The sequence below is a fragment of the Helianthus annuus genome, chromosome 17 (assembly GCF_002127325.2).
Source record: "Helianthus annuus cultivar XRQ/B chromosome 17, HanXRQr2.0-SUNRISE, whole genome shotgun sequence".
NCBI classification, from domain to species: domain Eukaryota; kingdom Viridiplantae; phylum Streptophyta; class Magnoliopsida; order Asterales; family Asteraceae; genus Helianthus; species Helianthus annuus.
In genome coordinates, this window is record NC_035449.2 from 165,481,571 (window position 1) to 165,553,659 (window position 72,089).

General features: G+C 38.9%; 3 protein-coding genes across 4 annotated transcripts; all 3 read left to right on the top strand.

The window, feature by feature from the left end:
* Positions 1–17,196: 17,196 nt before the first annotated feature.
* Positions 17,197–17,586, top strand: LOC110925190 (CENP-B homolog protein 1-like). Its single transcript, XM_022169158.1, has one exon. It carries the CDS (start codon positions 17,197–17,199, stop codon positions 17,584–17,586), a length of 390 nt encoding a protein of 129 aa, XP_022024850.1.
* A 2,180-nt stretch (positions 17,587–19,766) lies between these two features.
* Positions 19,767–25,876, top strand: LOC110922658 (putative pentatricopeptide repeat-containing protein At5g08490). Of its 2 annotated transcripts, none has more exons than XM_022166907.2 (4): positions 19,767–22,640; positions 23,111–23,347; positions 23,763–23,826; positions 24,891–25,876. In XM_022166907.2, the coding sequence occupies exon 1, from the start codon at positions 19,939–19,941 to the stop codon at positions 22,453–22,455; it is 2,517 nt and encodes an 838-aa protein (XP_022022599.1). In that variant the 5' UTR covers positions 19,767–19,938; the 3' UTR covers positions 22,456–22,640; positions 23,111–23,347; positions 23,763–23,826; positions 24,891–25,876. The 2 variants fall into 2 exon arrangements, with proteins under 2 accessions (XP_022022599.1, XP_022022600.1); XM_022166908.2 differs by having other exon boundaries at positions 23,120–23,347.
* LOC110925189 lies at positions 23,228–25,710 on the top strand. The gene is made up of 3 exons (XM_022169157.1): positions 23,228–23,285; positions 24,891–24,973; positions 25,084–25,710. Exons 1-3 carry the CDS (start codon positions 23,228–23,230, stop codon positions 25,708–25,710), a joined length of 768 nt encoding a protein of 255 aa, XP_022024849.1.
* Positions 25,877–72,089: the final 46,213 nt, after the last annotated feature.

Below are 72,089 nucleotides of genomic sequence, written 5' to 3' on the forward strand. Positions count from 1 at the left end.
TCATGATCGGCTCGCGTCTTAGAATATATCAAAATGTCATCAATGAAAACGATGATGAACTTATCTAAATAAGGCTTGCAGACCCTATTCATCAAGTCCATGAAAACAGCAGGAGCATTAGTCAAACTCATGACTGTGAACTCATAATGCCCATAACGAGTGCGGAATGCTGTCTTTGGAATATCTTCTTCATGCACACGGAGTTGATGATCCAGATCGCAGATCAATCTTTGAAAAATAAGAAGCGCCTTGCAATTGATCAAAGAGATCATCAATGCGAGGTAGGGGATATCGATTCTTGATGGTGAGCTTGTTAAGCTCACGATAATCGATACACATCCTAAAAGATCCATCCTTCTTCTTGACAAAAAGAACGGGAGCACCCCAAGGTGAAAAGCTAGGACGGATAAAACCTTTATCAGAGAGCTCCTGAAGTTGCTTAGATAACTCTTGCAACTCAGACGGTGCAAGACGGTATGGAGCTCTGGCAATGGGATTTGCACCAGGCACGAGATCAATATGGAACTCGACTTGGCGTGCTGGAGGTAGACCAGGTAACTCTTCAGGGAAAACTTCAGAATAATCCTGAACGACAGGAATATCTGAAATAGACTTACCTTTGCCTTTATCTGCTGTAACATGTGCTAAGAAAGCCACATAGTTCTTCCGTAGATACTTCCGTGCTTTAAAACAAGACATAAGTTTGAGACCACCGGCAGGCTTCTCACCACGAACCTGTAGGATCTCGCCTGTCGATAGCGGCACACGAACAATCTTCTCAGAACAAGCTATCTCTGCGCGATGCTTAGATAACCAATCCATACCCACAATAACGTCGAAGCTTCCAAGTTGCATAGGCGTGAGGTCAATAGGAAAAAGATGGTTGTTAAGGTTCAACTGGCAGTTGCGGAGAACAGAATCAAGAACAATGGGTTCACCGCTCGCCACTTCTACTGTCAATGGTTTACCTAGTTTCGTTCAAGACACTCGAAGCAATGGTTCAAAAGATAACGACACAAAACTTTTAGCGGCACCCGAATAAAAAAGAACAGATGCTGGATGATTATTAATAAAGAACGTACCGTTCAACACATTATCATCTGCTTGTGCCTCTTGTGCGTTCATGTTGAAGACTCAACCTCGAGCCTGAGCCTGATTCTGATTGGCATTCTGATTCTGGTTGGCTAGCCTTGGGCACCGATTTCTGCTGTAATGGGTCAGATCCCCACAGTTATAACAAGCACCTGGTGGGTATTGTGGTCGTGCAGCTTGACCCTGTTGCTGAGAAGGAGGCTGAGCAACTTGTTGAGCCGGGTTCTGAACTGCGTGATTTTAAGCAAACCGACAAACATCGGCAAGATGACCTGACTTCCCACAGTTAGTACAGAAACGGCACTGATGTTGCGGCTGATGGTGACTGTTGCATCTATTGCACAAAGGTGCACTTCCTGAATAGGGCTTCTTTGCTGGAGGCTGTGCGGGTTGGTTGGGAGCTGCCTGGTTAGCTTGGGCAGTGACAGCATAGTTTTGGGAAGCCTTATGCTTCTATGCCCTTTTTGATGAACCAGAATCCTTTCCATCCTTGTTTTGACCTTTCTTGCTATCTTCCTTGTCAGACGACTGTTTCTTGCCCTTGTCACCCTTCCTGTGTAATTTATTCTTTCGAATCTGCGACTCAGTCAGTGTCGCTGATAACTCGATTGCCTGACGGAGTGTGGTAGGGTTGCTACCAGTAATAATGTCTTGTACCGAGTCAGGTAGGCCGTCGATGTACCTTTCGATAGCCTTGTCGAGTGGGGCAACCATAGTCGGGCAAAGCAGACTCAACTCCTCAAACCTATCAGTATATGCCCTGTGCTCGCCACTATCTTGTTTCAAATCATCAAACTCCTTCTCCAACGCTCGTTGTTCACGACGAGGACAAAACTCCCTCATCATAAGAGCTCTTAGTTCAGCCCATGTCTGTGCTAGAGCAACGTCTGCACCACGGTCTCTCATTACCCCATTCCACCATGTAAGAGCTCCCTTTTGAAACACGCTCGAAGAAAACTCGACCTTGCGATTATCCGGACACTGCACGTGGCGAAAAGTATTCTCGATGCTCTCGAACCATTGAAGAAGCCCAGTCGCTCCTTCAGAACCACTAAACTTGAGTGGTTTAGCCGAGTTAAAGTTCTTGAAGTTGCATGGAGCATTGTTGTTGTTGTTGGCTTGGTTCCATTGAGCAAAGAGATTTGGGAATTGAGCAGCCATCTGCTGTGCAATAATTTCTGCCAGCTCGGCAGTAGCTATCTGGTTTTCGCGTCGAGGAGTCATTCTAAAATAGGAAAACATGAAAGGAAACGAGTGAGATGATTGGATGAAGAGGATGAAATGAAACACAATCAACAAAAGCAAAGATGGTGGTTACGCATCGCAAAGCAAACAAGCGACACCAAATGTCTAGTCAAAGTAAGTGGGTCAAAAATAATGTATCACGAAGACATGTTCGCCTATAAGTGAACACTCACCCCAAGAGTTCCCAGGTAAGAGTGACTGGTCCGATTATGTGGATTTGTACGAACACTCTAGCCTTAGACAGAAAACTCAGGGTACAGGCATTCACTCTTCCAGTTTGCACGTGTTCACACTATTACAACCCGAAAACCTTGACGAGATTTTTGAAAATCCAAAGGGGTTCAAAACCATATAACAGAGGGTTCAAAACCTAGTAATCAATCATCCTAGAACAGATGATTAATTTTCAAAGCGGATTCGGAATCGAAATTCTCGTTGTGGTTATCACCTAAGGATAGGTGAAGTGCATGTTTTAAAATCTAAACACAAGATAACTTGTGTTAGGGTCTTAGAAAGTTATAGTCTAGGTCAAAGCATTACTAATAACCTAATTCCCTATAACCATTGGCTCTGATACCAACTCTTCTGTCACACCCCGACCGCGTATAACATGCAACCGCGGCGGAAACGCCGGGGAGTGTTGGGACAGAATTAATTATTTCATAACCATGGAAATTAATGTTACATTTTATTTATCAACAAACGTGTTACATTGTCTTCGAACAGGAAATAAAGAGTTTATAACATAATTAACTAAGTCTATCTTCGCTTTTATGTCTCTAAGGCACAGGTCCGCCCTAGTATAACAATCATCATCCTAAGCGATAGCTCCTGAAAACACATGTGAAAGTAGGTACGTCAGCAAAAAAATGCCTGTGAGATACATAGGTTTTGTGAAAATGGGATTCATGACTTGAGTTTAAAGAAACGTTTAATAACAGTCAGTCATGAACCTTGTAATTTGTTTTGTTTCGTAAATCGTATGAAAAACGATAAGATCAGATGATATGTATAAATAAGAGAATAATGTAAGGTTAAATGAATAACCTAGTAAAAATGAGTTTGTATAAGATAAGTTGTTTGTAAAAATAATGTCTTGTGAAGAATATGTTATTTGTGTAAAACGTAATATGTCTAAACTGAAATGATTTAGATAACGCTACGATATGTAATATTATACAAGCATTTATATATAGGAAGTACCAGCGGCGTATCCACCATGTTTGTATCATATTACATACGCCACGCTACTCAAACCATTTACCCAAACCAACCACCATGTAAATTGTTCATGTATAAATCAGTTGTCAAGTGTTATTGTGTAAACCATATCGAAATGTCTATGTTCAATGTAAACCACCAAATGTGTATATCAATATCAAAATGTTTATGTTTAATGTAGATCATATAATGTGTACCCAAAATATATCATGTATGGTAAGTGAAATGTATCAACTAAACCATATGTAAAAATGCACAAAAACAAGGTATTGAAGTAAAAAATAGTTTAAATCAAAGTTATGTTTTGTGGAACAAATGCATGCTATACTGATACAAACATTTATGCGGTATTGTGAAAATGCATACATCCAAGTCTTGAGACTGTGGCGATAAACCCTTAAACAAATTAAAGGTTTATCGAAGTTATGTATATCGAATTCGGTCATTCCTTTCATCCAAACCAACCTAGGATGTCCGGAACGGGAGTTGTCAATTCCTATGGTACCACTACCTACTAACGAATGGCGTAGCTAACGTTAATGAATGTATTGTTCCATGTTAAACAACCCAAATGTCATACCGAAATGTAGGCATGTGATGAATAATTGTACTAAGTACGTACACAATGGGCATACATAGCATGAAATGTAATGAAATCATGTACTATAATGTACTAACGAACATAGCAGGTATATGATGTGAAAACATAGAAAGCATGAAAGTAACAAGTAGGCACATGTGTTTCACCCCAAAATAGTTTGGAAAACAGTAAAAGAGGGGTTCAATGTACTCACATTGACTCCTCGAAAACATGTAAAAGATGGGGTTCTATGTACTCACCTGAGATTGCTTTGAAGTCCTTGTATAACAACGAAATAATGCTAGAGATCACGGAATATAAAACGGCACCTAATAGGTAGCTATATTAATATACCGGACCAAAATCGGAAGGATCGGATAGTATGCGGGTTCGTAAACCAAACGAGTATGGAGACTCGTGTAATATGGTTTAACAAAGCCTACATACTAAAATGAAACCTAACCTAAGTGCTTACGGCCCATCACGACCCGTTTAGGTAGCTTATGCTACCTTAACGCGTCGTTCGCGTAGAACGCGTTTGGAACGCCTAACATCGTGACCAAAAGGTATAACCTCAGAAGGTTACAACTATGGTCACTTAATGTGTTTAGTCAGACCCTAATGATCGACCAAATGGGTCGGGTTCGAAAGTATAAGCGATGGTTTAGATCGCTTACCTTACGACCCTATACAAGCACTATACTAAAAGTGACGAGCTAAGCATGTTAGAACATGCTTAACTAAGTTTAGAAAACATGTTTGCTATCAAAACAAACGGTTTTGATACCCACGAGTAGTTTGGTTACAAAATACGCAAGAATGCGCATTTTGGCCGAAACTACGACTCGTCACTGAGCCTAGATAACGTGGTAATCAGTAGGTATAGTCACTACGGACTATAACCATCGTGATCACGCTCACGTTATGAAGTTCCTATGAACTTCGTGTTGACCATAGGCTGGTCAACACAGAAAGTCAAACAAAGTTTGACTTTAGCACTAGAAAGCGATTAAAAGAACGAAAGAACACTTACGAAGGGTCCCCGAAAGCTAAACTTGATCCAGGAGCTCAGGTATGAAGCAATGGCATCAACTTAGAGCTCTTTGATCAGTTTTGTGGGTTTTAACACAAATGGGGGGGGTATTTATAGGAAAAGCAAAACCGTTAGGATCGTTTCTTGAATATCGTGCCACGATCTTATGCGTACACTTGTCAAGATGTTGTGGTGGCTCAAAATGACCCTTAACTCTTGAGAATGTGAAAGGGCATTGCCCTTTGGAGTGTTTGAAAGGCCAATCTTTAGCCAAAAACAAGTTTCTGCATCTGCAGGGGCAACGCGGCCCGCGTTAGGATGCAGACAAAACTCAGGCGGGCCACCTGGGCATGTCTGATCTGCACAAACTTTCAGAAATGGAAGTTTTGGTCCCTGTTGCATTTTTAAGCCATTTCCGATACTTCTAAGGCCCGTAAAGCCAACTTTAAGGCCCTAAAATGATGCCTAAACATTGAGGACATGAAACATGCTCAAAAATATGCCGGATGTTGGTTCGTTTGGCCGTACGATCGCGATGTTCGGTTAATTACGACGGAATGCGCATAAGCGCGAAAAACGATCCAAATGACGCGACGAATGGATTTTTCTCATGCCAAACACTAAGGCATAATATTAGGATGCTTACATAAATTTTTGGATGTCCGGATGTATTCAGAACGTAAGCTATGCGCGAAAGTGCAAACTTGTGCACTTTTTGACACTTTTAGCCCCTGAATGATCCAAAAGTTTGTTTTAGCATACAAAACCCCTCAAAGCCTATTTCTAAGCTATGTAAAGGATATTTATGGTATGTTTAACTTATGGACATGTTCCGGAATGTTTGTTACAGTTCAAATTGGCATACTTTCGCAGTTTGTCAAGTTTAGTCCCTGTAAGCGGATTAACTTGTTTTTGCCATACCAAAGCCTTCAAAACTTATTTCTAAGTTATGTAAAGGTTATTTAAGGTATGTTGAGTATATGTTGACATTCCAGAGTATTTGTCGCATTAAACTGAGTACGTTTACGCACCAGTTTGCGTATAATTCTCAAGAAAGCGATGTAGAGTTTAAAATCGAACAAAAGTCGAAACATGAAAAATTTAAAACACAACCAAACTAACATTGGGATCAAATAACATTGTTTTATTGATAATAGAACTGTTCATAATGATTACAAGCACAAATGTTACATGGATGTTTTGACTTTTCTTTAGGTGATGGCATTTGATGAGACTGGTGAGGCTTAACTTGAAGTGTTCCTGCTGGAATGAGACCCGTAAAGAGATGAATACGATTAAGAAATCAAGAAAAACAGCTTGTAAATTCATTGTGAATACCCACATGGACATTAGTTCGTCATAAGCTGTTTTTTCTTATGATGAATATTTTTCCCCTCATTATGATATATATATATATATATATATCATGTTCTCTTTGAAGTTGTTCTAAGCTACTCTCATTTAGTGAAGAAACCTCTTGGATAATACATGCCTCATAGGTAGAACGCTCTTATGTTCTGGTGGTTGAGCTGTGTTACAATGCTTTGTTTTGAATTTCAAATGTCAAACTATATCTTTCAATATTTATTTAAACAGTATGCGATGAGCAATATACGCGTATGATTTAAGCATAGCAGAAACAAAACAGAAATTATTCAAAGTAGAGAAGATACAAAATACCGATGCTTAAGAACTAATCAGATAGCATTCAAAGTTCAAATTTAGTTGATTTAAACCCCTTACCGTCAACTTTATGCATTAACAAAAAATAATAATCGTATAAGTAACTTTCTCCAGCCCGGGAAGCATTTCCCGGGTGATAACCTAGTATATTATAACCATACATAGCTAGCAAAACATAGTAATGCACATATGCATTTAACGATGGTACTTCTAGAATGAGAATCTTTGCTTTGGTAGGAGATGCTAATAGGCATTTCTTATAACAAGTGACTTAACAACCTTTAACATATTTTAAGGTTCACCTATGTCCATACTAAAATATCCCAACATCATCTTCTATATGTACTTGAGGGATTGATAAAATATAATTACATATATACTCGAACTTCAGTTTGAGTAATAATTAGACCATGCCAAAAGTCATTCAATTATATATGTAACTATTTATAATTACAAATCTATATCCACCCATATTGTAATATATACAATCAATACGTCCATAACTATTTTTGACCAAAACCCGTTTCACTTATTTTAAATTAACTTATTGATTTATTCAATTCAAATATATTTTCAATTTATTAACAATTATCCTTATTAATATATTCAATTTATTAACAAATATCCTTATTAATATATTTTAAGCAGTTGATCACCTAAATTTTGGTTCTTTACCACCATCGTATCCCAATAAAAAAATAAATCTATCTATTATACTAAAGCAAAATTAAGGTTGACTTTTTGACCTTGATGTGGCATATCTCTTTAACCAGAGAATTGTGATTTGGGCGCCATTTTCATTCTTCCTATATACGCTCTTCTTCAATTTGGTAACCTAATCAATTCTCTCAATCAATTGAAGACAAATTGATTTCTCTTTAAATCTCAAAACCTAATCAAATTGATTTCTGCAGGCTATCATCTTTCACCCACATTCAATTTTACAAACCCTAAATCTCATCTACGGCTTCATCTTTAGCGATTGTACTTGGCCATACCCGCTTCAGAAATCCCTAAAACTCAATCATTCGAACTCTCATCTAGGTATGTTTTCTTTGATATTTATGATGTAATCCGATTAGAGCATCGGCCGATTCTCATTTTCATTCGAAATCTTCAATTGCATATTTTCTAATTACTTCAGTTCAGATGGCGTCTTTGTCCGATTCTCATCCAGGCAATTCTCAGAAACCCTAATTCAAAACCAGTCGAACATGCTCCATGTATGTTTACTCTTAAAATTCTTTGATTCTACAATATTTTTCTGTTCGTTTTTTTATTTTGTCCATGTATATATGTATGTATAGATATGTGGAACTAATCATTGATATGCATATAGATTTGTGGGAGTTGTGAAATTAATTGTGAGTGTAGGATTTATATCAGTTTCTTTTTCATTAGTGTGAAATCTTCATCTATTTCTCTTTGTTCAGCCGTCCGTGATGACTAAAAAAGTTCTTGGTGAGTCTAAGAACGGGGATGGTCTAACAACGAGTAGTGGGTAGGGTTTTGTGGTGGTGATGATTATGAAACAACCGCTTCTAGGGACGGCGATGGTCTAACAACATTAGATCAGTAGTATCAGATCCATCATAGACTGAATTGTTGATCTAATGCAAACACTAAGCTTTCTTTCTTTTTTATGCTCAAAATTTAGGTTGCAATAGTGATTATTGAACTGTTTTCATTTTATTAGGTTTCATGTGATTATTGAACTTTTGTATCTAGAAATCTTATTTGTAGTGTGTAGTGTGATTATTGTTTGTTTCCAGGACTAAAATTTTAGTGAAATTATCATCGCAGGGGTTTTGATGATGAAATGACTAATGAGAGCTCTGGTCACTAGAAATCTGGTAGGAAGAGGCATTATTTTGCGCCCACAGACAAATATGCCACTGGTATTTTTTCTATAATTATTTATTAATTATGATGTTCAAACAACATATCTTAGTGGAATTAGGTGATTTCTATCTTAGTTTATAAGTGATATGTAGTTATTGATCAGAATCAATATTTTCGGTGATGGAACATGTCCGGCGATGAATGTCGGCCACACCAGCTGGCGAGGGACAGCGACGATCATTGCCGGAGTTCGGGTGCGCTATTCTGCCTTTTTTGCGCTTCTTAGTTGTTCTGTGATTTCCGGTAGGCAAAATAAGAATGGTAGTAACTTCCATGATACAAATCGAAACTATGTTCGGTACACACCAGAAGAAGTCGAAGCTTTGGAAAGATTGTACCATGATTGCCCAAAACTGAACTCACACCGGACACAACTCATTCGCGAGTGCCTAATCCTCTCGAACATCATCAAGCTTAAGCAGATCAACTGTGCTGTCTATTAATCTCACATTTTTTTCTCAGGAGGTTTTGGGGTCAGTTATTGTTTGTTTAATCTTCAGAATTAAAAAAATAATATTATGTTACATATTTCGTTCAATTATTAAAATTACTTAGTTCATTAATTTGATGGAAAGTTGGGCGGGTTGGGTAACTTGGTTGAATTTGCAACCTCAAAGTCTTTCTTCAGTAAGCCTTTTTCAATGTTTAGAAACATTACTAATCAATAAGACTTTTTCAATTTTTAGAAACATTACTGACCAATAAGCCTTTTTCAATGTTTAGCAACTTTTTTTAGTTGTGTTACAATATTTTTTTTAAATGCTTATGATGGGTTTTTATATGTAGAGCTTCATAAGAAAGAAACATGTGAGGTTGTGACCGTCATTGAGACACATCCAATGGTAGTCGTCGGTATGCTGGCCTATGTCAAGACGCCACATGGGCTTTGAACTTTGAACACTATTTGGCCCAGCATCTGAGCGAAAATGTGAAGAGGAGCAAAGATGTGAAGAGGATACTTTACAAGAACCGATGCAAGTCCAAGAAGAAGGCATTCACTAAACAATGGAAGAAGTTTGAATCCGATGAGGGAGAAAAGGATATTCAATCCCAGCTGGAGAAAATGAAGAAAAATGCAACCGTTATCAGGGTCCAGGCTCACACTCAGGTAAAATTCTTTGTATTTATAATCTAAAACAGTTTTTGTAACATGTTTTTATTAGTTATTACATATTTTTATCAGATTTTTTTATTCAATTGAGAATAATCATATTCTAATAAAAGTTACCTCTTTTGAAACTATTTTTAGTTTTCAAATTAATAAATAATATCCATTTGTATAACCCATCGTCTTCAGCTTCTGATCTGATTAATGCACCTTCTCCTTTTGTGAGTTTGCCTGAGTTTTCGCATGTGGGTTGGAGTCATTGGTTAACTTTACGCGATCTTGAACATGCAATAAATCGGTTTTCAAAAGAGAATGCTATTGCAGAGAGTGGAGATGGAGTTGTATATCATGGGAGATTGGTAATTTGGAATCCAGTGGCAGTGAAGAAACTTCTTATTAATCTGTGAGTTTTTTTAACTTTAGTTATGTAAAATTTATTTTAAAATTAATGGCTATCCCAACTCATGTATTAAATAAAAGTCTGTTCATGTTATGCGCTATTGATAAACTGGCCAAATAGAGTAAGAAACAAATTCAATCATAAAAAGTTCAACCCACTAAACAATCTGATCACTATTGTCTTATTAGTTTATTTGTATACACATATTTATAAGAATATTTGCATAATTATGTATTTAATTAAAATTTTGTTTAACATTGCAGTCTCACACAAATAAAGATCACTCACAGTGATACAAAGCTCATGGTTCAAGGCTCGAAATCAGTTCCGGTAAGGCATTTTCTTGACTTTCCAACTTTACTAATAGGAAAACCTAAGCGTATCTGATTACCATGGTTTGCTTTTACAGGTTCACTTTGCATACATGATAGATCTTGATAGACTTAGGTTCAATGTAGTTTGATATTGATTATTATCGTTTACTTACCACCATATAATTGTAGATCAATTTGGTGTGAAGTGATAATTGTAAGATGAGAAATTAGGATTGGATAGTCATTTGGCTTTGATTTTTCATTCTCTAAATTATAAATATGAGTGGTAACATAGGTGGGTTGTGTAATGTGGTCATAACAGGTATACCGCTGTGGCTAAATGGCTGGGTCAGGTAGCGGGTCAAAATCCAATCTCTACTGGTTTTGTGGCAAAGATAATAAGAAAATAAGGGCTCTATTTTTATGGTAATCCTCTCATTTATACCAATTTCAACTTCTTTTATTTGTTTTTCTCTTTTAATTTCTCACAACTTCGTAATTAACAAGATAAAGATAATCATTAACATAACGTATACCTTTTTGGTTATCAATTAGTTGAATTGGTATTATATTTGTGGATATGATATATAGCATAAATAGGAAACTGTAAAACAATTAGAAGCATGAAAGCATATATGTATGATTGGTGATGGAGTGCACGATGCACTTGCACTAATATTTAGTTTGCATCAGTAATTTAGGGCAAGAACATGGGTTCTTTCCTAACAGATTGTTAACTTTTTTTTTTAATACAATATGCATGTTAGATGATCGCATTGCAAATATATCTTATAATTGTTGGCCATTTTATTCAGAGCCTTTTTTCATGTTGTAGTCATGTAGACATGTATGTTAGAAGTTGGAACTGCATTTGAGAAAACGGATAATAATGGAGAGACATTTTTAGACTTCATAACAGATGAAGGTTAGTATGTGATATGTATTTCTTTAGATGGATACTAATTAGTGTTTAGTTCATTTGATATTAGAGTGGTAAGAACACCTGAATGAGGAAGAACTTATAACTTTTTGGCATGGGTTAAGTTGACTTGAGACATTTTTTTTCTTAAAGTTGTAGAACTTCAAATTTTGTAGCGTGTTTAATACAATTTACAGTGTATGACATGAACAACTCATGTGCTGATATTTTGTATTTGCTGCACATGGATGGCCTATGTCAAAGCCCAGCCTGGTGGTTGAGCAAGTAATAAGTTAAATATTGTCGGAGGTGATTATGATTCTTATGATATTGAGTGTTACACCAGAGCCAAAATTATGGAAAAAATGTGACTTTAGATTCGTCTACAATTAATTCGAGCGGCTTGGCAAGGTATGTAGGTTGATGTATCCGCGCTGATAAAACATTTTGTACTGCAACACCTGACTTTGGAAAGAGGGTGATAAAGTATTGACCAGTGGGTAATGAAACCATAGTGAGCGTTTAGTGAAAAAAGTGCCTGGAAGTGGTGTGGTGATGTGGCAGTAAATGTATGGTTGCTTAACATGTGCATTTGGTCTTTATAGCTCATGTGTTTAGTTTTGTTACCAGAAAGTTGCTCTAAACTCTGTCATCCTTCATTTCGTCACCACCTACCACCTTTAACCATTGTCCTCACCCTTCAGTTCTGCCAATCACCATCTCCAACCATCGATAGTTCCATTTCGTTCTGTGGTGTCTACCTCAGAAAATAAAGTATCAATAGATGCTTATGGTGAAGCAATGAGGTTTTTATTCTCTACCAACAGACTCAAATTTCCTTAAGTGTTATATTTAGATGCTTGGTTTGGACTTTCGAGTTAATATTTGCAACCTTATGTTCTGTTTGGTTATCATTTGTTGTTTATGGTTTTAAGTTTGTGGATTGTTAATGTAGGTACGTGTTGTCACGAGCTTAAGGTTAGTTGATTGCATTTTTTTCTATTTTTCTTTCGACCTGTCAAAGATTGCTAATGTCGATGGTTTTAATATTAATGTGCATCACTCTACTGAGGTTTTACATGCTGGTATCAAAAGGTCTTTAATTCACCTGTTATAATACTATTAATATTCTTGAGCTTATGTGTCGAAGTTTGGTTTTGAATTTCCTTTTGTAACAATGTCTATAGTCTAATTTGCCAGTTGTTTGTGAGTAATTAAATTTGGACAAGACTGGTCCATCTAAAAGCTTTCCTTACACGCAGGTGACAAGGCTGGTGCATCGAACTCTATGGGTTGATTATTGTTTTCAGCTACACCTATTCTTGATTGGTAAACTATGAGATATGCACAACTTTGATAGGTTAAATGTTGTTGAGTAGGACGCGTCTATTAACAAATTATTAGTTTGATTTTTTCCCTTATTAGAGATGAGCAGTTAAATGTTGTTGAGTAGAACGCGTCTATTAACAAATTATTAGTTTGATTTTTCCCTTATTAGAGCATTCACATCCATTCCACCAAATGGTGTGAGTGGTGTTTTTATAATATAAATAGTATAAAAAGTGGTTGTGAGTGGGGGAGAGAGAAAATGTTACTGTTCATATGTATATTTAGGGGGAGACTGTCACCCCCTATAATTTTTTAATATATTTTGGAAGTGGTTGTGAGTGAAGGAGAGAGAAAAAATAATATAAAGATATAAAAAAATATTATTTAATTGAAAAGGAGAGAGAAAATGTAGTGTTTTAGTGTAATTTAGGGTGAAAATATAATGGAATGGATGTGAATGCTCTTAGCGATGAGCATTTAGTACCGGGTACCAGTACCATACCGGTTATATTTGGTATTGGTTCCGATACCCATTTTCCCCATTTTTCAGTTCCGGTACTGAACCGGTATTTTGGTTGATTTATAGGTAAATACTGGTACTGTACCGGTACGTTGGCGGTACCCGCGTCCGGTAACATGCTCATCCTTATCTCTTGTATTGTTATACAAGCATTTTAGTTAGTAAGTTACAATTTGATGTACATTTTCAGAATGATTGATCAGCAGATCCTTCTTCAAGTAATGCGCCATATAACGAGTCAGCTTCGGATGTTGGTCCTATTGAGTACTCCCCAACCCTTGATGGTAACAGTTACTTTTCATGAACCACCTTATGTATTTTGTATATGTGAAAAGCTGTAATTTATTCAGCAGATCAAGTACTGGTTAATTAGGCATCGATAATTTGGATCTACTGGGAGGAAAAGTCAATCTTTGTCAAGTCTCAGGTATATGCAGAGTAATCGATTATCCTTTTCTTTGTCACAAATATTAGTATACTATTTAGAACATATTTATACTACAAATTATAACTTATTTGGACGCCAACTATATTCTGATCACTTTCCAGTTTGCCAATTCTGTTTGGAGTCGGATTTTCTTTTGGATTAAAATCCATCCCTTTGGCCGAACATGGAGGTGAGTTATGTGCTTTAATTTTTTAATGAATGGGGTTGCTCTGCAAATAGAATAAAGATCATTCTGACTATAGTTTATACCTGCTTTTGGATTGTGTCTTCCGGAAATGAGAGTCCTTAATGGGAAGCTAGTGTCACTTAAAAGGTGTTGGACGATATTAAGGACTCGACATTGATGTGGCTGGTGAACCATACAAAGTTCTCAATTCAATAATGGAGAGTTTAGCTTAGAAGTTTGACTTTTGTTATGTTGTTTTTTCGGTACCTTAGATTTTTTCTTTTTGCTGTATGTAGCTTGGGGCGAGTCTCAGTTGCTTGCTTGTTGGGTCTCCCCAAGTTTCCCTTTTTTTGGTTAAATAAAGACAGACAGCCTTGCAAAAAAATTATAATATTTGTACTTATATTTGGAGTTCTATTTATTTTGCAGTGTCTTTTGTTCTTCTATATCGGCTTTTTTTTCAAGGCTTGTATGAGAAATATGTTTTTGGTTGGGATCATATTCCATTAAGAGTGCGTATGCTTGGTATGCTTGATCTGTAACGCAGTAATAATATTGAACTTTTAATAATTGGAATTTCTTTTTTTAACAACCAAGTTTTTCCCCTTATAAAACACTTTGAAATTTTGTTGTGTACTATAATAGCAACTTTTAATTTTTCATTATTATTACATGTATGTAATCTCAATTACAAGAAGCATTTACTTTATACAATCCTTTTTCTCTTTTTATATATTGAGTTAACATGATTATTCTCATAAAAAGATAAATAATTAGTTTTCACCTATGGCCTGTTGTATATCGCTTTATCAATGTCTGTTAAATGACATAATTTACTTTGAGTAACCCGTGTAACACAAAGGTACTTAGACCAATAGTTTAATATTATGTTTTAAACTGCGTATGCATACACACACCTTTATATTCTTTAAAGTTTTTTTTTTATAAAACTGTTTTTGAATCTACAAGTTGTTCAATAACACATTATATTATAAATAGTATTAAAACACAACATGGTTAATAATTCAACGAGTTGTTTATAAAGAAATCTTCAATGAGTTGTGATTTTTTTTTGTCGTATTCATGTATTTCAATTATTTCTTGCACTCTCTAACATTTTCGTTAATAATTCAACATATATAATATTACAATTTTTACTTTACAGTTTTAAAGGACTTAGTTTTCCTGTTTAGCCACCCGTGTAACACACGGGAACTTAGACTAGTTGTATATAAAGTGATAGATTAAAACTCTTAAATATATTAATAATTTAATATGAAATATTGGTGGGGAATGGAGATGGAATTAAAGTCCATAACCCATGTAGTCATCTTCTCACTATTGCAAATCAAAAGAATGTAAAGCTTTTATATGAAGGTTACCTTTCGGATAAGTGTTACCTTATGTATCTCGTGAAAGCACCCATTCGTCGATGGGGTTGTTAGTGACTCGAAGAAGCAGTTATGGAATCAAAGCTTGACATCAAAAGCAATTTAACTTGGAGATATAAGTTATTCCATCGGCTGGTAGTTGGCCAAAGTAGAGCGAAGACGGTTTTGAAAAAGTGGCCGGCGAAGGTTTCGGAATAATTAAAACGGGTTGAAATCATGGGACTGTCGCTTTAGAAACTAGGGTTTTGAAGAGAGCACTTTCGTGCTGATAACGTGTTGTGAAACTAGCCTAATAGCACAAGGAATATAAAGAACAATATGGAGAAAGAGATTGATCTTATTGATTGAGGTGTATATTACAAGAGATAAAAGAGACTATATATAATAGAAGAAAACTTATGAAACAAGCATAATCTATTTTAAATGTTGATAACCACATTAATAATAATTATATTCATAACAACCACTTATTTGTTCAACATACACTTTTTTATTTTATTTTTAGAATTACATACCAAACGGATATGGATGAAGGATGCATTGAAATGGTTTGAAATTATACATGCTTTTGTTAAAGATTTTAGTTGTATAAAGGAAGAACCACCCACATGGAAGGTGGTGTTTTTCTGATAGAAAAGTACTAAACTACAAAGATTTCAGTTTTGTGGATTGGAATACGCATACTAATCCAAAGAAGACTTGTAAGGAGAGTTAAGAAAGAAAATCGAATTTAATAAGAACATCTCGACCTTTTGTTAAGTTATAGAAACTAATCTTGATTCAAATCATACATTTGTCTTGGTACCTTATCAAAATATGAAATCAGCGTGTTAAATAAACTAGTTCAAGACACTAATTTTCAATGTTTGTACATGCGTAATCACAATAAACACTATAACAAGTTACAATGATTCCGTGCATATAAACCCTATATTTGGTCTTGTTAAGTTTATTTCTTAAGAAAACAAAAAACATCGTTAAGTTTATTTCTTAAGAAAACGAAAAACAAAAGGTCAACAAAAGCCTCTTTTAATTTGCTATTTTGTATGTGGCACCCTTATCTGAAAAAAAGTGTGAAGACAAGCACAAATTTCTTTTTTAATCGTCTAAACACATGACACTTTCTGTTAACCATAGAACGAGTTCAAAATTATTGCAATATATTTTTTGATTAACGAAGATGGTCCACTAGAATGACGATGGGTTAGCCTTAATATATGCTAAAGTTGAAATACAACGTGTATGGTTCCTTAAAGATGGTTTGGTAGAATGATGTTTAGGCCAAAAGGTGGTCTAAAAAGATTTTAGGATAAGATTAGTAATTATAATAAACATGAGACAAAAATGGTTATTGGTTAGAGATGGAGGGCTATTGAAGACTATTTTAAGATATAAAGTCATTGTTAGGTGTCTTTTGGTTTTTTTTTCTTAAAAAAAAAAAAACAGAATACAATAAAACCTCTATTAATGTTGGAACCGTAATATTTTATTAATTTAGTAAGATATTATTATATTGATAAATAAATTAATAAATTATTAATTTAATGATTTGGCTTATATTCGTAAGCAACTTTGAAATTAATGCATCGACCTTCAAAATTTCCATATCCGTCCACTTTACCTATTTGAATAAAACAGAAACAAAGACCTTCAAAATTTCCATGTACATTCACACATTAATGAACTTGTCAAGTTCAATTTACATAATTGATCACTATAAAATGTCTAATGATAAATTTTAAAATCACAACAACTATGGCTTCTAAACTAAAAAGTGTTAAAAAAATTAACATTAACCAATCAATAACCAAAACTGTTACGCAAGTATAAGAGAGATCACCAAGGATGCAGTGGGTTGACAAAACTTTCGATTTCAAAGTTAGTCAAGGAACAATATTAAACACTCTTAAGAGATCATCGGAGTTCCTATCGGATAACTTTGACAAAGATGGATCTTCCAAGCGTCACAAAGCAGCCAAGTATCCGGACATGGAGAAAGTTGTTTATGAATGGTTTCTCCAACATCAAGAGCGTGTGAGTATAACAGGAGAGCTAATCATAGAGAAGGCGGTTGAGGCGTTGAAGTTTTTATATCCACAGGATTCTTCTGAGCATAAACTTTCACAGGGCTGGCTTGAGAAATTCAAGTTAAGGCATGGTTTCAATCGTATCGCCGATTCGGAGAAAGTGGTTCGCTCGACACACATGCCATGGAGAATAAATTGGAGTCTATAAGGGAAAAATTAATGAATTTCCAAAAAGATGTTCTTAATAGACAATTTTTTGTTGCAATACGAGAATACGGTGTCTCAACTCTTAAATGCATTGGGGAGATTTAAAGATGAACTCAATATAGATTTGATGTTCACAAAAAAAAAGTGACTATAGATTCAGTTTTTACTAGACAATCCTATAATTTTGGAATATTTTAGTAATTATTAATTTATAGTTTCATTGGTACTAATATATTTACATCGGGATTTCAAAAAAAAATATTATCTTATTATTTTATCGATTGAGGTCCATTTTTGTACTGGTCCGGACAAATTATTAATTTTATCGATGTTATTAATTTATCAAGTATTAAATTATAGAGGTTCTACTGTATATATAAAAACATACTGTTAAGCTTCAAAAAAGGTTTAAGAGGGAGATGATTTGGGTTCAAGTTTCATAGGAGTCAGACGTTAAAAAATTGCCATTAAAAATAGTAGCCACATATCTATGTAACTAACTATACAGAAAAAAACCGAATAACTAAAAACTGAATTAAAATAACTAAATTAACTAATTGTTTGTGTTATAATTGTGTTTGCGGTTTGCTTATGATTTTATGATTATATGTTTATACGACAGAGAAATAAACCAACCCAACAACCACCAAAACCTAACTTTTGTATTTCATATTTTTACATATTTTTTTTTTTACATATTATATCAGAAAAAAGTTTTGCTACAATTTCTGAGAAAAATAATATCCTTTGCCTCAATTTTTCTGTATAAATTAACAAGCTTTATGCTTTTGTTTCACCTAATTGAATCTATTTCTTCGTTGTTGTCTCATTGTTGTCGTAATATTGTTACAATCGTAGCTCATGTGGTTATACGTGTAACTTCTTTTGTAGTAGTCACAGCTCCTATTGTCATAACCGTATCTCATGTCATTGCATTGTTGCCTCTTGTTGTTGAAAACATAATGAACCGAACGAACACGAACAAGGCCTTATTCGTGTTCGTTCGTTAAGGAAATAAATGTGTTCATGAACACTTACCGAACGAGATTTTATGTTCGTGTTCGTTCATTAAGGAAATAAGAGTGTTCACGAACATAAATAAATTTGGCCAACGCGGCGAATGATAAACGTGGATGGCCCAGAGAGTAGCACTGGAACTTGAATCTCTTATTGTGAAACCGAGGTCGATCGTATTTATCGATGTAAATAATGAGAAAGGAAAAGGAAATGATACATAAACAAAGTGAAATAAGGTTTCCTAGTTTAGTTATGGTAATAAAATAAATAAAAGTTTAATAATATAAAAAGTATAGATAAAATATATGAAAGTACAAAAATCTTTAATTAAAACACAAACATACGAACATAATCGAACGGATATAAAATGAATGAAAGTTCACGAACACCTTACCGAACGTTCACGAACACAGTTGAACGTACGAGACCTCTGTTCATGTTCGTTCATTTAACTAATCTAACGAAATTTCTTGTTCATGCTCGTTCGTTTATTAAATGAACAAACATAAACGAACTTCCTGATGAACGGTTCACGGACTGTTCGCTGAATGTTAGGTTTGTTTACAGCCCAATATATATGTTTTCCCTTTTTCAAGAGAATTTGTAATCGCAAGGGAGTATGTTAGCAAAGATTTATTATGTCGATAAGATTTATTGTTATTATATTTATCAAACTGAGAGTTATGATTTGGTTATGTTTTCTTTCAAATATATCCTTCTTACGATACTATACATAGTATCTTATGTATTTTCAGTTTTCACTACTTTATAGAACAAAGCTTACCAGAATTAAGAACAACTTTTTATATTTATTTATTTATTTATTTTTGTAACAACGACTTTCTTGTATTAGGCTACTGCATTTCTCAAATTGGAAAACCCCGTTGGTCCACTCCGGCCAGACTATGTTGTCTTAACCGGGCCCACACTAACTTCAGAATTTGGCTTGGGCGTTCCCCCGGAAACCATACTGCTAACTGCCACTTTACAGACGTTGTACTACCACAAGTTTTGGCTTGGGCGTTCCCCCGAAAACCTGACACCTTTGCATTACCTAATCCACCAAACTGAGAGCCACAAAGTTTTTCTTAAATTAAATTGGGGGCCCAATAAGGTGCCCATTGGCCATCACCTTATTCTTTGCCAAGTTTTGGGGGCCCAAAACATCACCAATAACCGACCCATAACATAATCGCCATGACTGCGGCTGTTCGGAGAATCATCTTTTAAATTCTGTTCAAAGATGAATATACAGTTAACCATCGGCCAGAGATGAATAAATGGTATGTCAAAATACTACAAATTATCAATATAATTGAAGCTTAAAAATTGCACCATGAATGGACCGTATAAAACACCTGAATACCAAACTTTCGCCGCCAATCTTAAATCCTGTGCAGCAAACTCCAACGTCAAGCTCGGAAAAAGTCTTCACAGCACTGCAATCAAGTTAGGTCTACACTCTTGTCTATTAATCTCCAAAGCACTGCTGAACATGTATGCAAAATGTAACCTTCTTGATGATTGCCATAATCTTTTTACTCAAATAACCCATCCTGATGCTGTCACATGGAACATTATATTATCTGGTTTAGCGGCTACTCGGGTTAATGACACAGAGGTTATTAAATTGTACAATGGGTTGAACTTGGGGCAACAGGCTAGTTCGGTTACGGTTGCTATTGTTTTACCGGTTTGTGTACGGTTGAAGGGGTTGATGTTAGGGAAGAGTGTTCATGCGGGTGTGATAAAGGCGGGTTTGGAGTCACAAACGCTTGTTGGGAATGCTCTGGTTTCGATGTATTTGAAGTTGGGGTGTGTTTCGGGTGATGCATGTAAGGTGTTTGATGAAATGTCTGAGAGAGATGTTGTGTCTTGGAATGCTATGGTTGCTGGGTTGATGGAGAACGGGTTGGTTTTTGAAGCATTTCGGGTGTTTAAACGCATGGTAAAGGAAGGTATACAGCCTAATTATGCTACAATCGCGAATATTCTGCCTGTTTGCGCTTCGGTTGAAGGTGATCGTATGTACCGGTTCGGGAAACAGATTCATTGTTATGCAATGCGCAGGGAAGAACTCTTTTCTGACATTTCGGTTGTGAACTCTCTTGTGGGTTTCTACTCAAAAACCGGACGAATGAAAGAAGCGGAATTGTTGTTCAGAAGAATGAATTCAAGAGATTTAGTTTCTTGGAATTCAATGCTTGCCTGTTATACCACAAATCGCGAATGGTTGAAAGGATTAAAATTGTTTCAAGAGTTCAATTCTCTGAATTTAACCAAACCCGATTCCGTCACCATCCTAACCGTTCTCTCAGCTTGTGCAAATTTACAAAACTTGCACGCGGGTAAGCAAATTCATAGCTATATTATCCATCATCCTAGCTTATGTGACGTTACATCGGTCGGAAATTCCCTAATAAACTTTTACTCAAAATGCGGTGATCTGATATCCGCTTTTCGATCTTTCTCATTAATACATAAAAAGGACCTGATATCATGGAACTCAATACTTGATGCACTTGCTGACGGTCGGCTTGTAAAAGATTTTATTCAGCAGCTACATATTATGTTTAAAGAAGGCGTAAAACCCGACTCCATAACTATCGTAAGCGTAGTTCAACTCGGGGCCGATGCTTCTAAAACGCGTATGATTAAAGAAGCTCATGGTTATTCACTAAGATCTAATCTTCTTTTTGCAAGTAGAGAACCTACTCTTGGTAACGTGCTGATTGATGCGTATGCCAGATGCGGTAAAATCGAGTACGCATCAAAAATATTCGAGAGCTTATCTGGAAATAGGAATGTTGTGACGTGTAATTCGTTAATATCCGGATATGTAAACAGCGGGTTTCACGATGATGCTGAGATTATATTCAAAAACATGATTGAAAGAGATCTAACCACTTGGAATTTAATGGTTCGAGCCTATGCGGAAAACGGTTATTTTCATCAAGCCGTTGATCTGTTTCTCGATTTGCGGAATCATGGAATGAAACCAGATTCGATGACTATTATGGGTATTCTTCCGGTTGCCAATCAAATGGCGTCGATTCAGATGGTGAAACAGTGTCACGGGTATGCGGTTAGATCTTGTTTTCAAGATGTTCAATTAAACGGAGCGTTTTTGGATGCGTATTCAAAATGTGGAAACGTAAACTCCGCATGTAAGCTCTTCGAGTCAACTCGGGTCAAAGACCTGGTTATGTATACGTCTATGGTCGGAGGGTATGCGGTTCACGGAATGGGTGAAGAAGCTCTTCGCGTTTATTATAAAATGGTTGAAAACGGCGGAAAACCCGATCATGTGATAATAACGTCTATACTATCTGCTTGTAGCCATACAGGGTTAGTACGCGAAGGTTTAAAGATTTTCAACTCTTTAAATGATGTTCATAGGATTAAACCAACGATGGAGCAATACGCTTGCGTGGTGGATCTTCTTGCACGCAACGGTCGAATTAACGATGCGTATAGGTTTATTACTAGTATGCCGGTTGAACCGACTGCGAACGTGTGGGGCCCGTTGTTGGGTGCGTGTAAGAATTATCATGATGTGGAAATGGGAAGTGTGGTTGCGGATCGCTTATTGAAAATGGGGGCGAATAATATGGGGGATTATGTAGTGATGTCGAATATATATGCTGCTAAAGACAAATGGGAAGAAGTGTTGGAAATAAGGCGGTTGATGAAGATGGAGAATTTGAAAAAGGCGGCTGGTTGTAGTTGGATTGAAGTTGACGGGAGGAAAAATGTGTTTATAGCTGGTGATACGTCTCATCCGTTGAGAATTAATATTGTTAATGCGTTGTGTAACTTAGATAAACAAGTTAAGGATCAATTTCAGTTCTGAATAAGTTGGTTCTAGTGGTGGCAATATTGACCCATTTAGAGGTCAGACGGGTCGACCTGGATTGTGTTTTACCACGCAACGGATCAATTCAGTAACTTTATCGAAGATTCAAACGGTACTTCTCAGGTCAAGGATTACGCGCTTTTCTCGGTGTTGTGTCTTTCTCTGCTTTCTGATTTACACAGGTTTGTTCTATGTTAATTTTTATCTATTGGATTTGATTTTGTTCTTTAATTTATTAAAATGTAATCTAGACTTAGATTATTTGATTATGTATATTGATTAGATATTGGTCACAAGGCAGAAAATGAAAGTCAAACTTGACAAAAGTAAAAGGCCGTTAATTGGCGGTTAATGACAGTTTTCTGGTTCCACAAACGAATGGGTATAACGACCTTGTTCGTGCCGTTTCATATACTATAAGTAGGCGCAAAATTGCACGGATATGCTGATCGATACTATAATCTAAAAAGGTCTGCATTGACTTTCGTTGACAGACCAAATTTATCCAATTTGATCCCATGGTCATGGTCTTGTTCTTGATGCATGATTAATTCGTAATTAAATGTTCTTGATATCCAACATAATTGATATTGTTTTTGTATGGATTTCGTAATATGATTTCATTTTTCTTGAAATCTATTTCATGTTATAGTAACTGCAGATGTCTAATTCCGAGCTGATAAAAATGGCGTCATATAGCATGAAAAATACGAGACCTGAAGACTTGAAGCGTGTTGTAGAACAGTAGAAGCATACGCAGCCAGATGAGATGGCTGAAGTTGGTGAGAAGATGACAAATGCAACCCCTGAGGAGCTAGCTTCTATGTGTAATCGCGCAGAGGCAAAAATAAATTATCAGTTAAATGTAGCCCATATGCTGAAGCAGAAGGTAGCTTAATGTTAATGTTTTTGAAGGTCCTATATACAAACCATTACTTTGGCAGGAAACAAACATTTTCCTATCACATTGTGATAGTTTTTATGTATATATGCAGTGGCGAAGCTTGACCCGAATGACCGGGGGGGGGGGGGTCGAAAACGTATATACCAAAATTTTATATATACGAAAACTACATATATAACACTACTGAGCGAAAAGTTCGGGGGGTTGGGCGCCCCTCCCCGCCCTTCTATACTTCGCCACTGTATACAGTGGGAACTATTCATGTAATGGCAACTGATGCGAGAAATGGTTAAGCTCTTGAAGTGAGTAATCTTTAAATTGTTGTGGTTATAAAGTTATGTTATCTAACTTGTTATTATATCTATCAAACTGATGAAATATATAAATCATTATAATGCAGTGTTGGACTTGACAAAAGCACTTGATTTTTCTCTAGATGATGAAACTATCGCACATGTATTAAGGTATATGATCATTGACTAGAAGTCTAAAATATTCTCTTTCTTTACTGTTTCAAACATACAAATCGGGTCTATCACAAGCATCTTCATTTGTACATATTTTCATTTGTGAAATTATAGCTTTTTTGTCTGCTGATACAGGCCTGCATCCTTTTAGAATATTTTAGTTCTTTAGTGTCAGGATTTTGTATTTCATCTGTTTGCTATTCATGCCAATGTTAAATACTCTATTGGTGATTCGTGATTTGTTGTACGTGAATGGTCACTAACTGTCAGATGTTGATTTCGTTTCATAACTGTTAATAAGGTGGAATTAGATCATCCTTACGTTTGAATACAGGATCTCATGTTCAAAAAGTTTTGATAAATTTGGTTACATGAACAACAACCATACCCAGTAAATACCATAAATAGCAAAGCTACTTATAGGGTCTGGGGAGGGTGTGATGTAGACAGACCTTGCCTCTTTCCATCGGGATAGAGAGGCTGCTTCCAGAGAGACCATCGGCTCGAAAACGAACAACATACCAACACACCAAGTTAAAGTATATAGAAATAAGAAGTCACCCATACCAAGAAAGTGATCAGAGAGGCACAATATAATGTAAATCGTGTATAATAGCATACAACATCATTTGGGCATAAACACAAGAAGGCAATCACCGGCAAAGTCCCTTAAAGAATAAGAAAAACCCACGTCCCTGAAATATACCTAAAACCTTACTGCAATATCCTCTAGAAGTCCTTAGCCCTAATTCTACGCTTCCACGAAGTCCTATCTTGGACCATGTACTCAGAAAGATGCAACTCTAGGTAGTTAAACTTAACTATGAATGACACATCAAATGATTTATTTATTAGAGGTGACCCATTACAAAACTTTATGGACCCAATCAGAACACTAATGATTATCCTTGAAACATAGGATCCGATTAAATAACGATATTTGATTTGGTTTTGTGCATAATATCAGTTGCTAATTCAGTGAACATTATTTTAAGTTTAAAGTGACACAAAAGAGACAGCTGCCTTTCTTCTTGTAATCTTATATTTTTGTTATTTGTCAGATGCAAGCCCAAGTGAATCAGAGGTTGATAATGTCAACTATGGGGCAAGGTTATCGAAGCCTTACATGGAGGGGGAAGGGGCGGTAACGTCATTCCGGTCAGATTAACTAGTACTGGCTTATGGAAAAGTATAGCTAAGGTGAACAGCGACTTTTGCAGCGCTGGTTTAGACCTGAATGACCACTTGGTTCAGGATACCTCAGGGGAGCACGACGGCGAATGGAGATGGAAGAGTGGCGGGCAGATTGTGGATTTTTCGGTCAGACAAATCAGGGTTGATTTGGAAGAGATGATGCAGCCGAGCACCCAGATTCAACAGTTCAAATGGAGTAAAATCGCTGTCCCGAAGGTGAATCTTTTTGTTTGGCGGGCTGTGAATGAAACTATTCCGACGGCAGTAGCATTGGCGGAGAGGGGAGTTCATTTAGGGGATACGCGATGTGGAGCCTGTGGTGTAGCGGACGAAACGGTCAGTCATTTACTTGCCTCCTGCGTCTTCGCACGAGCAGTTTGGTGGCAAGTTTTTGTCTGGTGCAAAATACCCATCCCGGCGTCGTTCGATTCCCTTAGTCAAATTCTCTCCCACTGCTGCAGCCTTGATGTAGACAAGAAAAAGGAACAGATTATGTATGCAATCTGTCTTATGACCGTGTGGTGTATATGGATGCATAGGAACAATAAGCTCTTCAACGGGAAAAACAATTCAGTGAGTATGGTAGTGGAAGAAATAAAGACTGGCACTTTTTGGTGGATGAATAGAAGACGAAAACGTACGGACATTGATCAGCCTGGAAGATTGGAACAGCTTCAGCGGTTTTAATTTTGCTCAACTGTTGTTTTTTGTTCTTTTTTGCTTTCTGTTCTTGGGCCTTTTAGCAGCTTGCTAAAGGCTGGTTGTTTTATTTGGGTGAAATGAAAGTCTTCTTTAGCTAGTCAAAAAAAATTTATCTTACATATATACGACAACAAATTTTTGGATGATTTAATTACGTTCATTAGGTCACTAAAAATGTTTTATATGAGAAACATCATATGTAATGTGGCCTTCCGGTATCCATCGGGAGGGAGGGCTTGGGAGCCACTTGGGACGCCGGGTGACACTTAAACACACACCCCCCCCCCCCAGCCCTTCGTGGGATGCTTGGTATCATGCTCTTGATCGCCCCAAGCTGCTGCTTCTTCTTCTTCTTTTTTTTTTTTTTTTCTTTTCTACCAAGTCTTTTAAATTACCATCTTTAGCTTGTAAAACTCTCAATTTCTTCTGTTGAAGGCATTTTGTGAATGTTAATGAGTAATTACATACCGTCTGACATAATTTTGTTCTCTGCTTGATGTAAACTACCAGTTGGTAGGTGTTAATGCACTTTAGGTGATAAGTGCATGTCTCCCATTTTGTAGGGTCTTTATTGTACATATATTGAAAGATAGTCCTAGCTTTATCCTTGGACATTTTGTCCAAGTTTTAGGATAGACTTTTGTCTGAGTTTTGTTTCGGACAAAAGTCAGAGTTTTGCTTTGTGTAGTTTGTTTGTTCGGGCTTTCTAGTTTGTCTTGAAAGTCCGGGGTTTGCCTTGTATTTATACCTTAATGTGGAATAGACAAGGAGGCGATTCTGTGTGACATTCTGTGCACCTAACCCTAATCATTGTGTGTGTTTTGTCTGGCGGCTACTTTGTGTGAGTGACGTCATTCATCTTCCTCATCAAGAATACTCAGTGTATTCTTGATTTCTCTCACAAATCTTTGTATTCTAGTGTTTCATCTGCAGTGGTTAATCATCAGGTGGATTCCGCACACCTGTTGGTGGCTTTAGTTGAGTGAGATCTTGGATTAGGAGGCCTTACAAGTGGTATCAGAGCAGTGTGCTCATACTACTGTAGGTGTTTCTTAGTTTGAAGGTTTTTGTGAGAAAAAGTTCAAACTTTGATAGGGTTTAGTGAGTGTTTAGTGAGTTTCTGTGTTTTATTCATGATTCTTCATTCATCTCTAGTGATTTGATGATGGATTTTGAGTAGTTTGGTGATTTTTAGTGTTGTTCTTCATCTGGGTTTTTACAGGGGTTTTGGTTCTTGTTCATACAGTGTTGAAGGTTGAAAAAGATTCCTGAGTTTGATCTTTGGGAGATTTGTCCGTGGTTTAAATTCTGTGTTTGTGTTTCCGGGGTATTGTTGAACCAGTGTGAAGTCACATTAGGGAGATAGTCCGGAGATTGGTTACTAGATCTGAGTTTTGAGAAACTCTTACTTGTTCTGAGTTTCAAATCTCTAACTCTTGTCCGATTTTTAAACTTCTCATATTGTCCGAATTTTACCCTAGTTTATTTAGGTCCGATTTTTTTTCCTCTTTAGTTAAGTCCGAATTTTACCCTAGTTTATTTAGGTCCGAGTTTTTTAGATCTCTTTTATGTCCGAATTTTTTTGTTTAGTCCGAACTAGTCCGAGTTTTCTTTGATCTGAGTTTTATAGGTCCGAATTTCAACCTTTAGTTATTAGTATTAGAGTCTGATTTTTAACTTTTATCTATTATTAGAGTCCGACTTTTTACTTTTATTCTTGTCCGAACTTTATGTCTTCTTAGAGTCCGACTTTTCACTTGTTATTAGAGTCTGAGCTTCATAGTTCTTAGGGAGTCCGAAGTTTAAACCCAGTCCGAACTTTGTGTTTCATTAGGAAGTCCGAGTTTTTCTTTTGTTAGGGTGTCCGAATTTTTCTTCTTTTATTAGGTGGTCTGAGTTTAAATTCCTAACAGTGTAGTGTCTGAGTTTTTTTGTTTGTGTTTTATTTCAGGTTTTTGTGATCCGGGTTTCACACTCTGATTAAAGCTCAGACATTTCACTCCGTGTTTTCTCCCAGAGTTTGGACTTAGAAAATCTTTTCAGTAACACAGTTCTTACTTGGAAACCTACTGTTGTTTCTGAAATGGCAAACACCAATCTGACTGCAATGGTGCAAAACCTCAAGCACAATGCTGAGGTAGGAAGTAACGACAAACCTCCTTTGTTGATAAACGAGCTTGATTTTCCTGAGTGGAAGGAGCGTTGCGAAAGATATGTACGAGCAAAAGACATCAAAATTTGGTTGTGTATCGTTAAAGGATGTGGAGCTACTCCAGTACGTACGTTAACAATTGATACGTATTTGGCACTCACTGACGACCAGAAGAAATTTTATGACTGTGAAGAGAAAGCTATGTCAATGATAACGATGGCTATGACACAACCTATACTTCATACGTTCCGTAAGGCTATGTCAATGATAACGATGGCTATGACACAACCTATACTTCATACGTTCCGTAAGAGAAGTAGCTCAAAGGAATTGTGGGATAGTATGATCCAGCGATATGAAGGAAATGAAATGTACAAGAAGCGACGTCTCGAACGTTTGAAGACTCAATTTGTTGTGTTCAAGGCTTTAAGAAATGAATCATTTGATGACACAGTGAACCGATTTTATCATCTGTTGAGCGAACTTGATAGAAGTCAAGAGGGTATCTACACCGAATTTGAGAAGGTTGAGAAGTTTTTGAATTGTCTTTCCAGAGAATGGAATATGTACACTGCTTTGATTACAGAGGGTGTTCTCTATGAGGAGCTCTCATTAGAAGAAGCTGTCCAAAAACTGAGGGGTTATGCTTGGAATATGGAAGATCAAGCATCTGATTTTGAGAAGATCCAAGATCCTCAGTTATATAAGGCTTCGAAACCAACGGATAAGGGTAGTAATAGTGGAGTTGGTGTTGCCTTGTATTTGGAGAATGAAGGTCCTGCAAGTGAACACGCCTTTATAAGCAACAATGACAGTTCAGGTGAACAACCAATTCCAATCAAGGGATGTACTCTTCTAGTGGAGCTCAGAAATCTCAAGGAACAATCTTGAACATTCCTAAGATAGACGCAAGCTGTTTGAAGTTGATTGAAGAAAACATGAGTCTGTTGGCGTCATTCATGACTGCCTACGAGAACTTTTGTCTTGGGAAGCTCGTTGAACCGTCAAGTCTCGATGAGGACTTTGATCAGATAGATCAAGACGAAATGGAAGAACTTGATCTACAACTCAATATGGCACTGTTAGTCCGTAGAGCGAAGAAGTTTCTGTTGAAGACGGGTAGGAAGTTCATAGGAGGTCAGACAAAGACTCGAATGGGAGTCGACATGTCAAAGGTAAAATGTTACAACTGCGGTATCTACGGGCATTTCGCACGTGATTGTTGAAAGCCGAAAATGGAAAGATCTGATAGAGACAATAACTCTCGAGGAAATAATTCAAGACCTCACAACAATGCATCAGCTGCTACCTCTAACTCGAGTGCTCGTTCGAGTGGGTCTGAAAATCTTACACCTTCGACAAACAATGCTATGGTGGCTCAACCTCTACAGAGTGTGACTGAGCCTTATGACTGGGGTTGTGCTTTGGAAGACATCTCAGGAGCTATTGTGTCACAAGCATTTATAGCTGAAATTGTGAACGAAGAAGTGTATGAAGAGGTTGTCGAAAAGACTAGCATTGAGGAGCTTGCGGTTATAGCTGAGGTTTTTGGGGAAGAGTTGGATTCGGGGAATGTTGCTGAAAATGAAGATCCCTCAAATGTTGAGTCTGTTGAGAAGTCTAACAAGACAGAAGATGGAGAAAAGGGAGAACGCTTTGAATTCAATATCTCCACAGCTGAAATGCAGCAATTTGCGGATGCAGAAGCTAAAAGGTTGGAAGAAAACTCCGTTGAAAACGAGGCTTGTGCATCATGGCTGGCATTGAGGTAAAATCATCTTCTGTAGATAAGCGATGTGCTAGTTGTGTTGAGTTTGTCACTAAGATTGATAGATATGCACTTCATAACACAAACTTAATTGCAGATTTAGAAAAATCCAGAGAACTCATTGCTGTTTTGTCTAATTCGGATAAAGAACACTGAATTAAGATAAAAGCGCTGAAAAATGATATCTCTGAAGTTGAGAGACTTGTGGCTCAGGGAAATCTTAAAAATCAGGAATTAAAATCTGAACTTGAAATGAATCAAAATTGTGTTTTGGAAAAGAACAAAATCATTTTGGAAAAAGATAATCTGATTTTAGATTTGCAACGAAAGATTGAGAAGTTTGGGGATTCATCCGAAGTGATGAATTTCTGTATTAACAGCCAACGTCTCAAAGAATCTGAGGAAGAAATGTTTGGCATTGGATATAGTAAGGTGCCTCCACCGGTAAACCATAACTATACATCGATGCCAAGCATTGATCCTGAATTGGCAAATTTTGTGCGAAAGACCCCTCTGACGGTTGAACCGCAAAGTGAGTCAGAATCTGAGCCAGATGAAGTTACTGACTCAGATCAGTTGAAGATGAGTGGAGTTTCAAAGAAAAATGAGGTAAACCTTGAAAACATTGAAAGTTTGATAAGCAATAAGATTTTGGAAATGTTTAATCAAGTTCAAAATGTGAAGTCAAAACCAAAGTCACGTGGGAAAACTAAAAAGGCTTTGAAAAATATCCCTAAAACTGAGTTTGTTAAAGGGGAAGATTTTGTCAAAGAAGAAGTAAAGATCGAAACAGGTTCCAACTCTCAGTTTGTGAACCAAATTTTGAAAAATTTCCACCAACGCCTCATCATCTTCGACCAATCATGAAGAACGTCCAAAGAATGCTGCAAAAATTCGCAAATGCTATAAGTGTCGTGGGAAAGGACACTTAGCAGCAGACTGTCCAGATGACAAGGGTAAATCTCTTGTTGATCCTGATCAAAAGAAACCTTTTGTTGAAAAGCCATAAAATGAAGCAGTTAATGTTGAAAAGAAAAATGGTAAAAATCAGAAGGTTGAGAAAAACAAAGTAAACAAGAAGTAAAACCAGTTGTCAAACCAAATGTTAAATCACAACAAAATCAGGATCAAGAGGAGAAACCCGTTGTTATTCACCGTGGGGACAGATCGGAAAATACATCTCAAAGACATGATACTCGTGAGAAAACCCCTCACAGGCGACAAAATCATGTTACCTTCCAAGTAGTTGAGAATGACCAACGCTCTGGAGGTTCGAACAACAACTATGTTAGACCTCATGCACAGAACAGATTCGTGAATGACCGAAATGCGTCACCCCCCCCCCCCCCCCCCGATTTCCAAATCAAAGACCGCATTCGGATAATCATCCACGATCATTCTCAAGACACGAAGATTCTCCTAGATTTGGTAGGAATTTTGAGCCACCCAGGAATCAAAATTACAGTTACCAAAACTCTGGAAGCCGAGGGTATGGAAACTCTGGTTATACCAATAGATCGTCAACTCCGTATAATCCACAATTTGCGGGGACTCATTCCAACAATTTCCGAAATGGAAGTGGTGGACATAGAGGCGATGATGGTTATTTCAAAGAGTTTTCTTATGTTGACGAATCGGGACGACCCAAGACCATCATGGCTTGGGTCCCACACTCTAACTAAATTTTTTTGTTGGGGAGTGTAGGAGCAGCTGAAGAGGGCTATCTATATTTGGTATATCGATAGTGGCTGTTCCAGACACATGACAGGAAATAAAGAGTTATTGAACAATTTTAAACAAATTCGTGGTGGTTATGTGAACTTTGCCGGTGAAAAGGGTGGATACATCACCGGTGAAGGCTCTGTGTCAAATGGAAAAATCACGCTGCATAAAGTGAACTACGTTGAAGAATTGAAGCATAACTTGATGTCGGTTTCTCAAATCTGTGATAACAAGTACACGATGCTGTTCACTGATAAAGCTTGCTTCGTCTTGCGTCCGGGATTTGTTGTTCCTGAAGATTGGATCGTTATGAGGGCTCCAAGGGTGAATAACACATATGTAATGGACATGTGCCCATTGGTCAACTCGTCTGCTCCAGTGACTTGTCTACTTTCAAAGGCGACTGAAGATCAATCGTATCTATGGCATAGGAGAATGGGCGACGTGCATCTGCGAAAAATGAATCACTTAGTGAAAAACAACTTAGTGTTGGGGGTTCCTTTACGTAGTTTCAATATGCACAACAAATGTGAATCATGTGAAAAAGGAAAAATCAAACGAAAGCCTCATAAACCGAAAACAGTTAACTCGATCCAAAAACCACTTGAATTGCTTCACATGGATCTTTTCTGCCCGATCCATGTTGCTAGCATTGGTGGGATGTCTTATTGCTTGGTTGTCACTGACGAATTCTCACGTTACTCATGGGTATTTTTCTTAAAAACAAAGGATCAAACTGCTAGTATTTTAAGAGACTTATTCAAACAACTTGAGAAAAATTATTCACTTCCTATTAAGAAAATCCGAAGTGACAACGGCACTAAGTTTAAAAATCATTATATGGATGAGTTATGTTGGGAAATGGGAATAATTCATCAGTTCAGCGCTCCATATGTTCCTCAACAAAACGGAGTTGCAGAACGGAAGAATCGTACCCTGATTGAGGCGGCCCGCACTATGCTTTCTGAATCAAAATTGCCAATTTTCTTATGGGCCGAGGCGGTAAACACTGCATGTTATGTGTTAAATCATGTACTTACTGTGAAAAGAGAAGATAAAACGTGTTATGAATTGCTTGAAAACAGGAAACCGAACCTATCTGGTTTTCAACCTTTTGGGATTAAGTGTGTTATCAAACGCACCAAAGATACTCCTAAAATGGGGGAAGTTGGTGAAGTGGGGTTCTTTTTGGGATATGCCAATGGAACTCTGTTATGGGTGAAATTCTGAGCCCATATCCTGATTTCGTATCTTGATTTTTTATTAGTTGTATATGATCAGGATACCAGATCAGGATACCGGATCAGGATATCGTATCAGGATACCGGGCCAGGATATTGGTAATATCCTGAGGCAGTATCCTGACTATTACTAACGATTGGCTTGTAAAACATTGGTTGCAAGGTACCAACGTTTAAAGACTTGATCTACCTGAAGATTCGCTCAAGGTGGTTGAAAAATGGACGTTGATGGTGGAAGAATGGGTCTTGTGACGGTCAGAAAGGCATATTCCGCGAGAATATCGGATGTTGGTCAATGTTATTGACATTGTAACGGTTATATAAGCTAAAGACCCGGTTTTGTAGTCAATAAGCACGTGGAAAACAAGTAGAAAGAGTCCCCCAACGTTCAGAATGGAATATTCCCATCATCCCGGAATAATAGGAGAGTTAGTTTGTTTTTTGTAACTATATAAAGGGGCGATCGGATCATAGGTAGACACAACTTTTCACATACACTCTTTCACACACTTTGCTCTCTAGTCTCTAGCAATCATTACACACGAACACTTGTACTCAAATCTCATTGTAACACTTAGTTGATCCGTATCATATCCTGCACTGTATCCTGAAGTTCGAAGCAATAAGAAGAACAAGGCAGCTGCGATTGTCAGCTCCCGAGGTTTTATGCCGGCGATCTAGATTGATCAAGGGCTTTCCTCGTACATCACGTGTCAACCTTTACTTTTCTGCTCATTGTTTGATCACAGATACAGCTCTATATCCTGAGCCGTATCCTGAATACTGTTTTTCTAAACAACTTAACCAACATATTTTCAACACACTTTTTAGCACACTACCTCACTTAACTAATTTGAGCACTTAATTGCTTTGGTAATTTTTGACCAAAACAATTTGGCGCCCACCGTGGGGCAAGTGGTGCTATCATTACTAAAAATCTTTGTGAAATCATTAATCGGTTTTCTGTTTTCAAAACTTTTTGCCACATTATCTGCAATGGCCTCAAGATCAAGCATGAGCTCTTCTACTGTGTCTGCTATGACTTCTGCTACTACTGGTCCGGTGCTTCCACCATCTCCTCCAAGGATGCAATCTTCTTCACAACCTCAGGATATTATCCCTACCCAGAATATTCAGGGATCTGCTCTGATTTTAGCTTCAAATGATGAAATTCTAACCTTGTTTGGAAGTGTGCAGGAACAAATGAGGCAACAACAGGAAACAAACCAAATGCTGTTAAGAGAGATACAACTCTTAAAAGCTGGTTCAAGCAGATCCACCGAAGATATCGTCACTCCGCTACAACCCAGAGCTTTGAACTTTAGTTCAGCAGTATATACTGAGGATAATCAGGGCAATATCATACCGAGTCGTTCTCAGAGCGATATTCCGGAGATACCCTTAACGGCTAGAATGTCGACTGTGAGGGATCCAGGATATGCTCCAGGATACGCTCCAGGATATGGCTAGAATCGCCAAAATAGTAACTTGTCTGTTAACACCAGTATCCTTGTTACTAATAATCGTGGATCATTGCAGGATACAGGTGTGACATCAGCGATAACCAGAGAGCTTCAAAAGTTGAAAGATATGATATCAAGTGTTCCTGGAGTAGTGCAGCCTATACCGAAAGTATCCCAGGATAGTCACAGGATATCCCGATTTGCTCATCCAATTTGTGATGCTGAAATTCCAAAAAAATTCCAGACTCCCAGCATAAAGTTGTATGATGGGATGACAGATCCTGAGGAGCATATTGCCCAGTATAGGGAAAGGATGGAAACAAATTCAATCTTACCAGAACTTAAGGAAGCATGCTTATGCAAAGGCTTCGGTTCAACTTTAACAGGATCGGCCTTAAAATGGCTTTTAAATGTTCCACCTTATTCAATTACATCATTTTCTCATTTAGTTAATTTGTTTATCAGTTAATTTTCTTGTAGCAGGAGCTTTGAGAAACTAACAAGTGATCTTTACAGGATAACACAGGGACCTCAAGAATCCCTGTGGGACTATGTTAACAAATTTAGTAGAGAATCCCTGGATATCCCGAACCTTGATGTTGCCACGGAAGTACAAGCATTCAAGATGGGACTGCAAAAAGATTCCCAATTTTATCAAGATCTTGTGATGAATCCTTGCAGGAACTTAGATGAAGCTCGGAATAGGGCTTTGAGATATATCAGGCTAGAAGATGATAAGAAAATGCAAGAGAGGATGAATGCATCCTCAACATATGAATCAACTAACAAGAAGTCAGAATCCTCGTACAAACCATACCGCTCTAAGCCGTATGGTAGAAATGATAACAAGAAAGTGAATGCTGTTGAAGACGAGGATCCTGAGGAGTATCCTGAGTTATCTGAATATTGTTTTTCTGTTAATATACCTGAAGTAATGTACGCTATGCAGGGTTTAGGAGACAAAGCCAGGTGGCCTCGGAGGAATCAACAAAAGGCTGATTGGAAGGATAAGTCCAAATGGTGTGCCTTCCATGAAGATTTTGGACATATTACAGAGGATTGCATTGCTCTGAGGAAGGAAATAAGCTATCTCCCGAGAAAAGGTTATCTGAAGGATCTCCTGGGAAGAAAGAAAAACAAGGGTCAGGATACTGAGAAGGATCCTGAATGAGCAGCATCACCTCCTGCGGATGCCAAGATAATTAACTTTATTTCAGGTGGATCCGACATTTGCGGGACTTCATATTCTGCGGCCAAGAGACATGCAAAGGAAGCTAAAGCCGAAAGAGGGGAAAGACCGACCACGATGACGACCCTCACAGCTGATAACAGGGATACTGTGCAGGATCCTCACCATGATGCTCTCGTAATAACATTGTATGTTGCTAACCATTTTGTACGCAGGATATTGGTGGACAACGGTAGCTCTATCAATATAATTCAGCTGGAAACATTAATGAGGATGAATGTATCACCGGTGGACATTACTTCGAAGTCTACTGTGCTCGTCGGTTTTAGTAGAGAAGCTAGGAATACCGTAGGAGAGATAAAGTTACCAGTATATGTTGAAGGGGTCAACTCGATATAACGTTTCTGTGTGATGGATTCCCTATCCTGCTATAACATCATACTGCGCAGGCCATGGATCCATGACATGAAGGTCGTCCTATTAACCTATCATCAGTGTATTAAGATCCCTACTCCTTGGGGGGTTGTCAAGGTGGAAAGTGATCAACAGGAGGCAAAAGAATGTTATTCATCCTCAATGAAATCCTCAACCAAGCCTAATGCAGCATAGTAATTAAAGATGCGGGCCTAGGATATCGTGGAAGCTTCAGAGTAGGATATGAAGAAAATTATCATGGATCAGGATAATCCTGATATCTCGATGCTCGTAGGAACTAATATCCCTCAGGATATTGAAGAACAGTTAACTAACTTTTTGAAGTGCAGGATGTCAACATTTGCATGGAAGCATGAGGATATGGTAGATGCTACTGCCGGGCATGAGATGTTAACCTTCTTGGATGCATCCTCAGGATTTCAGCAGATTCAAATGGAGCCTTCGGACCAGGAGGATACTGCCTTCATGACACCAACAGGTATTTATTGTTATACTGCTATGCCTTTCGGTTTGAAAAATGCAGGTGCAACATACCAGAGATTGGTAAACATGATGTTCAAAGACAAACTGGGGGACACCATGGAGGTATGCATCGATGATATGGTGGTAAAATAAAAAAAGGCTGAGGATCACCTCCAGTATATTAAGGGAGCGTTTGATATCCTGGATCAGTATAACATGAAACTAAATCCTGCTAAGTGCCATTTCGGAATGGGGGCAGGAAAGTTTCTAGGATATATGGTGACCAAAAGGGGGATAGAAGCGAGCCCGGAATAGATCAAAGCCATTCTAGATATCAAATCACCTTCTAACATGAAGGATGTTCAAAGGCTGACAGGACGAGTAGCAGCGCTAAACAGATTTATCTCAAGATCCTCCGAGAAATGCAAGGAATTTTATGATATCCTGAAGAAAAACAAGAAGTTCGAATGGGGAGAGAAGCATGAAGCAGCCCTGCAGGATTTGAAGCATTATCTTTCAACTGCACCTCTATTGATGAAGCCTGAGAATGGCGAACCACTGTCCCTATACCTCGCAGTATCAGGGAATGCTGTAAGTGCTGTCCTTGTAAAGGATCATGAAGGTCAGCAATATCCTGTTTATTATGTTAGCAAAAGTTTATTAGATGCTGAAACTAGATATTCTCATTTAGAAAAGTTAATATTAGCCCTAGTTATGGCATCAACTAAGCTTAGACATTATTTTGAGACACATAGGATTCATGTTAAAACTAATTATCCTGTTAAGAATGTGCTTAGGAAACCTGAGATGTCGGGTAGAATGGCTAAGTGGTCAGTAAAATTAAGTGCCTATGATCTAATATACGAACCTAGAAATGCCATAAAATCCCAGGCTTTAGCTGACTTTGTGGCTGATTTCAGTAGTGATATTCAAAATGAGTAGACTTAGAAGTGCAACAATTAGGAGAATCTTCAGAATCCTGGACATTATATACTGATAGAGCATCTAATGTTAGAGGAATAGGATTGGGAATACTACTGAAATCGCCACAGGGGGACATAATACCCCAGGCTATTAAGTGTGAATTCCCTGCTACTAATAACGAAGCAGAGTATGAGGCTTTAATTGCAGGGTTAGAACTAGCTAAAAATATGAATGTCAAGAATTTGCAAGTATATGTTGACTCCTTGTTAATCACTAACCATTTTAATGGATCCTATGCAGTTAAGGGTGAGAAGTTAATTGAATACCTCGATATTCTCAAAAAAATTAGCAGGATATTTCGATGTTTTTACACTTGAACAGGTACCAAGGGAAGGTAATGCTGAAGCAGATGCCTTAGCAAATCTAGGATCATCGGTCAGGATACCAGAAGGAACCCAGATACCAATGTTAGGGCTGGATTTTTATAATACATGATCCTTACATGTGATCCTAACCAGTGATCCTTGTTTCTTTGGCAGATAGTGATCCTCAGCAAAGTTCCAGGATCAGGATCACGGACCATCATAGGATCCTCATGCTAACAGTTGCTTTCATTGAACTTAATGTCATTTTGCAGGAATGTCTAGCAGGATCCGCTCTTAGCATCACAATCAAGGGACGCGTCTTTACAACTTTGGCATATGCTTAATCAGAGATGAACGTTGTGAAGGATATGGAAACTTGGCATGATTTAAGGGCGATAATTTAGGCTAGATTTACTTTTATTTCTAAAGGGGTAATGAGCTGATTATTAGTTTGTTTACCTAAAATAGGCCACTCACACTTGTATATATAACACTCTTCCCCATTCAGAAGACACACAACACAATTCTCACACGCTTAGACACACTTTACGATAGTGATCCTTGTACTCAGCTCATTATCATCCGGAGTTGTAACCATATTTTCATATATTGAAGTTGGTGATCAGTAGTTGCCATCACCCGAGGTTTTTTATGCCGGAGATCATTCATTGATCAAGGGCTTTTTCCTCGTATAAATCCTTGTGTCATTCGCATATTTCTTATCAAAGTGATCCTTAACTTCTTCAACAAACCAAGCATTATTCCCCGTTTACTTAGAGTTTGGTTGCATTATCCTTGTGTGATTTTTGACCAAAACAGTTTGGCGCCCACCGTGGGGCAATTGGTGCTTCATTCATAAGAAAACTTTCTGTTAGAAATCATTTCAAAGAGTTACATGGCTTCATCATTGAAGAATACATCCACAGCGATGTCGGCAGTCAATTCATCTACTGGCATTCCACCTTTGCCTCCACCACCAGCTGGATCTCAGAAAAATGCTGAGAAGAGACCAACTTCTATCTCCTTTAAACCATCATCTTCTGCTCTAACTTCTTCTGTTCCTAGTACTAGTGATATATTTACTTTGATTTTGCAGATGAGGGATCGTATGCAGCAGCAGGATGAAACTAATGACAGGATCCTCAGAGAAATCGGAGATCTCAAAAGGCAAAAGAAAACGGCAGAGGATCATTCCCCACTAATGCCCAAATCATTGAATTTTGATACTCCAACGATTACTTCTCAGCCACCAGAGGTCCCAGACATTCAATATATGGGTGGATTAAGAGGAGTGCATTTCAGCCCAGCAACAATGACTCAGGCATCAGGATCATATTTTCAACCGGCTGGATCCTACGCCCAGCATTTGGGGTCCTTCATGAGCTTAGGATCCTCCTTTGTCCCAGGATCATCCCAGGTTCAAGGATCCTCCTTCGTTCCAGGATCATCCCAGGTTCAAGGATCCTCCTTCGTTCCAGGATCATCCCAGGTTCAAGGATCCTCCTTCGTTCCAGGATCATCCCAGGTTCAAGGATCCTCCTTTGTTCCGGGATCGTCTCAGATACCAGGATCCTCCCAGATGCCAGGATCCCTAAAGAGTTTGCAAACAGGAAATCTAGATGTCCATCAAGGAGATTTTATTCCAATGCAGACCATTGCTTCCACTGGTCCATCCATTATCCCAGAATCGCAGCAATATGGATTCACACCAATGTTCCTAACTTGAACCCGATGGGAGGTAACACCTTAAATAATTATCTTACCACTAACCATGGATTCATGCAGGATACAGGTATCAATCATGCTATGGCCAGGGAGTTACAGAAGCTGAAGGATATGATCTCAAGTGTTCCAGGGGTAGTCAAGCCTATCCCGGAGATTGCAGATGGAAGCCATAAGGTATCTCGTTTTGCACCACCAATTTGTGATGCAGAGGTACCCAAAAGGTTCCATATCCCTACTATGAAGCTGTATGATGGTACAACGGATCCTGAAGAGCACATAGCACAATACAGGGAGAGGATGGAGATCAATCCAATCCCAGAAAAGTTAAAGGAAGCATGCCTATGTAAAGGATTTGGATCCACCCTTACTGGATCAGCTCTTAAATGGCTGCTAAGTCTTCCCCCTTACTCTATCACTTCATTTGCTAATTTAGTTAATTTGTTCAATAATCAATTCTCTTGTAGTAGAAAATTTGAAAGATTAACTAGTGATTTATATAGGATAACTCAAAGTCATAATGAATCATTAAGGGATTATATAACTAAATTCAGTAAAGAATCCTTGGACATTCCCAACTTGGATATGGCCACGGCTGTTGAGGCCTTCAAAATGGGACTGCTTAAGGATTCATTGTTCTATGATGATCTTGTTATGACACCGTGAAGGAACCTAGATGAAGTAAGAACTCGGGCACTCAGGTTCATCCGGCTAGAGGATGACAAGAGGATCCAGGAGAGGCAAGTAGGATCCTCAAAACAGGAGAAGCAAGGATCCTCTTTCAAGAACAATAAGTTCAAATCCTACCATAGAAATGACAACCAGAACGTGCATGCTGTTGACCAGGAAGAGGATGATGAGGATTATCCTCCGATTTCTGAATATTGTTTTTCTGTTGACAATCACGAACTAATCCTTGCAATGCAGAATCTAGGAGAAAAAGCCAGATGGCCCAGAAAGAATGACAAAGCATCCGGGACTAAAGACAAGTCAAAGTGGTGTGCATACCACGAGGATTTCGGGCATCTAACTGAAGAATGCATAGCATTAAGAAAAGAAATTGGATATCTGCTAAGCAAGGGACATTTGAAAGAATTGTTGGGAAGAAAAAAGCAAAGGACTCAGGATCCTGAAAGGATCCCTGAAAAGGCTCCAGCCCCTCCGGCGAATGCACAAGTGATCAACTTTATTTCCGGAGGATCAGATATTTGTGGTACATCCTTCTCGGCAGCCAAAAGGCATGCAAAGGAAGCAAAAATGGATAATGGAGAAAGACCTATTCGAACATCAAGTGTCTCGGAAGGAAAGACGATAACGTTTGATGAGGATGATCGCATTAACATCCAGGATCCTCATCATGATAGTTTAGTTATTACTCTCTTTATTTATAACCATTTTGTCCGCAGGATCCTTATCGACGGAGGAAGCTCAGTAAACATTATCCAGCTTGATGTTCTAAAGAAAATGGGTATCCCAGAATCAGACATCACACCAAGATCCTCCGTGCTTGTGGGATTCAGTGGAGAAACGAAGAAAACTCTGGGGGATATTAAACTCCCAATCTACGTGGAAGGATTACATAATTATCAAAAATTTTGTGTTATTGACTGTTTATCTTGTTGCAATGTTATCCTTGGCAGGCCCTGGATACATGATATGAAAGCAGTCCCATCCACCTACCATCAATGTGTGAAACTCCCTAGCCCATGGGGGATAATCAAGATCGACAGTGATCAGCAGGAGGCTAAGGATTGCTATACCTCATCCATGAAACCAACCTCGAAGCCAAGGGAGCAATAGCAATTACAGTATCCTCCAAGGAGTGTCTTGGAGGCAAGGGAACAGGATGTGGACGAAATCCTTTTGGATCCTAGTGATCCTGAATCAAAAATCTATATCGGATCAGGGATCCTTGGCAAGTTGAAAGAAGACATAATATCCTTCCTCAAAAGAAGAAAATCTACCTTTGCATGGAAACATGAAGATATGACAGGTATATCTAAGGATATTATCACCCATAAACTTGGCATTGACAGGTCAATCAAACCAATCCATCAAAAAAGGAGGAAGTTTGCACCAGAAAGGAATGCCATTATCCAGGAAGAAGTAGAGAGACTACTTCGAGCAGGTATGATCAGAGAGGTAAAATATCCAAAATGGTTAGCCAATGTGGTTGTTGTCCAAAAGAAAAACGGAAAGTGGAGGGTATGTGTCGATTTCACTGATCTGAATAAGGCATGTCCCAAGGATCCTTTCCCATTACCCCACATTGACTCCATGGTGGATGCAACGGCGGGGCATGAACTGTTAACCTTTATGGATGCATCATCTGGATTCCAACAAATTCAGATGGAGCCATCTGACCAAGAGGATACGGCCTTTATGACCCCAACCGGTTTATATTGCTATATTGCCATGCCTTTTGGACTAAGAAATGCAGGTGCAACATATCAAAGGCTGGTGAATATGATGTTTAAAGACCAAATTGGACAGACTATGGAAGTGTACATAGACGATATGGTAGTAAAATCAAAGAAAGCTGAGGATCACCTAAGGGACTTGGAGGAAGCATTTGATATCCTTGATAATTATAACATGAAGCTTAATCCTTCGAAATGTCACTTTGGTGTTAAAGCAGGTAAATTTCTAGGATATATGGTAACTCAGAGGGGCATTGAAGCAAGCCCGGAACAAATTAAAGCATTGATGAATATCAAATCCCCTGCCAATGCTAAGGATGTGCAAAGGCTAACAGGCATGATAGCAGCTTTAAACAGGTTCATATCAAAATCCTCAGAAAGATGTAAAGAATTTTATGATATCCTAAGGAAAAACAAGAAATTTGAATGGACTGAAAAGCATGAGAATGCTTTACAAGCCCTTAAAGAATATATGTCCTCAGCACCAGCATTAATGAAACCCGGAAAAGGAGATGTGTTATCCTTATACCTGGCGGTATCCTCAACCGCTGTAAGTGCTGTCCTTGTTAAGGATCACGAAGGTACACAACATCCTATTTACTATGTAAGTAAGAGTTTACTTGATGCAGAATCCAGGTACTCACACCTTGAGAAACTTATTCTCGCATTAATTATGGCATCAACTAAGTTAAGACATTATTTTGAAACCCACATTATTGTTGTTAGAACTAATTTTCCAATCAAGAATGTCCTCAGGAAACCAGAGATGTCCGGAAGAATGGCTAAGTGGGCAGTAAAGCTTAGTGCCCATGATATAAGATATGAGCCTAGAACAGCCATTAAATCCCAAGCACTAGCTGACTTTGTGACTGATTTCAGTAGTGATCTACAAAAGGAAGCAGAATTGGAAGTCCAGCAGCTGGATGAGACCAAGGATCCTTGGATACTACACACTGATGGATCCTCAAATGTCAAGGGCACAGGGCTCGGGATACTACTAAAATCGCCACAGGGGGACATAATACCCCACTCCATAGCCTGTGAGTTCCAAGCAACTAACAATGAGGCTGAATATGAAGCCTTAATTGCTGGCTTGCAAATTGCTAAGGATATGGGGGTCAGATACCTTAAAGTATACGTAGACTCATTACTAATCACTAATCATTTTAATGGATCCTATGCTGTTAAAGGAGAAAAACTAACCAAATATTTAGAGATAGTCAAAGAATTGGCACTCTCTTTTGTTTCCTTCAGTTTAACACAGGTACCAAGGGAGGAAAATACAGAAGCTGATGCATTGGCCAATCTAGGATCATCCTTGAAGATCCCAGAAGATATAAGTATCCCCATCATCCATATCCTGGCTCCTGCTATTGAAAATCAGGTGGCCATGGAAATAGAAGAGGATACTGCAGTGATCCCTAGTGAAGAAGCTCAATCTTATTCAGGATCATGGATCTCACCAATCATGAGATACTTGCAACACGGGGAGATTCCTATGGGAGAAAATCCTAAAGCTTTCAGGATTAAGGTATCTCAATTCACAACCTTAAATAATATGCTATATAAACGATCTCTTGCAGGACCATATTTAAGATGTATCAAGGATCCTGAAATTCAAGAAGTGTTGAGAGACTTCCATGAAGGAGATTGTGGAAACCATACTGGGGGCAGGGCATTGTTCTCAAGGATCCTTAGAACAGGATACTACTGGCCGACTATGAAAAGGGATGCTGTAGAATATGCTAAGAAATGTGATCCTTGTCAAAGACACAGCAATATCCTTCAAGCATATGATCCTTACATCGGAAGCATCCTCGAAGGATCCCGGCGATATCAGTGATCCTTACTCTGGTAAAGTCCTTATCTCAAAACTTTTTCGTTTCCTTATTTTTACCTAAGGATAAGGATCATGCATCCTTCATCCTCTTCTCACGAGAATTTGAGTTATGATAGCCCAGGTATCTTCAGCATATCGTTAAAGATCTTCAAAAGCACCTCAGATCCTTGGGTCCAACCCCAGTTATCCTTGGGCTTGTCCCCAGTTTTCGCCAGTAGCGCACGATGATCCTGGTATAGTTCACGTCTTTGGGACCAGTACCCACTTTCGGGGCTGACAACCTCATCGTACTGGCTATACCCAGGATCCTACGTATAATGGTAGACGTACCATACATCCGTTCCTAAGGTTTCTAACGTTTTCACGTTAGCTAAGGTTTTGGCATTTTCATGTCACTAAGATTGGATAGTCGCCAGTAAGGGCCATACTCCAGTTTACATACGATCCTTGGGCTTGTCCCCAGTTATCCTTCGGGCTTGTCCCCAGTGATCCTTTGGGCTTGTCCCCAGTTATTGATACGTGGTTAGAAACCGGTGTTTGTTATTGTTTAACTTAACGTTTTTACGTAAGTTTTAGTTCCGAATGGCCTACTTTTAATCAAGATTGTGTTTTGCAGATTTGATGGAGTTTAAGGAGTTTTTCGGGAGCTTTACGAGTCAAGGGGTCGAAAACCGGAGCACCGGAACGCAGTACGGATCACACGGGAGCAAAACGAGGAAAATCTGAAGTTGGAGAATCGAGAACCCGTCACCGACGGGCCCCAAGCCGTCGGCGACGCCATCAGGAAATGCCCGTAGGCATAATGTGACCGTATCTAGGTGTTTAGGCCGTCGGGACAAGAGGGAAAATCCAAGGCCCGTCGCCGACGGGTTGAGGGCCGTCGGCGACGGCCTGTCAAAACCAGAAACGCGAATGTTGGCCATTTGGGGGTTTATTTCGATTCCTATTGGTCCTAGCTCCTTCAATTCGGGAGTTACACTTCATTTGGAGTTTGAAAACAAGTCTTGGAGCCATTATTCACCCATCATCTCATCTCCAATCACCCTACCATCGATCCTACAACCCGAATCAAGAAATCATCATCATCTTCTTCTTGATTTCAACAAACCTAGTTCCATCCTCCCATCAATTCACCACACCACACATCCATTTACCATCATCATTCAATCAAAACTCCAAACCTCATCCATCATTCCATCTTCACGCTTCATGATGATCCAACTCAAGTCTACAACATCCGGTGATCAAGTTTCTTCGATCATGCGTGGCTAATTCCTCGGAGGTTTCACCCCGGTGTAGGTTAATTGTAAGTCTAGGGTTAAAACATTGTTCTTGGATTGATTTTGTGACAAATTGCTTATTGATTTGAAACTTATGATAATTGTCTTGCATTTGTATTGAATTCGTAAACCGTCGAGTGAAGATTAAACTTGACTTTGTGAAATGAATATGTGCAATTATGCCTTGTCTAGGTTAGAGTTTACATGTTCTTGGTAACGAAGTGCATTGTGGTCCGTTCTTTATAACGTTGATAGCTCTTGGCACCTAAGCCGTGTAACACTAAACTTGTTAATCGTTTTTGCAATTGAATCAATCTTAAAACGTGTAGGAACCCTAGGAATGCAATTGCCGAACCGGGTGTGAGCCTTGTTTTCTTATTATTGTTCAACCAACCATTTTCACTTTTTGCGTTTAGTAATTGTGCGTAGTTAATTTAGTTAATCATTTTAGTTATTCTAATTCACAACTTCCAATCAAACAAAAACACAAAAACATATTTAGCAAGCTTCATAAAAGTGACATTTTCAACATTTCATTCAAAGTCCATTCGCAAACCACATACTCTTCGTGGTTCGACCCCTTGCTACCACTAGCTATTTGTTAAGGGTAATTAGGGTATATAAATATTATCTTTGACCGGAGTGCGACTCTCCGATCAAATTTTGGCGCCGCTGCCGGGGAGTGCGTGCGCTTTGTGTTTGGATATTGTTTGAATTATTGTGATTAACTGTTTAAATTGTTTTGCTTTCTTTTTGTATTGTGTTTTTCCTTGTTACGCGGGGTGTGTTACTTGTGCAGGTTACAGGTAGTGCATGCGTACACGAAATTCCGGGAGGACTTCACCTCTAGTCTACGAACCGGAAATTGAAAGACTTGCAAGAAGAAACCTAGCAAGCCGGTTAGAAGCAACTCTTGCTTCTAATCAAACCAACCAAACACCACCATTCACACCAACCATTGAAACCGATTCAATGGGAAACCACAATTCCAACCAAGAATTTAACCCAAACCAAAACCTCCACCCAAATCAATTCCAATCCCGAGGAGCCTTTTATCCAGCTCAAGAGCAACCGGGTGGTAACACAAATGCAAGACCACCCACTCCACCTTTCCGAAACCAAAACACCAACAACACCCAACGAACACCTCAACAACAACCTCTTCACCGACAAGCATCGTTACCTATTAACCTTGATGATCGGAATGTCAACTCCGATCGAAGAGGTAACCGTGATCACGGCAATCCCGTAAATGAAGACCCGTTTTTCAACATCGACGATTTAAGGAATGCAATTCCCGATGACGAACCGTATAGTGTTCCCGGTTATCAATCACTGGAACATGTGAGCATTCATACGGAAAATTCGGACGATGGGGGTTATTATGATGATCGAGCCAATGATGATGAAGATTGGGGTTACTTGAATAGGGGAAACGTATACAATGCTCGAAGGTACGACGATGAGGAGTTTGGGTCTCAAAACGCCAACTATGTTGGGGAAGAGGAATATGGCTACGGGGGTGGAAGAAACAATGGTTATGGGAACAACTGTCAACCACAAAACAACAACCAACGGAACCGGAATGAAGGGTTTTACAACAACAACAATAACAACAACAATGTAAACCCTAACCGGATTCCTCGTTTTGTGGGAGGTGGTAACCCGAGGGATAATCGAAGAGAGGATCAAAGAGAGGAAAGACGGGATAATCGAAGACCGGTCGATCAAGAAGTTAACGGGCCACAACGTCGTCAACAACCTCCACGGGGAGTAAATGACCGTTTCCGACCGATAGTGACCGAGAACAATTCTCCAATAGTATGCGAAAGGAGGATGTTTGATTGTAAACCGCATTACATCAACATCCTTCCTCATTTCAACGGGAGGTCCAACGATGAGCCGTACACCCATTTAACGGAGTTCTCGTCTATTTGTGATACTATTGGAGGACATAATTTCGCACTAGAGGAAGTGAAGCTTCGGCTATTTCAATTTTCATTGAAAGATAAAGCAAAACAGTGGTTTTTTACACTTCCGGCCAATAGTATTCGAACTTGGGAGCAAATGCAACAAGCGTTTTTGGATGAGTACTATTCCATGGCCAAGACCGACGATGCTAGAGATGAAATTCGGTCATTTCGTCAACTTTCAAGTGAGCCTCTACATGAAGCATTCACCCGATTCAAAGAACTAATGAGGAGATGCCCACATCATCAAATAGAAAAATGGGAATTGGTGAAATGCTTCGTACGGGGGTTGGATGATGCAACTTGGAATCGGCTTGAGACGACAAGCAATGGTACACTCTTGAGCAACCATGAGGATGACGATTGGGAATTTTTGGAGAGGATGAGTAAACGATCCAAACAAAAAGAATCGGCCGATAGAGCAAAAAGGCATCCGGTTTCCCGATCACTTCCCGATCTCGATTCCAAGGATAGGATTTCCACATTAGAGCGGGAAATAGCTCAATTGAAGAAAAAGAAGGAGGTGAACGCGGTTCAATTTGAAGTGTGTGAAGATTGTGGTGATATTGGGCATAGCACCAAGCAATGCCCAACGTGATCGAGTGACTACATCGAAGAGGTAAATCAAGTGTATGGGGATCGGAAGCAATACGACATGAATTCCAACACTTACCATCCGGGTTTGAGAAATCACCCTAATTTCCGGTATGGTAACGCCTCAAATCAAATGAATCCGAATTTCCAATCGGGTAATCAAGGTAGTCAAGGTGGGTCTTCATACAACAATCGTCAAGGTGGTAACCAAGGGGGTTACCAAAGGAATTACAATCAAAGGGGTAACCAAGGGTATCAAAACCGTGAAGGTAATTATCAACGAGGTTACAACCAAGGCGGAAATGGGAGTAGTGCTTCAAACTCTCAAGGTGATGACTCGATAAATTCAAAATTTGATGCTATTATGAATGCTATCAATCATTCAAATCAAGAGATGAAGAAAGAGTTTGAGGTACGAGATAAATCCCATAAGGCGTTGGAGAAGCAAGTGGGGCAACTTGCTCAAGAGATGGCTCAAATTCGTGGAAGTGGAGGAGGACTTCCAAGCGACACCACGGTGAACCCTAAGCATCAAGGGTCGAGCTCGAAAAACACACGTGAGGTACCAATAAACAAAATTTCTTTACGTAGTGGTCGAGTGATAGATAACGGTGTTGAGCCACCACCACCCAAGTTTGTTGAAGGGGTGGTGGAAGATGCGAGTGATGATGAAGAGAATAACGGTCGAACGGGTCAAAATAAAAATGAATTAAAAATTAACAAAGATACACCCGTTGCGACCGTTCCCGTCCCAAAGGCTAAGGACAAGGGTGTGGAGGGTAATACCGCCCCTTTTCCCGAAGCTCTTTTGGGACCATCTAAGAAAGTGGTAAACAAAAGAGGCCCACATCAAGAGGAGATGTGGGAAATTTTTAAACAAGTTAAAATTAACTTACCACTCTTAGATGCTATCAAACAAATTCCTTCATATGCGAAATACTTGAAAGATTTATGTACCCAAAAGAGAACTCACAAATTTCCTAAAAAACTTGATTTAACCGAAAATGTGAGTTCAATTCTTTCGGGTGCACTTCCACCAAAACTCCAAGATCCGGGGGCGCCCATTATTTCAATACAAGTTGGTGAATTTAAAATGACAAGGGCACTTTTGGATCTTGGGGCGAGTGTGAGTATCTTGCCGGGTAGTTTATATGACCAATATGATTTTGGTCCACTTCAAGTGTCGAACACCACCGTGGTGTTAGCCGACTTGACCCCTAAACTACCCCGTGGGATAGTCACGGATGTAATAGTCAAGGTCGAGGACTTTTACTATCCGGTGGACTTTCTTGTGTTAGATTATGTTTCTTTGGACCGAACCAAGCAACCAACGGTGATCCTAGGTCGACCATTTTTGGCAACATCGAATGCCCAAATTAATTGCAAATCGGGCACGGTCGACATGACTTTTGGTAACCGTCGGTTGCGGTTAAATGTCTTTTCAGGATTAACGGATCCTCTAGTTGGCGATGAATGTTATATGGCGGACATCGTTGACGAGTGTATACCTCTATGTGACACTAGTGTCGAAGAGGAAAACACAATAGAGGAGTGTTTCATGTTTGACAGGTTACAAGGAGAAACAAATCGGAGCATGGATGAAGAGATGAAAGAGTTGGAGGTTATGGCGGCAAAAGAAGGAAGGCCCACTTGGAGACATCAAGTGGAAAGTCTTCCGGAAAGCATAGACACGAAACTGAAGCCGTCATTGGAAGAACCTCCGGCATTAGAGTTGAAGGTGCTACCCAAGCATCTTAAGTATGCTTATGTGGGTGAAGGTAGCACGCTCCCGGTCATTATTGCATCCAATTTAACCGGGGAGCAAGAAGAGAGGTTGATGAAGGTATTGGTCACCCATAGAGCCGCTATCGGGTGGACCATTGCGGATTTGAAGGGAATTAGTCCCTCGGTGGTGATGCACAAGATCATCACGGAAGATGGAATGAACCCTTCTCGCGACACACAAAGAAGACTAAATCCGAATATGCGAGAAGTAGTGAAGAAGGAAGTTTTGAAGTGGCTAGATGCGGGTATTGTATACCCCATCTCGGATAGCCAATGGGTGAGCCCGACACAAACAGTTCCAAAAAAGGCGGGTATTCAAGTCGTCACAAACGACGCAGGTGAAGAGGTCGCCACTCGGCCGGTAACCGGGTGGCGTATTTGTATTGACTATAGGAAGTTGAATGCCGCAACTTCCAAAGACCATTTCCCTTTGCTGTTTATTGACCAAATAGTTGAGAAATTGGCCGGACAAAAATTTTATTGTTTTCTGGATGGTTATTCCGGATACAATCAAATTGCTATACATCCGGAGGACCAAGCAAAGACTACCTTTACTTGTCCATATGGTACTTTCGCATTTAGGCGGATGCCATTTGGACTTTGTAATGCCCCCGCCACCTTCCAACGGTGTATGATGAGTATCTTTTCAGATATGGTGGGGGAGTCTTTGGAAATCTTCATGGATGATTTCTCAATATTTGGGTCATCGTTTGATACATGCCTTGACCAACTCGAAAAAGTTTTGAAAAGATGTGTTGAGAAAAATCTTGTTTTGAGTTGGGAAAAGAGCCATTTCATGGTTCAAGAAGGGATTGTGTTGGGGCATGTAGTGTCGAGTCGTGGGATAGAGGTTGATCGTGCAAAGGTGCAAGTTATTTCTACCTTACCTTATCCCACGAATGTTAAGGGTATTAGATCGTTTTTGGGTCACGCGGGGTTTTATAGAAGATTTATAAAAGGGTTTAGTGATATAACCAAACCCCTATGTAAATTATTACTAAAAGACCAACCGTTTGAATTTAACCAAGATTGTCAAAATGCCTTTAATGTGTTGAAACAAAAGTTGGTTGAGGCCCCAATCTTGCAATCACCGAATTGGTCGTTACCATTCGAAATTATGTGCGATGCAAGCGATTATGCGGTGGGGGCCGTGTTGGGTCAAAGGGTAGACAAGAAACCGGTTGCCATTTACTACGCAAGTAAGACTCTCTCGGATGCATAATTGAATTACACAACCACCGAGAAAGAGCTACTTGCGGTGGTATATGCGTTGGATAAGTTTCGTGCTTATATATGGGGTACTAAGGTCATTGTTTATTCTGACCATTCTGCAGTTAGGTATCTCATGGACAAGAAGGATGCGAAGCCGAGGCTAATCCGATGGGTTCTCTTGCTACAAGAGTTTGACCTAGAGATTCGAGATAAAAAAGGGAGTGAGAATGTGGTCGCGGACCATTTGTCGCGGTTGAGTGTAGAGGATTCTTCCCGTGAAGAAATCAATGAGACTTTTCCAGATGAGCAAATTTTAAAAGTTGGAATATTACCATGGTATGCTAATATTGTCAACTATTTGGTTACAGGTGACTTGCCGGCTCATTGGGATAGAATGAAGAGGTTGCACATCCTGTCTCAAATCAAGTATTACACGTTGGAGGAACCGGACTTATTCAAGATTTGTCCGGATCAAGTCGTTCGAAGATGCATACCCGACGAGGAGATTCCTAGCGTCTTGATGCACTTGCATTCATTTGCTTGTGGGGGCCATTTTAGTGGTCACAAAACTGGACACAAAGTGCTCAATAGCGGCCTTTATTGGCCGACTATTTTTAAGGATGCTTTTAATTTCGCTAAAAATTGTGTTGAGTGTCAAAAGTTAGGGAGTATATCAAAAAGGGATGAAATGCCCATGCAACCGATCCTTATTGTAGATATTTTTGATGTATGGGGGATCGATTTCATGGGCCCATTCCCTAATTCACATGGCAATTTATACATTTTGGTGGCGGTCGATTATGTATCCAAATGGGTCGAAGCGATTGCCACCAAAACGAATGACCACACCGTTGTTTGCAATTTTGTTCAAACGAATATAATTTCTAGATTTGGGGTTCCCCGGGTGATCATTAGTGATGGGGGATCTCACTTCAAGAACTTTAATTTTGGCAAACTCTTGAAACGGTATGGTGTTGACCATCGAATTGCTACTCCTTACCACCCACAAACAAGCGGTCAAGTTGAGGTTTCCAATAGGCAAATAAAAGAAATTTTGCAAAAGACCGTTCGACCCGACCGAAAGGATTGGTCAACGAAGTTGAATGATGCTTTATGGGCTTATAGAACGGCTCATAAAACACCTATTGGAACCACTCCTTATCGTTTAGTTTATGGGCGAAATTGTCACTTGCCGGTTGAGCTTGTGCATCGTGCTTGGTGGGCTATAAAAGAGGTTAACATGAAATATGACGATGCAGGAAAAGAGCGAAAGTTAAAGCTTTGTGAGTTGGAGGAGCTTAGGGAAGAAGCGTACGAGTGTGCCTCAAAGTACAAGGATGACATGAAGAGGGCACATGACGCGAAGTTGAAGCCAAAGGAGTTTGAAGTGGGTCAAAAGGTTTGGCTCTACAATTCGAGGCTTAAATACTTCCCCGGAAAGCTCAAGAGTAAGTGGATGGGCCCGTATGTGATTACACGGGTCGGGAAACTTGGAGATGTTACAATCAAGGACCCGAAGGATGGGTCGAAGCAAACGGTTAACGGTCACCGCCTTAAACCATTCCTTGATGGTAACGAAGAGTAAAAGGACGCAAATGTGGAGTTGGTATGTTTCTTGGTAAGCGTGCCAACATATGAGGTGAAGTAAAAGGACCGGTAACACGTTTTGTAAAGTTATGTATATTTATTCAATTGTTTGCGTAGTTAGATGTGAATCGTTTTCGGTTCATACTAACCTTTCTTGATTGTGTGAAGTTCGGGCACTCCAAACAGGTCATGAAGATATAAGGTATGTTTTGGACTTGATTTGGTGCATTGAGGACAATACACGATTTTTTTTGGGGGGTGGTAGGGCCGTTAACGGTTATTTGTTTAAAATTTTAACTTATAAAAAATCACAAAAACATTTTTAATAATTTTTAGGAATTTCTTATGTATATAGTTCTTTTGGTAAAAATTCATAATTTTCCTTTAAAAAAAAAAAATAAAATTCAGAAAATGTTGCGAAAAAGAATGAAAAAACGATGAGAAAAACACAAAAAGATGTGCTAGTAGTTTGTTGAATAAAAGGCGAAAGTTTTTGTCCATTGTGGATGTTTATAGTTTGCTTTTGTTTAGGATAGTCTTTTGTAATAAAATTCGAATTTTTCATCGCCATAGCCACTTCAAAACTATCCTATTCCTACCCTTCGCCTAGCCCCGTTACAACCTTTCAAAGACCTTTTGACTTGTGCTTAGTATTTGTGTTCGATAGTGGAGAATGATTGAGTTGCAAGCCTATGCGGGTACGTGTTCTATTTGGTTTTGAGCGATTAATTGTTGAAAAGCTAATACATTACACATGATTAGCAAACTTTAAGCCGAGTGGAGAGCACATTGTGAGGGATATGCATGATTTGTTAGTTTTACGGGCGGGTTAATCTTGGGTAACCATTTGTGTATCTAAAGCACATTGCCGCTAAATACATTGAATATTGTAAAGAGTTTGAACTTTAGCATGACATTAGACCTTAACTTCTGTCTCGGGAATGGGATGTGCATTTGTTGTTCGACCCACGTGAAAGTGAAAAACAGATTTGCTTGAGGGCAAGCAAAAGACAAGTGTGGGGATGTGATACGTGGTTAGAAACCGGTGTTTGTTATTGTTTAACTTAACGTTTTTACGTAAGTTTTAGTTCCGAATGGCCTACTTTTAATCAAGATTGTGTTTTGCAGATTTGATGGAGTTTAAGGAGTTTTTCGGGAGCTTTACGAGTCACCGGGTCGAAAACCGGAGCACCGGAACGCAGTACGGATCACACGGGAGCAAAACGAGGAAAATCTGAAGTTGGAGAATCGAGAACCCGTCGCCGACGGGCCCCAAGCCGTCGGCGACGCCATCAGGAAATGCCCGTAGGCATAATGTGACCGTATCCAGGTGTTTAGGCCGTCGGGACAAGAGGGAAAATCCAAGGCCCGTCGCCGACGGGTTGAGGGCCGTCGGCGACGGCCTGTCAAAACCAGAAACGCGAATGTTGGCCATTTGGGGGTTTATTTCGATTCCTATTGGTCCTAGCTCCTTCAATTCGGGAGTTACACTTCATTTGGAGTTTGAAAACAAGTCTTGGAGCCATTATTCACCCATCATCTCATCTCCAATCACCCTACCATCGATCCTACAACCCGAATCAAGAAATCATCATCATCTTCTTCTTGATTTCAACAACCCTAGTTCCATCCTCCCATCAATTCACCACACCACACATCCATTTACCATCATCATTCAATCAAAACTCCAAACCTCATCCATCATTCCATCTTCACGCTTCATGATGATCCAACTCAAGTCTACAACATCCGGTGATCAAGTTTCTTCGATCATGCGTGGCTAATTCCTCGGAGGTTTCACCCCGGTGTAGGTTAATTGTAAGTCTAGGGTTAAAACATTGTTCTTGGATTGATTTTGTGACAAATTGCTTATTGATTTGAAACTTATGATAATTGTCTTGCATTTGTATTGAATTCGTAAACCGTCGAGTGAAGATTAAACTTGACTTTGTGAAATGAATATGTGCAATTATGCCTTGTCTAGGTTAGAGTTTACATGTTCTTGGTAACGAAGTGCATTGTGGTCCGTTCTTTATAACGTTGATAGCTCTTGGCACCTAAGCCGTGTAACACTAAACTTGTTAATCGTTTTTGCAATTGAATCAATCTTAAAACGTGTAGGAACCCTAGGAATGCAATTGCCGAACCGGGTGTGAGCCTTGTTTTCTTATTATTGTTCAACCAACCATTTTCACTTTTTGCGTTTAGTAATCGTGCGTAGTTAATTTAGTTAATCATTTTAGTTATTCTAATTCACAACTTCCAATCAAACAAAAACACAAAAACATATTTAGCAAGCTTCATAAAAGTGACATTTTCAACATTTCTTTCAAAGTCCATTCGCAAACCACATACTCTTCGTGGTTCGACCCCTTGCTACCACTAGCTATTTGTTAAGGGTAATTAGGGTATATAAATATTATCTTTGACCGGAGTGCGACTCTCCGATCAGTTATCCTTTGGGATCATCCCCAGTGATCCTTTGGGCTTGTCCCCAGTTATCCTTTGGGATCATCCCCAGTTATCCTTTGGGCTTGTCCCCAGTTACTAACTTATCTTTTATATTGGCTTAGTCCCAAGTTATATTCCATTTTTCAGGTTTTCGAAGTTAAACAAATAAGGATCCTTAATCCTTATTATCCATTAAAATCTCATCTACGGTTATCTTGATTAAAGGTTAGGATCCTAACTTGGATCCTCAGGTATGATCCTTGACTATTTTGATTATACTCATTATTCTGAACAACCCTTACACTTTGACAACTAAACCTATGATCCTTGAAGTAAATTGCTTTGAAAAATTTTCAATGATAGGATATTTGATCTAGGATCATATCCTAAATTTATTAAACCTGATTTGCTCAACTTCTGTTATTCTAACAAATATATTTCTAAAACAATTGGAAAATAAGAGGATAAATAAAGGATAACAACACGAGATAAGCCAGAAAGGTTAGAGTTATCTTATTAACAAAGGATTTTAACCCTTTCAAAAGTTGTCAAAATTGCCAACCCACGTTTCTACCAGCAAAACGTGGCCCGTCCACATGGGTTGGCAAAGGGTGTCCATTGTCTATGCGGTCATAGCAGGTGCAGGTAATTAAAAGCGGCAGGATCACAAAGGCTTCATCCCCCAAACAGAGGATCCCTCCACCATTCGCGATCCTACCTATTGTCCAAAGGATCCAGGATCCTTAACCCTAAAAACTATTGTTTAAGTTACAGACCATGAATTGTTTCAAAACACCAACAACCACAAAAACCACTACCAAATTTTAAAAATTGGGCTCCGGCTATGTCTAGAAATTTCCATCATTGCCCAGTCCTGCAGGTCAAACCTTCGCTGCACCATCACCACCAGCTCCACTTGCTTCCCCCTGATCCTTGCCAGCATCACCACCTTCAAGCATAGGGATCTCCTCGGCCTCATCATCATCCTCCAACTCTGCCAGCCTTGCCTTCCAGCCTTCCACGTCCCATGTGCCTTTGTCGAAGGAGGGATCCTGAGCCTCTGCAGCCATCTGCAGCTGGATCTTATACATGGTTATCGCAGCAGAGACCTTGGCATCCTGGGTAATGTCATGCTTCTCATAATCAAAATTGTTCAGCATCCTGGCAGCTTTATCCTTGGTGGCCCGGAGCTCCTTCTCAAGATCAGCAATCTTGAGATCCTTCAGCACACCCATCTGTTGGAGGTCGGCAATTTGGCGGTCTTGATCCTCAACGTGGCCAATATATGTTTCTATTTCAGCAAGTTTCTGCAGAAAGGGAAAAGGGTAAGTTCAGGATCAGGTGATCCTCAAACAAGCAGGATATACAAGCAGGATATACAAGCAGGATATACAAGCAGGAGCAATGATCCTTACTTCATTAACATAATCAAGAAACTGCTGGCAGAGCAGGGGAAATCCTTGAAGATCCTCAGAAGCCTTTCTCTTCTTTCCCTTACCCCTAATAGGAGCTTTAGGGGCTGAAGCAGATGGACTAGCAGCAAGGGTCTTCTTCCTTGTAGACTTGACATTGGCAAGTTCATCAATACCAAACTTGGAGGCGGACTTGACAGATTTCCCAGCGCCTACACAATCAAAATAGGATAAGTACTTTAACTAATTTAAAAATCCTACATAGAACTACTTTTTAATGAGGATACTTACTTGACATTGTGGCAGATGCGGAGGATACTTCCTGTGAATCTTGAATGGCAACTTGAAAACTTCTGGTCTCAGGATCAAGCTTTTTGAAGGCTAGAACTCTCTCTCTTGCAGCAGGAGTTAACTTGAGATGAGCAACAGATATGGCTGCACAAAAAAACAGAACATTAGTGATCCTCATCATAAGGAACAAGTCTGATGGTGATCCTTCCAGGATCCTCTATCCTACCATGAGTAGCCCACTCCTTGGGCAGATCCTTCCCATTAGGGATGGTATCCCTTCTAACAAAGAAGAATCGTCGCTTCCAGTTCGTATCATTTTTGGTAACCTTAAGAACAGGGTGATCCTCCCCAGCTTTCCGTTTCAACAAATATCGACAGGATCCAAACGTTGTGAGATCATACATCTTAGCCAGCTCCGCCATTCCTAAATCAATCCCTTCTTGCTCGGTGATCCTTTCCAGGGTATACAAAACCCTCCAGATCATCGGCATGGCTTGAATATAAGACATGCCGGTCAAAGAAAAGAAAGATTGGGTGAAAGTTGGAAAAGGATACGAATATCCTATGGTGAACGGAGTTGCAGGAAAAGCTACCCATGTGTCAGAAACAAAATCGCTTAAAACAGTGGGAGTGAAAGACTTGAAGATAGCATCCGCCGGAAAACAGTGACGGATCCTATCGATGTGAGCATCGGTGAAGCAGCACCTCTCGGTGGGAGAATCTTTAATGATCCCTTGACCTTTCAAAGGGCTATTCTTCTTGTGATCCTTGTGAGGAGAATTCCGGAGCAACATATTCGCAGAAGAATTGGAAGAGAAAGAAAAACAGAGTAAGAGAAGGAAAGAAAAGAGGAAGAATACCTTATCGATCTTTCGGACGAAATTATAAAGGGAGTAGCTCTTGAATTTAAATGCAAATTGATCCTAACTCTATCTCCTATTTATAATGATGATCTGCAGGATTGTCACGTCTATGACGTAAGGGTTGCAACGGCTAGTCCGACTTTAACGGCTAGTTATCCAGGTCGCTCGTTGCAGATAAGATCAAAGCAAAATATAACTCATTTATTTACAATATCACTCCTTATATTTTGGGGGCAATTGTTAGGGCTGGATTTTTATAATACATGATCCTTACATGTGATCCTAACCAGTGATCCTTGTTTCTTTGGCAGATAGTGATCCTCAGTAAAGTTCCAGGATCAGGATCACGGACCATCATAGGATCCTCATGCTAACAGTTGCTTTCATTGAACTTAATGTCATTTTGCAGGAATGTCTAGCAGGATCCGCTCTTAGCATCACAATCAAGGGACGCGTCTTTACAACTTTGGCATATGCTTAATCAGAGATGAACGTTGTGAAGGATATGGAAACTTGGCATGATTTAAGGGCGATAATTTAGGCTAGATTTACTTTTATTTCTAAAGGGGTAATGAGCTGATTATTAGTTTGTTTACCTAAAATAGGCCACTCACACTTGTATATATAACACTCTTCCCCATTCGGAAGACACACAACACAATTCTCACACGCTTAGACACACTTTACGATAGTGATCCTTGTACTCAGCTCATTATCATCCGGAGTTGTAACCATATTTTCATATATTGAAGTTGGTGATCGGTAGTTGCCATCACCCGAGGTTTTTTGTGCCGGAGATCATTCATTGATCAAGGGCTTTTTCCTCGTATAAATCCTTGTGTCATTCGCATATTTCTTATCAAAGTGATCCTTAACTTCTTCAACAAACCAAGCATCATTCCCCGTTTACTTAGAGTTTGGTTGCATTATCCTTGTGTGATTTTTGACCAAAACAACCAATACTACATATCTTATATCCTGCAACGAATCCTCAGGATAAAGAAGTAATAAGTATCCAGGATCCTGTTGCAGAATATCCTGAGGAGGATCCTAAATCCTGGACGGCTCCAATCATAAGATATCTCAATGAAGGACACATCCCTAAAGACGAAAATCATAAGGCACTTAGGATGAAGGTATCACGATTCACCATTATAAATAATATCTTGTATAAGAAATCTCTTGCAGGACCATATCTAAGGTGCTAGGAGGATCCTGAAACTAAAGAAGTACTTCAGGATATACATGATGGGGATTGTGGTAACCATACTGGGGGCAGGTCGTTATTCTCAAAGGTGTTGAGAACAGGATACTATTGGCCAACGATGAGGAAAGATGCTACAGAATATGCTCGAAGATGTGATGCATGTCAAAGGCACAGTAACATACTACATCAACCAGCTGAACCACTATATCCTATAGCTTCCCCTTGGGCATTCATGAAATGGGGAATGGACATAGTAGGGAAATTGCCAAAAGCTCCAGGAGGAAAAGTCTTTATGCTGGCAATGACTGATTATTTCTCTAAGTGGGTGGAGGCTGAAGCATTTGTTCAAGTCAGAGATCAGAAAGTAGTATCCTTCATAAAGAGAAATATCCTGACCAGGTTTGGAGTACCAGCAGAGATAATCTGTGACAATGGTTCTCAGTTCATAAGCAAGAGGACTACTGACTTTTGTAAGAGTTGGGGAATCAAAATGATCACATCTACCCCGGTACATCCTCAAGCAAATGGGCAAGCAAAATCCTCAAACAAGATAATAGTCAACAACCTGAAAAAGAGACTAGGAGCTAAAAAAGGAAGATGGGCAGCAGAACTACCCTTTGTTTTGTGGGCTGATAGAACAACAATAAAGAGTGCAACTGGCCAAACCCCTTTCTCCTTAGTATTTGGAGCAGAAGCGGTGATCCCAATAGAAATGGTGATACCCACGGCAAGATCGAATCTTCAGGATCCTGGGCAGAATCCTGAAGCAATGTGCCAAGAATTGGATACTGTGGATGAAACAAGAGATGCAGCAAAGCTAAGGATGGCAGCATATCAACAGAGGATATCCAGAGCATACAACAAGAATATAAGGACTAGAAGGTTCCAAGTCGGAGATTGGGTGTTAAGAAAAGCTTTTCAGAATACTACGAATCCTGCTGATGGAAAGTTGGCTCCAAAGTGGGAAGGACTCTATGAGATTGAATCGGAATCCGGAAAAGGAGCATACCAGCTTAAGAATATGGAGCGGGATATACTACCAAGATCCTGGAATGCTATACATCTCAAAGCCTATTTCAAGTGAGTTTAGAATTTAATTTCTAACTCAAGATAGTATGAATTCTGTCTCTTTTAAATATAATTTATTTTATTTGAACCCAATACTAACTTAAGCATCGGAGGGATGTTAGCCAAGCTAACACCCACCTTAGTTTAAGGTTGTTTTGCAGAATATGCTTCGGGATATAGCTCCAGGATACACACTCAGGATACTTCGAAAGATTAGAGGATTGGCCCCCTCTCTCACGTTTAAGGGATCCTGATCCCTTCACAGGTTTAAAGGTATTCACCTTTCTCACGACTTGGGTTTAAACACCCCGCCTGGAGCGCAAGTTATCCAGGGATAGTTCAAGTTGGCGGGACCAGTTCATGTAAAAGTGGCTGACAATTTCGTTACTGTTGGCTATACCCTGGATCCTTAAGGTATATGAGGATTGATCACCCTCTCTCGCGAAAGGGTATTTTAATACTCTCTAAGGTTTAAAGGTTTTCACCTTTCTAAGTCTTGGAGTTTATACATTCCCGCCTGTAGCGCACGAAAACAAGAGTGTTTTCACACTCTTCTAAGGTATAAAGGTTTTCACCTTTCTAAGTTTCGGGGTTTCCACACCCTCGCCTGTAGCGCACGAAACGTGGGTAAAATCCCCGGTAAAACTCAAAGACTTAAAGGTTTTCACCTTTTCAAGTCTTGAGGTTCTTATACTCCGGCTTAAATGCTTGGAAACTGGGTTTAGTCCCAATAAAATACAAATTTTTTGGATAATCCCAAAGTATATTTTCAAAAAACATAATCATTTACAAGTCTACATAAATTTTTGAAAAAAGATTGCTAAGTTTAAACAACTGGTTGAAGAATTGCTAAAGGATCATATCCCGGTACAACATACTGGTCCTGCACAGACAGGGGACATCCGTGATGGAACATGACGTATGCTGATACTATATCCGACTGGAGACATTTATGCTGGAGCAAGAAGGAAACCTATGCCAACATTATATCCCACTGGGGATATTGCGAATGATTCAAAGGTTTAAGAATGAAGATTATTGCCTAGGTGTTTCTGGTATGGATTCTTACTTTTCCTAAGTTTGAAGGCCTTATCTGAGTAAGTTAAGTTTTTATGAAAATTTGTATTTAACTAAGTTTTTGTCAAACATTCTGAACAAAGGTGACAAAGCAATTAAGTATCATACTAGTATCCTGATCAGGATATTCAGAACAAATTTTTCAAAATAACATATAACACGGAGATGAGGTCGAAAAGGTTAGTTTATTATTATTGGTCCAAAAAATTGTATTCTTGGTTTCATCTCAAAAAGAGACCCATTCACCAAGAACACAATTAAGTTTTTAAAGCATATTTACATAAACAGTTGAAGGCTTCATCCTGAAAACACAGGATCCGTCCACCTTCAACTGTCAAACTATTCTACTTGCAGGAAATGAAAATTGTTCTAAGTGCAGGACGACCAGATAATTTAGACCCTACAAAATACAGGTATCACTAAAGACAAACTAACCAGGATACAGGTTCAGTATATGTGTACGAGATACAGGATCTGGATACTTACCTTATTAGGGAAGGAGATCATGGGCTCGATGAATTCCATGAAGCCAATGTCACCATAAGAGAAACCTTTGGCAGCAGCAGTAGAGGGCTTAGAGCTGATGGCAACATATGACTCCTTTTTCACCAAGACAGGCTTAGAAAAGCTGTCAAGCTCATCTGGATCATAAGTAGCAGGGTCCTTGATGGAATTTGCGTAAAAGGGAGTAATTCTAATTTCATTACATGATAGTATTCTGAAGTAACCAAACCTATGCAGGAATATTTAAAACAGATATCCTTACCAGACATGTTGGAATGACTAAAAAAATATATCCGTTGGAATCATGATATCCAACGGTTATATTTTTGGGGACAATTGTTATGGGTGAAATTCTGAGCCCATATCCTGATTTTGTATCTTGATTTTTTATTAGTTGTATATGATCAGGATACCAGATCAGGATACCGGATCAGGATACCGGATCAGGATACCGTATCAGGATACCGGGCCAGGATATTGGTAATATCCTGTGGCAGTATCCTGACTATTACTAACGATTGGCTTGTAAAACGTTGGTTGCAAGGTACCAACGTTTAAAGACTTGATCTACCTGAAGATTCGCTCAAGGTGGTTGAAAAATGGACGTTGATGGTGGAAGAATGGGTCTTGTAACAGTCAGAAAGGCATATTCCGCGAGAATATCGGATGTTGGTCAATGTTATTGACATTGTAACAGTTATATGAGCTAAGGACCTGGTTTTGTAGTCAATAAGCACGTGGAAAACAAGTAGAAAGAGTCCCCCAATGTTCAGAATGGAATATTCCCAGCATCCCGGAATAATAGGAGAGTTAGTTTGTTTTTTGTAACTATATAAAGGGGCGATCGGATCATAGGTAGACACGACTTTTCACATACACTCTTTCACACACTTTGCTCTCTAGTCTCTGGCAATCATTACACACGAACACTTGTACTCAAATCTCATTGTAACACTTAGTTGATCCGTATCATATCCTGCACTGTATCCTGAAGTTCGAAGCAATAAGAAGAACAAGGCAGCTGCGATTGTCAGCTCCCGAGGTTTTATGCCGGCGATCTAGATTGATCAAGGGCTTTTCTCGTACATCACGTGTCAACCTTTACTTTTCTACTCATTGTTTGATCACAGATACAACTCTATATCCTGAGCCGTATCCTGAATACTGTTTTTCTAAACAACTTAACCAACATATTTTCAACACACTTTTTAGCACACTACCTCACTTAACTAATTTGATCACTTAATTGCTTCGGTAATTTTTGACCAAAACAAACTCCAAACAAACGCGTTTATAACATCAAGAAGCGAACAGTGGAGATCGTGTTTGATATAACTCCTTTGAGTTTCGATCCTCCTCCGTCCGAATTCGGTCCCAAAAGTGGTTATGATTATGATAAATTATTTGATTCATTTGATCTTCCTGATGTTTCAGAAGAAGATTCGGAGGTTGTATACACACATCTTGTGAACAAAGATGAAGTGGATGCGAGCTGGAGAGCAAGTATTCCTACTAATGTGTCTTCGAATGTTCCAGTCGCTGATTCTTCGACCGTAAATGATGCTGTTGCTGAGTAGATCCCCAATGCAGCTGCTCAAACTACATGTGGAGATCTATACGTTGACTTTTCAGCATATCCAAATGTTAACACGTCTTCTGGAAATGATCAAGCTTCTAGTAGTAATGCAAATGCTGAGGGGGAGATTCAATCGAATTTGGGAAACAATCTTCAAGCCCCGGCAATCCCAGTTCCAAGAACAAATATTCATCATCCTGTTGATAATATTATTGGGAATCCGAATGCAGGAGTGCAAACGCGAAGGAGTATTTCAGAGATGCAATGTCTGTTCTCTGCTATCAAGAAAGAAGAAATCTACAATCTTAGCCTACATGAATGTTTTATCTCTCAGATAGAGCCAAAGAACTATCAAATGGCTCTGAAGGATAATTCTTGGTGTGAGGCGATGCAAGAAGAGTTAGCTCAGTTCGACAAGTTAAAGGTGTGGAATTTGGTCGATCTTCCAAAGGGCCAACATGCAATCAACACGAAATGGGTTTTCAAGTGCAAGAAAGACGATAAGCGTGTCGTTGTCAGAAACAAAGCACGGTTGGTTGTTCAAGGCTTCAATCAGGAGGAAGGGATTGATTATACCGAAGTTTATGCACCGGTGGCAAGACTGGAAGCTATTCATTTGTTTCTAGCCTTTGCTGCACACATGCGTATCAAAGTCTATCAGTTGGATGTGAAAAGCGTCTTCCTTTACGGGAAATAGCATGAAACTGTGAATGTGTCCCAACCACCGGGTTTCGAAGCTCCAGGGTTAGACAACAAGGTCTATCTGTTGGACAAAGCTCTCTACGGTCTCCATCAGGCCCCTCGAGCATGGTACGAGACGTTGTCAAAGCATCTATTGGAGCATGGGTTCTCGTGTGGTGCGATTGACTCCACACTGTTCATTTTGAAGAAAGGGGGAGATTTTCTGATCGTGCAAATTTACGTTGATGACATAATTTTTGGTTCTTCAAATGAAGAATTGTGTCGTGAGTTCGAAGCGGTGATGAAGTCAAAATTTGAAATGAGCGCGATGGGCGAGTTATCCTTCTTTTTAGGTCTTCAAGTGAGTCAAGGAAAAACCGGGACGTACGTGCATCAGACAAAGTATGTCCACGAGATTCTCAAAAGATTTGGATTGGAAGATAGCTTACCCTATGACACGCCTCTCCCGGCAAATCTCAAGCTTTCACCCGATAAGGAGAAAGATCCTGAAGTGGATCCGACTCTATATCGAGCAATGATAGGTTCACTGATGTATCTTACTGCTTCATGACCAGATATTATGTTCTCTGTCTGTTTGTGTGCTAGGTACCAATCAACTCCGAAGGAGTCTCACTTGAAAGCAGTCAAGCGTATTTTCAGATATCTGAAAGGGACGCCTAAGCTTGGATTGTGGTATCCAGCTGAAGGTGGTCTGAATTTGATGGCGCATGCTGACGCAGATTTCGGAGGATGCCCGATGAATAGAAAGTCAACCTCTGGCGGCGCACAACTTCTTGGGAATCGTCTTGTCTCTTGGCAATGCAAAAAGCAGGTTGCCGTTTCTCTATCCATGTGCGAGGCCGAGTACATTGCTGCTTCAAGCTGTTGTGCTTAGGTTTTGTGGATTCAACAGCAAATGAGGGACTACGGTTTGAATTTTACTCGAACTCCTATCCTTGTCGATAACAACTCTGCCATTTCCATAACAAACAATCCAGTTAATCACTCACGCACTAAGCACATAGATGTTAGGCATCATTTTATTCGCGACTGTGCTGAGAAGGGTTTAATAGAAGTGGTTAGGGTAGACACCTTGGATAATCTTGCCGACCTGTTTACAAAAACATTCGATCGGGCTAGATTTGAAAATCTGGTCCAAATGATTGGCATGGTCAACCCAGAGTAAAATGCTTTCAAAATTCGCATAGAAACTTTATTTTATCTTTTCTGTACAGTTCTTACCGCTTTCAAAAAATTGAAAAACTCCAAAAATATTTTACTTAGTTGTAGGATAAATTTCAAAAAAAATACAAAAACATTTGAAAAATCTAAAATGAAGTCGTGTTGAGATATAAGGGAAATGATAGTACATCGGTTAGTCGTATCTGGTGCAGGACTATGGTTATATATATAAAATTAACCGTTAGCTGTGACAGCTTCATTATACGTTGCTTCGGTAGGTTTTACGCGTAAATAAGAACCTGTCTTTGGTATATAAACATAATGAACTGCGTAACTTGTGTGGCACATCTCTCGGATATATAGTCTTGGTACCGTAATTTCGTTTGATAGATTTCCGAGGTTCTGATATACGTTGGTCTTTATGCTGTTTATCATCTGGGTATCATGGCTGTTTCTTTTACCGGAAAATAACGGGGACGCAAGTCTAGATCTTCCATGATACCATACATACGTGTAAATATCTTTAATTCATGATGCATTCGACCCAAATAAGTGATAAACAATCACATGTCCCACAAAATTATGCGGGAGTCAAGTTCATCTCTTTGTCTGTACGATGGTACTAACCTGTTCACGGACTTGCTCCTGTGCCCTCTGCATCTAAATTTCAAGTTCCTCCTCAATAAGTGATTCTATCACAAAGGGCTTGTTCTCAATTCCAAATAAGTGAGTATCTCACATTAGCTTATACGTCAAAACAGATGATAAATGGTATACTCACCAGTAAGATGATCTTTCGTGCATACCTTAATACGGGAGTATATTCTGAGGTGGGTAAACATAGTTACTGTCAGCTATTAATACACTTAATTCCATATCTCGAAAACAGTGTTCGAAAGCGTGCTAAAACTTAAGTGGACCACAATACCGTTGAACGTCTTGAACTGTCAATATCATTCTAAAAGATTAAAGCTCAATGCTATGGTTCTTGTGTCGGGTACTGACAGTAAAACCGATATGATTCCTTTGCTCCGATTTCACAAAAAGATAATTAGTGTAAATACGTTCTTAGGTTTAACGTCTTTAATTTTGTTTAAATAGAAAAACCACAAAAAGATTTTGCTTTCTTGTTTCTATGTGCGAGTTTATCTTATTAAGAATTCTCTAGGGTTGTGAAAATTATTTAATCAGATATTAAAAATCAAAGTTCGGTAAGTTAAAATAGATTTTCTCATGAAAAATCGGTCATGTAAGATTCATCTAAGTGTGTGTGAGAAACTTCATCAGGTTAAGGAAGTTGATAAAAGTTGTTCCAAGCAGTGATATTTTTCCATCTCAATATGTTCGTGTTTCTGAAGTAAAAAGAGTTGTTGTTTGAAAGCTTCACAATGTTTATGAAAAGTTGAACATGTTTAGGGGTTCAGTGCAAATTTAAACGAATCCTGGTCCGATGTTCTTTCGCTTATTAGTTATCCGATCCAACCTTTATTTTATAAAACAAAAATAAATCAAAATATAAGCAAATAACCTTACTCCGGTCCGAGCTTCTAGGTAAACAGGACGAAGGTTACCCGGTCCGAGTTTTCAAACAATTGTGGGTCTGATTTTTAAACCAAACCGTGGACCGACCTTAATACCCCCTTTTGGTCCGATTTTTTTTTCTTTCTTCACTCTCCTTCCTTTCTTGTTCAATCCTCAGAGGTTTTTCTTTCTTCCACACCGAGTTCGCACCTTCTCCCTCACCTCTATACATTCTTCCTTCCTTCTTACAAATTCTTGTTCTTGCACATAAAACCCTAAGTCTTCTTCAAGGTATGTATCCCTACACTCTTTTCATCTCCATTGTTACAATCTTGGTAAGAATCTTAATTTAGCGCTTGGATATTCATCTTATTTGAACTTAGTGTTCATGATTCTTGTTAAATTCATGCTTGAAACTTTGTGCTTTCTTACTAATTGTTGATATTATGTGATGTTATTGAGCTTCTTGAAGTTAGGGTTTTGTAGGAAATTTGGGGGTTTTGTGTTTGGCTTCAAGAACTTGGTGTTCTTGAGGTTGGGGTTCATGAATCTTGAAGGAAAGTGAATGTTTGAGTTAATTTTTGAACCTCGATTGGTAGAAATTTTGTGTAAATATGTTTGAATGTGCTTGGTTAGATAAAAAAATTTGTTTGTATGAAAGGAGTTTTAGTGAAGCTCTTGGTTGGTGTTTTGGCGTGAAACTTGGTTGTTCTTATGGAGAAGATGATAGGTTATTTGAAATTTTCACCTTTTTGATCCATCATGAAAGATGTGTTCTTGTTTGTTTGTGTTAAAATCTTTGAGATTCAGTCCTTTCTCTCTTCCGTAAGTTCGAAAGGATCAAAGACTTGATTCGGTGATATGATTCTAACTAATTGTTCTGAGGTTTTTGACTCAATGAATTTAACCGTTCCGACCTTTGTCCTTTGGTATATGTTCCGAGGTTTTAACCAGTATGTGTTAATGGTTCCGAGGTTTGTTCATGGTTTCTGTATTCCGAGTTTTGTAAAAACATTAAGTTCCGAGTTTTCTTTTAAAGATGTTCTGTTCCGGTGAAACATTAAGTTCCGATTTTTCTTTTAATATGTTCAGTTCCGGTGAAACTTTAAGTTCCGAGTTTTCCTTTAAGGTGTTCTATTCCGAGTTTTCCTTTAAGGTGTTCTATTCCGAGTTTTACACATAGAAGAGTTTCCGAGTTTCAACAAACTTTGTGTTTGTTCGGAGTGTTTAAGTATTGTGTTTCTGAGTTTTAAAAAACAGAGATTCCGAGTTTCTTTTATGAAGTTCAATGTTCCGAGTTTCATAAGTGCTCCGAGTTTTACAGTTTACTGCGTCTCCGAGTTTTTAATTCTTCCGAAGTTTTAAACAGTCAAAACTGGTTCCGAGTTTTACTGTGAATTTGTGACACCTGTGTCACCACGAACACCAAACAAATGCCAAACCTATGAAACATTGTGTTTCATACCTGGGATTTGTATAAATATGTGTATCCTTTGCACATATCAATTCTTGTTCAATTCCGAGCTTTAAATCGCTTTCTGGAAAGTTATACGCGCACTGGTGCGTAAACGTAATCAGTTTAACGCGACAAACACTCCGGAATAGTGAAATAGACTTAACATACCTTAAATTACCTTTACATAACTTAGAAATAAGTTTTGGAAGGTTTGGTATGGCAAAAACAAGTTTATTCGATCGCAGGGACTAATTGCGTAAAACTGCGAAACTATACCGATTCGTAAGGTAACGAATAGTCCGGAACTTGATCATAAGTTAAACATACCATATATAACCTAATCATAGCTTAGAAACAAGCTTTGAGTGGTTCGGTGTGCGAAAACATGCTTATGTGATCTTCAGGGACTAAAAGTGTCAAAAACGGCGTAAGTTTGCATTTTCGCGCATATCTTACGTTCTGGACACATCTGGACATCCAAAATTTTTGTACACACTAAAATATTTTTATTTTAGTGATCGCCATGCAAAAATTCCATTCGTCGCTTAATTTGGATCGATTTTGCGTTCGTTACGACTTCCGTCGTAATTAACCGAACAACGCGATTTTACGATCAAACGAACCGACATCCGAGATATTTTTGAGCATGTTTTGAGTCCCCTATGCTTTAACTTCATTTTAGAGCCTTGAAATGAGGTTAACGGGGTTTAAACGCATCGAAAAAGGCTTTAAACGCGTGCAGGGACCATTTCTGTAAATTTTGAAACTTTGCTGAACCTGATACACGCTAGCGTAGCGCGAGCCCTAAGGCCTATGCCCTAGCGCTACGCGAGTGCCTCATCTGGGCAGAATATGTGTTTTCAGCAACAGTTTGTAATTTCAGGGGCCAATCTTGCAATTTCTTTGTGTGGTAACCAAGTTACCACCTCTCCAAGGCTTTGCACCTGCTCCTAACACATGTATGGCTAGGATTAATGCTTAATGGCTAAGAAAAACAAGTGGAATGATCTTGTTAATCCACTACAACTATAAATAGCCATCAAGTTCACTTCATTTCTTTGCTCATTCACTCATTCCTCTCTTCTTATCTGCTTTGGAAGCTCTCTCAACTGATTTGGGACTTGTCTTCTTTGTAGAAAAGATAGCAAGGACTATTGTGAGTCTTCTTTTATTCTTTTTCATGCTTTTTCCTTATGTAGTGCAGAAAGTCAAACAGTTTGGCCAACAGTTTGACTTTCGGTTTTGACCATCAATTGGTCAAGTCAAAGTTCAATTGAAGTTTGACACGTGATTGTAATCACGATAGTTATAATCCTTCGCGATTATAACCGCTGATTACCACGTTATCTAGTTGTAGTGTCGAGTCAAAGTTTCGGTCAAAATGCGTTTTAGCACGCATTTTGCCTCGGAACTACTTTAGGGTATCAAAACACTTTGTTTTGATACCAAATCAGTAGGTTAGACATGTTTTGACATGTCTAACACGACACTACTAGTTTGTGCTTGTTTAGGGTCGTGAGGTAAGCGGTCTAAACCACCGCTTAGCCTTTCGAACCCGACCCGTTTGGTCGATCTTTAGGATCCGACCAAGCTTAGTTAGTGATCATAGTTGCATAGGGAATAACCACTGAGGTTATACCTTATGATCACATAGGATTGGTTAGTCATTTGCTAGTTAGCTTGTATGCCCATAGGAAATGACCAAAATGCCCTTTTGAAGCTAAAACCCGTATTTTGATTATGTGAACATATTTTCAACATATAATCTGAATTAGTAACATGTTTAGGGATAATTGGGCATGTAAGACTTGACATAGCACATAGTTAACCATCCGAACCTCGTTTTACGCAAACGACGCATTATAGTGGCTTATGTTACCATAATGTGTCGAAACGGGTCAAAAGCACTTAGGTAGGCCTTCCAATCAGAATGTTAGGTCTATTGAATCATGCCATATGAGTTGCAATACTCATTTGATTTATAGAACTTCATTCTATCCTATCTTCCGATTTAGGATCCGATTGTTTAACATAGTGATCCATACTAGGTGCCACTTGATTCCTTGATTTCCCGAGCTTTGTTAGGACACTTAATCAAGGATACTCGCAATCTCAAGTGAGTACATAGTCCCCTCTTTTACTGTTTCCAAATATTTTGGGGTGAAACATATATGCCTATCTGTTATTTTCCTGATTTTTAACTATATGATTACACATGCTTATTACACATTCTTTTGACAAATTAAACGATTTCCTATGGTTTAAACACTGATTTTCCAAAACTTATAAAACTAATTGTTGGATTGTACCTATTTTTATACATTCACCCAGCCGATTGGTAGTACGATATAGCGCTATAGGACTAGACACCCCATTCCTGTTGTATGGAATGTCAGAAACCAAATTTAAACCAAATAGAAATTGCCTTCGTGGTATTTCTATAGTCTCCAAAGTGTAGTTTGATACACTAAGGCTTTGTTGAATACCAAATCACACTCTCTTTGTATATGTTGATATACTACAAAAGTACAGTTTGATGTGCTCTCAAATGTGATATACCAAAGTATATTTTGATATACTAAGTACAAAATCCAACATATGTTTTAACATACTTTGTTATTTTAAACTAAAGTATATTTTGATATACTACCCATAGCATAGTTTGATATGCTACTGTTTTCCAAAGTATAGTTTGATATACTACCAACTTTGTTATTTTAAACTAAAGTATATTTTGATATACTATCTAAAGCATAGTTGATATGCTACTTTTAACCAAAGCATAGTTGATATGCTATTTACAAACCAAAGTATAATTTGATATACTACCAATACTTTTATTCTTAAACCAAAGTATATTTGAGATATACTACCGAAACTATTATTTTAATTACTAAAGTATATTTTGATATACTATTCATCTAACTATTTCAAAACTAAAGTATACTATGATATACTATTTGTACAAACTTTTCAAAACCAAAGTATATTTTGTCTATACTATAAACCCGTTTTCCAAAACGACACATTTTCAGAAACAAAACTTTTACATTAGATTCATGGCTATTTTGAAAATATAAAACCTTTTCTCGTATTATCTAAAGCCATGAATCTAATACACAAAAACCTATGTTACTCACAGGCATTTTTATGCTGACGTGTCTATTTTCATATATGTTTCAGGTACTACTATGTGATGATTGATGATGCATGCTAAACGTAGGATGGACTCGTGCCTTAGTGACTTAAAACTGAGAAACAATTATTTGTATTATTCTAAATTGTACCAAAACATTGAATTCAATAATTCAATAAAACAAAACTATTTAATCCATGGTTGTGAAACAATGATTCTGTTACAACACTCCCCGACGTTTCCGCCACGTTTTGTTGTTTTACGTGGTCGGGGTGTGACAGAAAAGTTGGTATCAGAGCCAATGGTTATAGGGAATTAGGTTATTAGTAATGCTTTGACCTAGACTATAACCTTCCTAGGACCCTATCACAAGTTATCTTGTGTTTAGTCTTAAAACAATACATGTCACCTATCCTTAGGTGATAACCACAACGAGAACACAATAACGAATCCGCTTCGAAAATTAATCATCTATCCTTGGATGATTGATTACTAGGTTTTGAACCCTTCCAGTTTGATTCATCTTTAGCTTTGTGCCTTTTGAGTTTTCAAAATCCCGTCAAAGTTTGGGTCTAAATAATGTGAACACATGCAAACTGGAAGAGTGAATGCCTGTACCCTGAGTTTTCTGTCTAAGGCTAGAGTGTTCGTACAAATCCGCAGTATTGGACCAGTCACTCTTACCTGGGAACTCTTGGGGTGAGTATTCACTTATAGGCGAGCATGTCTTCAGTGATACATTATGTTGACCCATTTACTTTGATTTGTCACAGTGTCGTTTGTTTGTTTTAAGTAAACGAACAAATGGTCACAATCCTTATGCCTTGTCGATATTCTTAACATCCAGTTTTGAATATCCAATGACATCTCACTTGTTTTTCCCTCGTGTTTCTTTGCTCTTTTAGAATATGCCTCCTCGACGTGATCAAGCTCAGGATGCCGCCTTGGCAGCCTTAATCGCTCAGCAATTCGCTGCTGTACTCCCGAACCTTATCACCCAGATAAATCAGGCAAACAATAACAATAACAATGTTCTGTGCACCTTTAAAACATTCAACTCAGCTAAGCCACTCACATTTACTGGGTCTGAAGGGGCCACGGGACTCCTACAGTGGTTTGAGAGTCTTGAAAGCACATTTCGTCATGTACAATGCCCAAACGAGCGAAAAGTTGAGTTTGCGTCAAGTGTGTTCCAGAAAAGAGCACTCACATGGTGGAACGGCATAATGAGGGATCGAGGTGCCGATGTAGCAATGGCACAAACCTGGGAAGAGCTTCGGGCTCTAATGATGAAGGAATTCTGTCCTCGTCATGAGCTTAGGGCTTTGGAACGTGAATTTGATGATCTTAAACAAGACAGCGGTGAACATCGAGCCTACACTGATCGATACGAGGAATTGAGTCTGTTATGTCCTACCATGGTTACGCCCTTGGATAAGGCGATTGAAAGATACATCGATGGTCTTCCTGACCCAGTTCAGGATATTGTTACTGGTAGCAACCCTACTACCGTCAGACAAGCCATTGAACTATCTGCCACCCTGACTGAATCTCAAATCAGGAAGGGTAAGCTTTTCCGAAAAGGCGATCCAAGACCATCTGACAAGACAGCACAAGATAAACCAAAGGATAAACAGACCGAGTCCTCTAAGAAGTCGAAGAAGCGTAAGGCTTCACAAAACTTCGCAGTGGTCGCTCAGAATGATCAGGTTGCACCAAATCAATTAGCACAGCCTCGTGCTAGGAAGAACTATATTGGTACTGCACCTTTGTGCAACAAATGCAACCGTCATCATGTGAATCAGACA

Excerpts from the sequence above, each read along its gene's own strand:
- LOC110922658 (XM_022166907.2), top strand. The coding sequence starts at position 19,939 with ATGAATGGACCGTATAAAACACCTGAATACCAAACTTTCGCCGCCAAT.
- LOC110925190 (XM_022169158.1), top strand. The coding sequence starts at position 17,197 with ATGCAGTGGGTTGACAAAACTTTCGATTTCAAAGTTAGTCAAGGAACA.
- LOC110925189 (XM_022169157.1), top strand. The coding sequence starts at position 23,228 with ATGGCTGAAGTTGGTGAGAAGATGACAAATGCAACCCCTGAGGAGCTA. Across the intron at positions 23,286-24,890 it reads TGAGGAGCTAGCTTCTATGT|ATGCAAGCCCAAGTGAATCA; the intron begins GTAATCGCGCAG and ends GTTATTTGTCAG. Across the intron at positions 24,974-25,083 it reads ACATGGAGGGGGAAGGGGCG|GATACCTCAGGGGAGCACGA; the intron begins GTAACGTCATTC and ends CACTTGGTTCAG.